Source organism: Orcinus orca, chromosome 16 (assembly GCF_937001465.1).
Source record: "Orcinus orca chromosome 16, mOrcOrc1.1, whole genome shotgun sequence".
Lineage (NCBI taxonomy): Eukaryota > Metazoa > Chordata > Mammalia > Artiodactyla > Delphinidae > Orcinus > Orcinus orca.
In genome coordinates this window covers 39071056-39124029 of record NC_064574.1, presented here as the reverse complement: position 1 = coordinate 39124029, position 52974 = coordinate 39071056, and the positions used below count along the sequence as shown (strand labels likewise).

At 40.7% G+C, this 52974-nt stretch overlaps 1 protein-coding gene across 4 annotated transcripts; it reads right to left on the bottom strand.

Annotated features, from left to right (window-relative positions):
- Positions 1-11206: 11206 nt before the first annotated feature.
- On the bottom strand, positions 11207-50128 carry BTBD3 (BTB domain containing 3). Of its 4 annotated transcripts, XM_033440319.2 has the most exons (6): positions 49970-50109; positions 30147-30187; positions 19449-19734; positions 18873-18963; positions 18186-18304; positions 11207-15176 (listed from the first exon to the last, which is right to left on the bottom strand). In XM_033440319.2, the coding sequence occupies exons 3-6, from the start codon at positions 19589-19591 to the stop codon at positions 14144-14146; spliced, it is 1386 nt and encodes a 461-aa protein (XP_033296210.1). In that variant the 5' UTR covers positions 19592-19734; positions 30147-30187; positions 49970-50109; the 3' UTR covers positions 11207-14143. The 4 variants fall into 4 exon arrangements, with proteins under 4 accessions (XP_033296210.1, XP_004276521.1, XP_033296211.1 ...); XM_004276473.3 differs by lacking the exon at positions 30147-30187 and having other exon boundaries at positions 49970-50128; XM_033440320.2 differs by lacking the exon at positions 19449-19734.
- Between the last annotated feature and the right edge of the window lie 2846 nt (positions 50129-52974).

The window sequence follows — 52974 nt, the reverse complement described above, 5'->3', positions numbered from 1 at the left end:
CAGGGTTCTAGGAGAAAAGGTGTGGGCTGTGGGCAGGAGCCCAGGAGCCAGGGACCGCCTCTCCTCCACCAGCACATTCCCTGGTGCAGAACTCTGAGGGGTTAAGGATTCGAAATTTGAACCTGGCCTTACAGATTGCTACAAAGTCGTATGTGTCAAGGTAGAATGCTAGAACATATTTTACTTAGCCTTTACTAGATTTATAACTGTTAATATTTAGACACATAATATGCAGGTAGCCATTTGTACAATTGCCCTGGGCCGTATAACTCTTCGGGTTGGGCATGGCTAAATGGAGGGTCTGAGGTGGAGGGGTTGGTGGGGCTACTTCCAGCAGCCAGGATATCTCAGACTCAACTCCAGTCCACATAAACCCTCACTGCACTTGTAATTAAATTTTGTTAAAATTAGATTATGCTGCCACCAGGGGAACTGTAAGAATGCCCTAATGAAATCGTGATCTAAACGTCCAGGCTTCTCCCAGATACGATTAACAAAGATCAAGAATGTAGAATGCTTTTCCCATTTAATTAAGTATTTTATGAAGTAGGAGTCTTCACTTAAGCAACTAAGCGTAAATGTCAATCCCTGCATTTAAGTGGATGCGTAATTTGTTTTAAAATTCAAAAGTCCCCGCATTTAGGAAAAACTTTGTCTGAGTTACATGATGCCAGAGGTGGGCTGATCACAGAGAACCCTTTGTCCACGTGTGACTAAAAAAGCCAGGTTGACTTTCAAACATGCTTTCAGCTGTAAGTTATTGGAGTGGGTCTTGCCGGACTTGCTAATTAAATTTAGGGGTAAAATGGTCTGTGCCTAGGTATTACCATGTCATGTATGAGCTCTTTGATCCAATTCCTACCGCAATTTAAAGTAATTTTTATCATGGACATTTTCAAACATTCACAAATACAGATTGTACAATGAAATGCATGTGTCCCAGTTCAAAGATTATCAAAATTCTCTTCAATTTTTTGTTTGGCGGTAATTCTACAGTTCCACAATTTTCAAACTGAATTTTCTTGTTGACTGAAGGCAATGGGTTTCTTCTTGGTTTGGGATTGCTTTGACTTTATTTTTCTTTATTTGTCATGTCACCTGTGTGATTCATCTTCTTTGTGCCACCAGAAGGTTGAGGACTGAGGCCAGCACATAAATAAATGACTTCATCCCAGTTAGGGGTTTTCACAGAACTCTTGTTTGGACACTCTTCTCCCCACCCCCATTATTGTGCAAATGTCTCCATTGTTAACCAGAAAGGAAAATGCCTCTGGGAAGAAATTGGAAAGATGACATCAATTTAACACTCCCTTTGGGGGTTAGCTCAAAATGACAGGGCAGCAGGAAGCAGTAGAAAAAGCTTCCCCCACAAGAGAAACTAAATGATTCTGAGAGCTGCTACCAATCAGGCGTGGTACTGACTAGGCCCTGATAATGACCTATGAAAGACTGCTTTCTGGTTGCACTTGGTAATTCGTTTTTCTAACCAGGGCATCTTATCCGGAGTTTGGGAAGACTGCATAGCTACTATGTAAATGGCAGGCACGTGGCAAAGCCGAGAACTAGCTCCTTTTATTTATTTAGGCTGTAAGAAGCCATGTGTCCTGCCTTTCCTTGTCCACGGGCCGGTCGGGGATCAGGGGTCTGACTACAGTGGCCTCTGTTCCCACCTGCCCTCATCACTATGACAGGGAGGCTGCGGCCTCTTCCACGGCTCTGCTCCTCCCTGTTCTCCCACCCACCGTGAAGTGCTCTTGTGTTGTGAGAGGCCAACGCTGTTCTGCAAGAGAAAACTCCCTCACCTCCACACCTTTGCTGATGGGGGTGGGGCAGGAACGGGCTGGATTGCCCAGGTTCAAGGGTGAGAGCTGGAAGCCAGTGAGCGGCAGTGGGATGACAACACCACTGAGGAAGGAAGGACAGCAAAGGGAGGGATGTGTGAAGGAAAACTCGACACCATCCTCTGAGGCTGCCACGAGCCGGACTTGATTCTTTCTGGTGAAGGACAGAGTCCACACATCTTTTCAGCTGCTCCAAGGCCTGAGGGCAATACTTCACAAAAAGGAGTCAAGGATGGCCTGGTTTCCCGCCTCAACCCCTGAATGGCTGCTCGGTCTGGCCTGTACTCTGGGCCCTGTTTGGAGGTCCAGAAACTGAAGAGCCCTTGAGAAACAGCCCTGAGAAGGCCATTCATGGGACTCGAGCTAAAGGCTTGGCAAGCCGACAAAGGCTCCTTACAGAGAGTAGGAGGTGGGCCGGGGAGGTCTAAGACAGCCATGTCCCCAACCCCCCGCTTGTCCACTACTCAGTGTCACTCCCTCCACCCAAGGAAGTCCACTGCTTTCCTTTACCCTCCTTCCAAAGACTTCGCCTCTCAGAGGAAACAGCCAGTCACTCTCTCCTCGCCCCACGGCCCTTTTCCTTCCCCGACTTATTTTGCTGGCACCATCCTGCTTCTAGTCACATCCGTGCTCATTTCTGAAGCTGTCATGAGTTGGAGGTCAAGGTGATCTGTGTATGTGGAAGGTTTGGTTTCCTCAATCTAATAACTGTTTACCTGGAAAAGGTGCAAGTTTCTCTGCAGTTACAGGGAAGAGCTTAGTTCATTTCTTTCCTGACTTCTGAACTCGGTCTGAATAAATGAAACACTAAAGAACGGCAGTAAAACCCACCACAAACATCCAAAATCCACCCCAAACAGGAGTTTTCTTGCACATTTGGTCGGTCAGGACATGGGAATCTTACTGGAAATGACTGCAGTCTTCGCTCTGCTTGATTAAGCTTTCTCGGGAGCTGTCTGAAGAGGGACGTGCCTTTCTCCTGAGTGGAGTGGAAGGGGGTAGGGAAGGGGGAGGAGAACCTTAAACATTGTCTAGCTGGGAAGAGGTTTGGCCTGGGAGATGCTCAAATTCAGCCCGGGTTTCTGATTGGGTGGATGACAGCCAGTCTCTGGGAAGCCACCGCGTCCCAAGGCTCCCATTCACACTGGATGTTATCTCCAACCCAACTGTACCTACAGTCATGGGATTTTTCTAAGGGGAAGCCTGATTTTTCTAAGGCATGAGCTGCTTCTCTCTTGATTTCTGATAAATCCATGTGGCAGATAAATTTGAAATTCGAGGAAGGAATGCAATTCTTCCCCAAATTTAGCAACTCTTTCAGCAATCGAGGCTCTGGCTGGTTACTAATAGTAACCAAGTACAGTTCCTCCGTGGGGAATGCAGGATCTGGGATACTCCACCAGTTAAAACTTTCTGTACTGCGGGAGAGGAACAGAGAAAGCAGGGGCTCTGACAAGGGAGGGGTTCCTCAGAGAAGAAAGGTACGGAAGCAGAATCAAGGGCATTGCCACATTTCCCCAAAGACCGGAGAGTAAAGAGCTGACTGACAAATGCACATGTGAGGTGACAAAGGCCAGGTGCGACACTTGTTCGGTGATACGGTCACAAAAGACAGAGCCGATTAAGCAAGTGCTCGCCAAACCGTAGGAGTTCAGGTGATGTGCCCAGGCCACCAGCGGGTGGGCTCTCCCTAAACTTTTCCACCTGCTGAGCATCTCCTGAGTGGGTTCCAGGTCAGGGATTCCCGAGGAGATGAGAAAATGAGAAGCTCCCAGTAGAGAAGCTGTGTGAGATTTCCTGCTCACCTGAGAGACCCCATCCTTTCTCCCTGCTCCAGCCAACCATCTATGTCTATCCCCCAAGTGTTGGCTGAGCTGTTATATCAAAGTCCAACTCCCTCTCCCCTTCCTGACCCTCTGAGGGCCAACACTCCCCATCCTCCTGTACCTGGAAGAAGAAGCCCTTGGGCCATCTTAGGTCTCCTGGGGTGTTGCTGCTAATGATGATGAAGACACATAGGGGGAAAGGCCCCTTACCATCCACCTCCACAACCTTTACTTGTTTTACTAGGGCCTGGCTTCTGAGTACAACTGTACAGCAGTGCTAAGGGGGATGTAAACAAGAGTGGAAGTGATGCTGTAAGTGACAAGACAATCTTGCACTGAGGTGTGTACTAACTCCAGGTAAAGGCTCCAGTTTGAGGAGGGGGAGATGATAGGGGGGCAAGATGTGGTCTGAGGAGAAGCTACAGCTGTGCCTGGAGGATTCGGGACAAGAAACACCTCTTGTTAGCAGAACCAACTAGTTACCTGGGGAGGAGACCTGCTAAGTGAATGTTTGGGCAGTTCATGCTGTGAGTACGAGAAAGGGATTCCTTCTCCTCTCCCCTATAAAACAGTCATGTTCACTAATGCTTTTTGCTCAAGTGGATTCTCCGTGGGCAACTTCAGCAGGAACTGAGTCTGGGGTCCAAGTTCGAAGGAGCACAGTGTGTTCCCGTGGGCCCCTCCAACATTCAGGTGAAATGCTGTGGCCGCCTGATGGCATAAATGACTCAATCAGCCACACCCCGTCCTTATCCACAGCCTTCACCACATGACTTTGCTGCCCTTTTCAATAAAGAGGTAGAGTCTAATTCCCCACCCCTTGCATCTGGGAGGCCTTCTGACTTGTTCTGGCCGACAGAACACAGCATAAGTGATGACATGCAAGTTCGGAGCCCAAGCCTCAAGAGGCCTTGCACGTTTCCTCCAGATGCAGGTGACTTTCATGTGCCTCGGCCGTCGCCATGGGACCACGCCTGGGCTAGCTTTCTGGAGGATGAGAGGCAATCGGAGAAAAGCCACCCCAGCTAACCCTCACACGTGAGGCCAAGTCAGCAGAGCTGCCAAGACAGCCCGCAGCTGTTCCGAACATGGGAGCATAAATGCATTGCAGTGCTACACTGAGCTTGTGTGTGTCTGCTACACATTATTTGTATTTGCATTATATGTATTTGTACTTTAACAAATGTATTTTAAGTATGTCATTCTGGGGGTCAGGTTGGAGGTAAGAAGAAGAGAACAGGGAGTGGGGGCTACAGAACAGGCTGGGCAGGGGCTCCACCAGGACCAGTGGGGGCGGGAATATCAGCCTGGGTTTGGAGGCTGGGAGAGGAGATCCTGCAGGCCAAGTGGCCAGCACGTACTTGAAGCAAGTGGAATGTTAGAGAGACAGGGCTCAGAACTGGAGTCCCCAGCATGGGCAGGCACTGAGACCAGTTAATGGTGATCAGAACTTAAGCAGGTGGCATGGTCCAGTGGGCCAGAATTGGGACCAGACACTGATGAAAGGGCTGGGGCTATGAACTCAGGGGTGCAGGTGGAGGGCTGGGGTGTACAGAGAGATTGACAAGAGTGAGCTCAACAGAGTTCAGGGTCAAGCAGTCAGGGAGTCAGAGGCTGGGCCTTCCGAAACCCCTAGTTTATTTCATCCACTGACGCAGACTGGGGTCGTTTGGGGTGAGCTTCAGGGTCCATGGGTTCGGAACATAAGCTTCAGACTGATTTCAGGGTGTGTGCATGGTGCCAGAGCCCCCAGCAGGGAACAGGGTGCTGAAGCTAAAAGTCCATGTGGGTGTATTTTTTCCAGCACATTTTCTACACCAGGGGTTCTCAACCTTTCATGGGCATCAGAGTCCCTCATACCTGCTCTCAGCTTCACATAAACGCGACTGGCCCCTGAATGAGAATCTCTGGGGGGTAAGGCTCCTGAGGGCTTATTTTGCAAAACAGAGAACCCAGAACAAGGGACCAGGAACTAACTTCCAGGAAACCAGGGCCCAGCACTGGCTCAGGACTAGGTAAGCCTACAGATGGAGGACATCGTGGGGAGGGCAGGTGGAGAGCCACCCACAGTTGGGGGACACGGACTCGGAGCTGCCGGGGCTTCTGACACACCTGTGTTTACCTGAATAAAAACAATTAGCCCTTCAAATATTCCCTGTAATATTCACATCACTCATAATGAAGGTCAAACCTGCTTTCAACACACAGCAAATAATGTCAAAGTTAAAACTGATTTTAATCCCCAAATAACTTGGAGAAGGGGTTATATCCAAAACTGTCTGAGTCTGTAAGCCAAGAAAAAAGAGCTTATTTTGACTCTAGCAGAACTCGCAAAGGGGACATTCTTTCACCTGCAAAATAGACTCCTCCTGGAAGATGTCTTCAAAAGCTCTTTCGAAAACCCGCTGTGTACTCTTTTACAGAGTAATTTTCTGAATCCTAGATAACTTCCTAGCTTTGAAGGCGTCTGACATGCTAGAATCCACCTACCTCAGTGGTCTCTCATTAACACGACAGAACTTAAACGCTTACTAGAAATACGGCTAAAATATGAGAATTCTTCAACAATATAGCTCTTTGTAACTTTATATACTCCCTACCTATTGGCCATAGTTTATTTAAAAGAACAGCAACAAAATGACCCTTTTTAATTGTCTGCGTTGACAACTTTTAAAAAGTGTGTATAAACTAAAACTGGTTCTCATAAAGGCACATATGAGGGAAATGCATGGGTTTCATTTGTGGCCTTTTATATTTTGTTTCACTCAACTTTTATGATACTTCCTGTTTGCCAGGTACTGTCACAAGTGCTTTAGAAATCTTAATCATCATAATAACCCTATGAGGAAGCACTATTATTACTGCCATCTTTCTTGAGGAAACTGAGGCTCAGAGAGGTTAAGTAACTTGCCTGAATTCACATGCAGCTACAGCTTCAAATCCAGGCAGTCTTCCTGCATCTAAGTTATAAGCCAGCACCCTAAGTTGACTCTCTTTGTTTTTCCTTCTTCCTAAAAGAATCTTAGAATCAAGGGTGGGTACCTATAAACCATCTACAGAGGATGGTAGAGTAAAAACTGTTCTCTTTCCCTTTCCATAAGGCTAAATATAAAGCAAGAGGCTTCATTCCAACTTCACAAGCCCCCTTTTGACTGGATGTCACAGCCACTGCACCCTGGTTGTCTCTCCTCAATGTTTCTAGAATCTTCATCCTTCTCTCCATTTCCTGCCCCCCTTTGATCTTTGCTTGCATTACTCACAGCCCTACCCTCTCCTCCTGCCTCCAGTCTAATCCAGTCTACCCTTCCCTAAGTTCAGAAAGACGTTTTTAAATCACGAAACTGCTGTCTCATCTCAAACCTCTTCAACGTCACTGCTTTTTTCTGTGGATAAAAGCAAATTCAGCCCAATATGTGAAGTGCTCCACGTTCCTGCCCAGTTTATCATCCTGCCCCAAGGCTGGCACACAGCAGACGGCCTCGTTCTCCCACAGGTATCCTTTACCTGAGCCACATCCAGCTGTTCCCAATCCTATCCCCCTGCTGTTTCTCTCCTGGAATTCCCTTCATCCCTATCCCTTCCCTCTAATTTGCGTCATCAGTCTCCACTAGATAATTCTGCACTAGATAATTCTAATGCATCCTTCAAAACCCAGCTCAAGCATCCCTTTTTCTTCCACCCAAGGGTGATCTAGATGACCCTTTCCATCGGTTCCACAGTAGCCAAGGCATTTCTCTACTGCCCCTTAATCCTACTGGTTTATTTCTGTACTGGCCCCTCCCTGACATACCACTCACTTAGATGGGTGCTACTCAAAGTATGATCTGCAGACAACAGTGTCGGTCAGCATCATGTGGACATTCCTTGGAGAGGCAATTTCTCAGGCCCCACCCAAGACCAACCAAATCAGAGGGCAGAGGCCAGCAATGCACAATCCTCTGTGCCAACAGCACAGCAACACTGCACTGGACCAGAAGCTTCTGAAAGCACTCACCTTGTCTCATAGCACCTCTTACTGCCTGGGATGAAGCCAAGAATCCACGAATGATCAATGAATGAATGAACGTTGAGTTAATCCTCTGAATGATTCATTAAACCTGATATGTCTTTCCTGGGGAGCTACATTATCCAAGAAACACTAAATACTAAAAACTCTTTAGTCTACTTATGCCTCCAAATATTCTTAGAGTTGAAATTTTTCTTGAACTTTGAATTGGATAAGGCTCAGGAGTTCTGAGGGTTTGTTTCAGCACTATTTGAAGAGATGCTGAAATAACTTTTAAGTTTAGGGCTGGCTAAGGCATGCACAAAAGTGAAAATTCCATAAGATGCATAGAATGTCTCTCAAAAAGTACATTTTTATGTATCCTACTATAGAGCAGAAGGTAGTAACCTCCATTTCAAGCGTTGAAAGATTGTTTGAAGCTTCCTTAAATAGTCATTATCTCCCCTTTGATTATTTTTTGAACATAATAGTTTAGGAATGAAAATGCAAATTGTACAGCCACAGTAAAGACTGCTATATATCATATTTCACAGACTTTTCCAGTTTCTCACAAAACAGTCTTTATGCTGTATGCTGGTCATGAAGGTTTATTGCAGCACTTCTTATTAAAATTAACAAGGCCTACAATGAGGTAACACCTCACACCAGTCAGAAACCCCATCATCAAAAAGTCTAAAAGTAACAAATGCTGGAGAGAGTGTAGAGAAAAGGGGACCCTCCTACACTTCTGGTGGGAATGTAAATTGATGCAGCCACTATGGAATACAGTATGGAGATTCCTCAAAATACTACAAATAGAGTTGCCATATGATCCAGCAATCCCACTCCTGGGAATATATCCGGACAAAACTTTAATTGGAAAAGATACATGCACCCCTATGTTCATAGCAGCACTATTTACAATAGCAAAGACATGGAAGCAACCTAAATGTCCATCAACAGATGAGTGGATAAAGATGTGGTATATATACAGTAGAATAGTACTCAGCCATAAGAAAGGATGAAATAATGCCGTTTGCAGCAACATGGATGGACCTAGAGATTACCATACTAAATCATGTAAGTCTGAAACAGAACACCATATGGTATCACTTATATGTGGAATCTAAAATATGACATAAATGAACTTATCCAAGAAACAGAAACAGACTCACAGACATAGAGACAGACTTGTGGTTGCCAAGGCGGAGGGGGTGGGGGAGTGACGGATTGGGAGTTTGAGATTAGCAGATGCAAACTTCTATATGGATAAACAACAAGGTCCTACTGTAGAGCACAGGAAACTATATTCAATATTTTATAATAAACCATAATGGAAAAGAATATGAAAGAGAATATATATAACTGAGTCACGCTGCTGTACAGCAGAAACTAACACAACATTGTAAATCAACTATACTTCAATAAAATAAATTTTTAAAAAATTAAATTAACAAGGCCACTAGGATGACTTATTTTTAAAGTTTTCCAGGTACAATTTCATTCCTCTAAAACAAATTGATGTAAAAGAGATAGTCTATTAAACTGTTCACCTAAGTCATAAAAACAAAAAATACACCTTAATTTTGAAATAATTTTCTGTACTGCTGTTGCATTAAGTGAAAAACTCATCCTTAAATTCTAAAGCACAGCCTCTCTTCACAGCACCTAGCTTCGTTACTACCAAGAACAGCTTAAACAGGAATCAGTAGGAGCAAACATTTCAGTGGTAGTAGTCTAATAGGCAACTTTAATTATGTCCTGTACACAGACAAAGTACATATTTGACAAAGTAAAGGGTGGGTGTTTTGTTTAACTATGTATCTTGAAGTGAGGAACTTGTTAGAAGCTCAAGTATAAAATAGTAGCATCTGCTGGCAAAACTGCTGTCCAATGGACATTTAAGTAAACAGGCAAATAGAAAACTACCAATATGAGGACATTTAAGATCTGCATAAATAGGAATTGCACCTTCCCCACCACCCTCACTCAAAAAAGGCTCAGAAGAAGAAACAGAGGGGAGATGCCCAAGTTGGGAAAAGGTACCCAACGATTTCTCAGTGACTGATCTACAGATGCTAGTGTCTTACACTGCTTGGTGTGTGACAAGGTGAACCACTGTCTTCCTCTCTTCCTCAAAAGTATTTTCGTCTCACCTACCTGACCATATCTTGGTTGAGAAACTTTTCTCACCAGTGCTTAGGTTGTTTATGGAAATAAACGAAGAGGTTCTGTTGTTGAAATGTTCCCCCGGTTTTAGTTTTGTTAGATGATCTATTCTAAAAAGTGGAGGATAACGTGAAGTTTTGAGCAAAGGAAGTAGTTGGTCAATAAATGTAAATGGCTCAGAAAAAAATGCTGAAATCTATTAATTATTGATAGAAATCAAAAGCATAGTCATCTACTGCAGCATCTCAAAGGCACGCGCAGCTCTCTCTAACAAACACTTAAGGTACCCCCGTTTTTCAGGGCCACTTGCTTGTTTCGGCCTCTAAGTTTCATGCTATTTAGTTCCTCAGGAATGCTTTTCTCCTTCCTGTTTTTTCCCAAGTTTAAGTCCATGGCTTTTGTAGGCAAGCCAAAGAGTCAACTGGGAAGAAAGTGTAATTTCAATGACATTTTGATCCTGAGTGCCGACAGAAGAGGAGGATCATTTCCAATTGTCTTGGGATACTGAAAACAAACACATGTGGATTAAGTTTAAAGAGCACCAGAAGAGATAATGGCTAAGACTTTCCTGGATTAAGGATCTTTGCAATCCAGGTTGTATCTGTAATTACGCTGATGAGAATGGGTATTTCCAGTTCTCTTACTCTTTGGAATAATTCCAAAAATCCTTTGAGTAGGTATGCTATAGAAACTGAACTATGAGTAGATGAAGTAGTTAAGCAAATACACAGGGTTTCACAATAAACTCTAGTATAAAAGTAACAGAAAGCTGTAGTAAAGCAAAAAACATATGTACGTGTGTGTGTAATTATACGTGTGTGTGTGTGTGTGTGTGTATATGTACTTGATATAGGGAAATATAATGGAAAACAGTTGAGGACTTAAAAATTATATTCACGATTGTCATATGACATTTATCTTTTTTATTCCTAGACGTAAGCAATTATAACAAAGCAGGAATAAGCAGCAGCACTGGTCACATCTAAAGCTAGATGTGATCTGGTATCAATAGCCCAGAGTACAGGGAGATCTAGACATTTGAGCAACTCTACCCAGAATGCCAGCCAACCACAAACTCCATTCCTGGAATATAAATGTATCCATTCACTCCCTCTCATCAACTTCATTCACTCCCTCTCATCAACTTAACAGTCAGGCTTTCCACAATGTAACTGATTAACATATTCATTGTTCTTTTATGCTTTTGCCTCAGATTTTTACTTCTTTAGGGATCAAGGATATGTGAATAACTTAGCAAACAAATGCTCCTGAAAAAACCATCTCTGTAAAATATAAGTGGAACCAAAAGTGCCAGAATGAGTTTTTTTTTTTTACTATTTCAAGGGACCTACAAAAATGCTAAGGAAAACAAATCTATGAACCAGTTTTATTTTCACTTAACATGATTATATACATTCATGTGTCTAACAAGGTCTGCACTGTTACATTAAAAATACAGTACAATAACATTCAACATGAGGTACTTCATATTTATATATTTTTCCTTCATAAATAATGCTGTAAGCTACTGAATTCAAGCACTCTGATGCACAAGTGGCTAGTGTCTTGAATTAGCGAGCTTATTTAAACACCTTAAAAAAAAGACGGTTCAGTGCAACAGTTATGTAGAAATTAGACCATTTACTTAAATACTATATTAAGATATGCTTAAAGAATGTTACATTAGAACTGCTAGCCTAGCTCCCCTTATCCCCAGGATATAAACAATGACAAAGACTGCCAGGTACATTGGGAAAAGCATCTATAGGGCATTGTTCAATAAAGTTGCATTTATACACTACAGTTGCCCGCCTTGTCAGAACAATGGTTTCTAGTTTTAAAAGCTACAAAATTTGAGATTACCAAAGAAAATAAAGCAAGCACATTAGCCTTAATTCCATGTCACTGAAAATGCAGAAGGGAGAATAGGATTTAAAAGATAAAATTTTCTTGTTTTAAATACAACTTTCAAATTTAACCCACAGATCTTGGCACCAGCCAATCAGATGATGGATGGGTTTTGTTTTCTTTCTTTTTCAGGTGATAGCAATTAATATAAAATTAAGTTCTTCCACACCTAGTGTACAGGATCTCACGTGGCTCTCACCCAGCGGTTCCCCAGCCTCTGGAGGGCAGCTACTAACAGGAGCACTGACCATGGGTGTTACTGAATGAACAATCTTCACTCTAAGGTTATCACACCCATCGCCAACAACCTGATATGATGAAATTAGTGCTAAATAAAGTTTCTTCTCCTCTGGCTTAAAAATTAGTGCCTTCCAATTAGGTATATAGTCTACCAATTTGCAAGGTAACTATGAGTTACCGAAATGTTTAACCATAATTTATAAATAAAACCCTTTGTAGAAGTATTTTTTAAATTGAAAACGTACCTTTATTTCATAGTTTGCCAAAACTACTGTCATCTTGCTAATAAGAAATAATTGTTAGATAATTTTGGAAAGTTGTCCTGGGAATACTCATCTATAATCACCGTAATAGCTTTTGATCATCTACGCTAACAGACATAGGTAATGGTAAAGGTGATTAAAACATTTCCCATAATCCAGTGTTCTCCTCCATCAGGGAAGCCAGCCGAAGCGACAAGCCCATGTCTACAGGGGGAGAAGTGGCCCAGAAGCACAGGCAGTCACTCACTGGGGCCCGGCTGGGGCCAGCAGGGGGACCATTTCTGTCCCAGCCCTCACTGACCAGGCAGGGAGGAGACAGTTCCTGAGCTGGCACGCACCTGAACGCGCACGGGCACCCACGCACACACCCACCCCAGGACTAACCCCTGCTCCAGAGCCAGCTTCGGGCTCACAGAGCAGAAGAAGGAGGCGGCCAGTGACCACACTCTGGGTGGCGGGGAAGCCATCTCAGGATCACGCTGGGCAGAAAAGCTGCCCAGAAACACATGGATACTTCAACTGGGAGTGAACACAGTGGACACCACCAGGGTCACAGGCACTAAGCCAGCACAAGCCTTCGCTGAAGGAGAATGTTTTGATGAGCTTTTCCCTCCTTTGTTTACATTATCCGTGGACAAATAAGAGAGCTGGATGTGATGCTGAGGCAGTGAATATTAGGTATCACCAAGTCTATCGCTCTAGACCATTTTCTAAAAACCCTGCAGGCATATATTGGCACTTTAAGATGGCCAGAGGCCAGATTCTAGCAGTCCAGGAACAGGACAGAATTATAATTAACTAAGAAGATACAATGTGGTCAAAGTAGATCCGGTGAAATACATTACAGATTAAGAAAAAAAAATCAATGAATAAAATATCTCATTACATTAACATGTGGTGCTACAAAACTAATTGTTATTCCATTCATCTAAAGAATTGTTTGGTCCTCTTTTCATGGGAAAAAGGGAATAGGAATTCTATACAGTACAACTTTTGAAAACCAGCAAATGGCAGGGATCAGAAGCTAAGCAGGGAAAAGGGTCTGACTTTTTCAAACTCTGTATTATAATTTGCGATCAATTAAACTATCTGTCGTATGGGACTTTTTTAGGCTTCCTTTTAAAACCATTTTAGTTTAAATTAATAGGCCTGCAACTTTTTCCTAATGACAATAAAATTTTATAATTTAGTTACTTCTAAAAGAAGTCTCTGTACTGCAATATTCTGTCTTCTAAATTAAAAGAATATAAATCTGTCTGTAGCAAAAGTCATGACCTAAAACTTCCAATTTCTTACTTTACATTGACACTTTGCAGTTTAAAACTTAACAATCTTATGAATTTAGGATTTAAGAAAAAGCAATGCCCAAAAGTAAAATATTTAAAAGGAAATAAAATAAGAAGGTAAAGTGACTACTGTCTACTTTCTTAATTATTAATTACCAAGCAAAACGTCTTTCAAAATTGTACACTGAGGTTTATCTGTTTTTTGGGAAGTGAAGGGTTCTGTTTAAAAATAATTCTTGTTATTGTTATTTTAGACTATTTATTCCTATTTAAAATAAAGCCCAAAAGGGAATTTGAGGTGATCTGAAAATTGTCCTAAGAGGGACAAAACTGGGAGGTCAGTGGGGCAGTTGGAAAAGAACTCAAAATCTCCCCAGATGTATAGATCCAACTCTAAGAACCACAAGCCTTGATGAGAACTTGGCTCTTTTAGGCATAGAGTTAAAAGCTGAATGCTGCATTTTTGCCTGTACATAATTAAAAGGTTGAAAGAAATCAGAACCTGCCTACAGCTCCGTTCATTACAAACTACCTGCGCTGATTGCATATCTGCAGCTGAGCTAAGCATCAAGCAAGCAGGAGTGTGGTGTGCACCTCAGAGCCTGCACTGCTCCGGGAAGCGTGCTCAAGCGTAGAATATAAGTTCGGGGATCTGACCCCCCTGCACCCCAGTGCCGTTGGTGCTGTCCGACGAGCACTGGAACTGGACAGTGACTTTGCCACACTGAACTTCTGTCATGCCTTCCTGTCCAAAGTAGCTGAGCTCATTGCCGTCCAGGATCACGCTGGCCGTGTAGAAGGTGTCTGGCTCAATCTGCACCGGGTACTCGAACCACACGGGGAAGGTGTTGCTGGAGCCGTCTGAGAAGTACTTGCTCAAGTTCTGCCCCAGGACGACACCCTGCCGCTTGAGTTCGATCTTGGCACTGTACTCGGCTGAGCCGCAGCTGGAGCCGTACAGCCCGAAGCCCGCGATGAACACCCTCTTGTCGACGGCGAACTGGATGCTGTCGCAGCGGCCCCGGTAGCGCCACTGGTTGCTCCGGTAGGCGCACGACTGGAAACGGTGGCAGCGCTGCGGGACGAGGCCCTTGCGGGCTTTGCTCACGAACTGCAGCTCGGGCTTCTTGGCCGCGGTGTACCAAAGGAAGATGTCGTTCGTCTCGTTCAGAGTTAAGACTCCAGACTGTGCAGCACCGTTTGCAAAATCGTCCAGGGCCATGGTCGGGATGCGGATCAAGTAAAGCGCCTTCCCGAGGACCTTGCGCTTGTTTTCAATGCTCAAAGCCAGATCTTGTCGCTGGCATTCCACTTCAGCCCAGTTGAGAGCTGCCTCGAAAACCACAATTTCTTTGGCATTCAGAGTTTCCCTGCGGAGGATACTTTCTAGTGTCTGGAAGTCAATATCACAGAACCCCTCAGACTTGAGAGCGAGCTCGGCCTGGGCGTCGATCACCTCCCAGCACCGCTGGGTCAGGTCCGGTTCCTCAAACAGGCAGCTCTGGGACAGGAGGACACAGGCGTTCTTGGCGCTCAGGCTGGTCTCCAGGAAATTGACGCAGGCCCGGGCGAGGTGAGGGACGATGTACTTTTTGGCAGCATAAAGAGTGGCCAAGACTGTGTCAGCAGCCAAGTCAATTTCATCACAATAGATGTACCTGCAAGAAACAGCGCTGCATGTAAACGGAATTTTCACAAAAATGAGCGTGTCCAGTGAGAAAAGATGTAACTACTTTCAAGTTAGTTCCAAGAAAATCTTATGTAACAGTTATTACAAACATGATTAGACATTAAAACAACATCTGAAATACATTCATAAGTTATTAATATTTCAACTTAGTAGAAAGTTTGTATAAGTAAAGACATTAACTTCATGTAACCATTCTAGCCTCTATTTTAAAGCTACAAAATATAGAAGATACTAGAACATTCAAGAAAGGGCTGAAATCAAAAATAGTGAATATGAGGAAAAAATATAGCAAAATTCTATTATATATACTATACTATATTTAGTTAAAAATAACCCCTATATGTTTTAGGAGAAATATATGTATGTAGACTTACTTAAAAATTTTTCTGCAAATTCAGATGGAAACAAGTATCTTTAATATCAATACTGTAATGTTAGCAATGATTGCATCTTGACGCTTTTATATAAGAATGACTTGGATTTTCCTTAAACACAAAACAAAACCTGATCTTAAGATATTTTTCAAGTAGTTCCAAGTTCAATAGATTTTTAAATATGGGCTCCAATGCTATCTTCCGGTTAACTTTACATAGAATCCAACGCAGGCTTTGTATCTGGCTTTTTTTTTTAAACTCTAAATTCTTTCTTCTCCCCCACACATTCCTTCCACCTTCAGAATTAAAGAATACATTATTTCCAGATACACTTAATTAAAAAACAAAGTTAAGAAAGTCTAAGTATGCACTATTTGTGTGCTTCTGTGAAGTGTCCCCATTTCAGGAGATAAGACACTTCTTATTGTTTTGGGGGACAGTGTCAGTCTCCCAAGATGCTATGTAAAGATAGAAATCATCTGCTTCTTTTAGATGCTGTGGCTGACTAAGAGATAGTAATAACTGCACATGAGTAAAAAATACATACTAATAACATAATTAAAAAATGTTTCTAGCTACTTGCTGTGACATTTTCCTTACTGAAACACATGTAACAGGAAATAAGCAATAGCTTCTGTAACAAAGTACAAAAATATAAGGATGGCAATGAGAAAAATGACCACAATCATGAATGGAACCTGAATTTTTTCTCCCAGGAAGCCCTTACTCTTTTCTGATAGACTAAGCCAGCCACTGGCAAGATGGCAAGACTGCTCGACTAAATACCTGCAGCACCAGGACCATGGGGAGGATTCTGCAGCACGGTCAGCACTTTGTAGCTCTTACCCTAGAACTGGCAAATGAGCAGTCTTCCCTTTTTCTTGACAGCCCCCTTTCCAGTAGTACTGGCTACTCACCCACAATGCAGGGGTGAGAAAAACCTGGCCTCCACTATCCCAGGCAACTACACTGTGCTGATCAAGCCCAGCATGACAGTAAATGGCACCTGCTACATTTCTGATTCTTACCACTTTACGTGGACTGCTCATATAATTTTAAAAAGCTGTATCAAGATATATTCTAGGCAACACATTTATAAGAAAAGATGCCTGTCAAATGATGAATCAAATGGCTTAGGTGAAACGGAATTTTCTGACTCGTACTCGGGTTTCCTAATTATGTACATATATCTGCGGCAACACAACAGTCTACTTGACTACAGTGATGACAAAATGCCGAACTAGTGTCAGCATTCTCCTCTGCAACAGAAATAATGTCAAATATACAAAGCTAACTTCACTGGGGAAAAAAACAACACACAAAAATCGCTACAGGTAAAACTGAGTTCTGTATGTATATCTCTAAAACATTACCAAGGTCACAAAGTGTCTGTTCGTTAAAAGTAGCGGATTAGTTTATGTTTTGGTACTTCACGTGCTCACTTGCCTTTAATTTCCCTATCTCCCACTATGAAAGTTCTAGAGAGCAACAAATGGATTTCAAAACTATACTACACATAAAGAATTAAACACTTTAAAGTTCTGGAACTAACTATAATACTTATTTTTCAGTAGGCAGAAGACAATATATATCAGCATTTTAAATGTTTGTGGGATTACTGTCCAACTTGTTGAGCCAATGAATAATTTTTTTCAACAAACATTGTAATTTATTCCAGTGACTCAAAATCCCCACAGCAGCAGGTAACCTTGAACTCTGGTACACTTTGGTGTGCTAGAATAAGAATCAAGAAAAATCACCTAAACATTACTTAGAATAATCACTGGACCCTAACCACACAGTAGACTATCTCACTGTCCAGCACCAACACACGTCACAGAAGTGGATTCTATTTATCTGGTCAACATTTACTGGATTCTGAAAAAGACCCAGGAGAGAGAAAACTATTTTTAAATAAATTTATATCTTATAACTTTACATTTCTGTATGACCAATTTAAGTTTTTCTGAACATATCCATATACATCTATAGAAAATTATTCATCTTTCAAAAATTTCTCCTCTACTACAAAATGCAAATGTCTCTTATCCTTGAGAAATAGTATCTGACTTCATGTGACAGCATGTGTATGTATGTGTGCATCAAGATCAGACAATTTCAACAGATAATAAGTTTTATAATTGCTGATAGGAGACAAGAACTCCTAGAAAACCTAAAAACCTCCTAACTGGTAGTATTTAAATAATGTATATAATTTCTGGAATTGTGAAGCAAAAATATAATTTATGTCTTTTTAAAGACTTCTTCACACACAATACTTTCAGAGAGAACATGCTCTATTAGATAACACACCAGAAAGTTCTTTTTCTTTAATTATAAGTCATTAAAAATGAAATCACTATACGTGCCACTTGCCCCCAAATTCCATGTCAAGGTGTGATTGTAAACGCCTGCTTCATTCCACATGCTCCCCATGAAAGATGCACAGGAGTTTTCATCAAAAACACTTACAAGGTAAGCAGCATCCACTTTCTTCATCAGTCTCTCTTTTCTATTACCTGGAAGTTATACTTAACTGTGAAGCCATAAGAGCACAAAAACAGCATAAACAAACTCTTTCCAAACATACACAAGATGCTTACTTCAGCATAGCAAGAAAAGCAGCAGGGTCGACATCTGGTATACGGATTTCATCTTTGTCCTCGGCAAGTTCTCCGTAAAACATTGCATGGAAAACAGAGCTCCCAACAGCTAAAACATACTGTGGAGAAAGGGAAATCTTATTTCATGCACTAAATTGAAAACATTTTCAGCAAATCAATCCAGAAAAACAACTCTAAGCAATCAGCTTTAGTGGACACAGAGCACCTAACACCTGCTCTACTGACAAAGCCAAGGTACAGTGGATCTGGCCATGAAAGCAAAAGACAGAAGTTCACGCAAACCAGTCTCTATGCTGCTAATTATCAAGGCTTTAACAGACTGATGCTCAAGTTCCCTCATTATAAAATAAATAAAATAAAAGCTTATCTAACAGATTTCTCGGAGAAGGGTAAACATATGACTTTCCTAACCTATCACAACAACTTCCCATGACTGTAGAGTTAGGAGGGCATGTTTTTGTGTGAGACATAAAGCAGGGTAAAAGGAAACAAAGAAAAAAAATTAAGCGTGGCCAAGGCCCTCTGGAGACGCTGCGCTTTCTCTGTGATCGGGTGAAATACGCACTGCCTGCCATTGGCAAGCTGCCCACCCCAAGTTCCAGGCTCACGGAGAGGGTCCCTCTTTGTAAATCTCAGTACTAAACGAGTAATGCATCTGTTGCTTACTTTGTGTCCTGGCAACCGCTGAGTCCCACCTGGTGGCCCAACCACAAAATGTACATCTGCCATCAAATCATTATTGAACATCACTGCATTTCTGTAAACAGAGGCAATTCATTAATTCACAGCGTTTTAACACCCCCTCCCCAACATACAAAACCCACAAAAGATTCACAAGCTAAACAACAGTTTAATAACTTCAGGGTAAAGCTACAAATAAAGGTTCCAACTATACAACTGCGTCTGTAATCACTGCAAACACATGGAAGTAACTGAAGTTTTTTAAAAAAAAAGTTATCCAAACTTTTCTTTAGACTTAAGGACAAATAAAAGGTTTCTATCTTCTATAACCCACAGACACAACCCTGTCACCTAAATGTTACAGCTTACAAAAACATTTTTATCTAAGAGGAAAACAGCTGTACTATTCTGGAAAAGATACAAGGCAGTTTTCCATTACCAATAAAGCTTCTGGGAAAAGAGGAAACACAGATTTATGTTAAAATACATTACACGTTGTGCAAAAGCAGAAACTTCAACACAGGAAAACTTTTAAAGTAAATATGCTGGCCCGGCACTTACCTCTCTCTAATGGTGGGATAAAGACCCTGCCAATTCGGGGCTGGAATAAGGTTGTTGTTACTGAGATTCTGCTGGTGGTACTGCTGGACAGTGGTGCTGCTGGAGTTGGCTGGTTTTTTTCGGGGGAATATATCAGCAGCCATCTTCTTCTTCTTTTTAGTCTTCAAGGTAATTATTTCATAACAAACTGGAGGCAACTTGCTGCTGCTGCTGCTGCTACTGCTGCTGCTGCTACTGCTGGGATTTGTTTTCTTCGAGCTTTTCTTGGACCTGTTCTTTACCGTCTCTGGAAGCATCAAGAAGAAGGTGAGACATTTCATGTTCTTTTCCTTGTCATCTACCATGAGTACAGTAGGTCTCTCTTTATAGCGAGATATTCCAAATCGGTGTGAGCATCAAGGAAAAGAGGCTAGCACGAGCTAAGATGAGAGCAGAGACCAGCAAGCTGATATTTTGCTTCTTTTCTCAGCCGGGCAAGGTGACCTTTTTACTATGTTGAATTAGAAACTGGCTTTAAGTTTTATCCAGTACTGGGTCTGTTAAATACATCCCCAACATGATTCCTGTTTCTCTTATTTGCTCATAAAAATAACCCAGTTTCCTAGATCACCTGAAAATGCTACACTGCGGGAAGGTGACAGGCAGAGAGCCGTAGCACTTGTTTTCTGAATTAGGTTAGCAAGATGTGCTGGAGCCGCGTGAGTCTGTTCGGCCGGCTGAAGTTGTGTGGTGAATGGATCGGAGGAGAGTAGGTATTACAGCCCTGCAGATGGAGTCAGACAGCCAGTGCTCGGAGCCAATAGCTGAAGTCACCAGTCATGATTGGACCAAGCAAAACAGTGACACCTATTGTAGTGTGCATAGTTCTGATATTAAAGGAACAGCAGTTGCATTCTCTTGGCTACTATATTATTGTACATTTAAATAAGATAAACAACCTATGAGATATATTTGAAAACAGGAAGAGAAGAGTTTATGTCCACAGATTTTTCTTCAGTAGATGTGCATTTTTATTCCCCCAGTTAAACAAGCAGGGACTGATATCTACTCTGTTTCTAGTAAAATCTTTATCCCGGCAGCATTCTAGTACTTCAAACAAAATCTTCCATTCTACCAGCTAAAAGGGATTATTAATAGCAAAACCATATTAAACACATTTATTACAGCTTAATGGGAAGGAATGAAATTTTTCTTTTTCCTTTTTTAGTCTCTTTGAATGCAAGTTATAGTCTAGTACAAATAAGAGATGAGGTCATGTGTTCATTTTACCCCCCAGTGTTTTCTAGCTCCTATAATGATCTTTGACAGGAGTCCCAGATCACAAAATACTGTTAATTAGACTAAAATGATACCAGTAGGTTTAGCTGCACTGAAACATAAGACACATTCTGGATGTAAAAATAAGATTCAAATGAGACAAATCTGGTAATCAGTGTTTAAAGGTTGTAATTCACTAAAAATATGTGAAATGGGGCCCTGTTCAGGACTTCAAAAACATTCAACCTAAATGTTATGGTTACATTTAGCCTCATCACAGTTTTAAAGAATGTAATTCACAAATTCTAACACAAAACCAATAATAAGGCTACCCAAAATGATACATGCTGCACAGTTAAGATGCAAACAGGTTCTCTCGGCTTTGAATCAGAACAGTACTAACTACTACATGGTTTTTATAGATGTGAATCCTCCAACGTTTCTAGCTTTGCTGAGTAAGGAAAAACCAAAACACCTGCTGCAGGTTCCACACATGCACATACATTTCTAGGGGGGCCTAATGAGGAGAATGAAGCACTATCACTCCTGCTGGCTTGAAGGGCAGCAGCCACGTGCTGCCCCCACCTGATGCACCTTCACGACCACAGCCCTGCTTGCTGCACCACATCCATCTGAATAATGAGTTCCTGAGAGCGAGGGCCCAACAAATGGGAGCTTTGGTTGCTGTTATAACCGACAATCTACTAAAGATAAAACAACTAAAATCAGACTTTAAATCCCTGGGACCTGGAATCACTAAACTGAACCAAGGAATATCCTCTTTAGTGTCATCATTATTATTCTTAAACCTGTTTACAAAGCCACTGCAGGACAGACTGTGTGCAAAGAGAACCATGGTCTTTAGCACAGGTTGTTCACCCCCATTTCGTACAAAGCCTGAAGTGCCACGTATTTACTACAAGTACCGTATTCCCAGTCATAGGGCTAACACACACACACACACACACACACACACACACACACACACACTTCCAATTGCCTGCAGACACACTTCACCACACAATGTGTGTGTGTGTGAGAAACAGAGAGAAAGAAACACACGGAGAAAGGCACAAAGAAGAAACAAGTGAGTTCCTATTAGAGCTAACTTTTCAGAATATGATTAAAACCAAAGGATTTCTCTCCTGCTCAAGTGCTACTGAACTTCCTGACCAACACCATCCTAGGAAAGTCCCCAGGACAGGGAGCTCCTTTTGACTGGGATTAATTCCCTGTGTACTTCTAACAAACCTAGTAGCCGGCTCCTTCAGGTCGGAAGTAATCAATTAGAATGGAAGGGAAATGAAGGGTTTTGAGACAGACTTACCAGCAGCTGGAAAGCCAAAACAGACAAAAAGCATTAAAGACAGACACAATAACTTAGAAGTTTTGTGGTTTTTATTCATTTTGCATATAGTTCAACACCCTTTACCAGAAGCCTCCAAAAAACACTGTTCTTATACCGCTAGAATAAAGGAAAAAGTGCACGTAATAGTTTAAGAAAGAAAATTATATAATATTTTAGAAAATGTTCTTTATAAAATTCAGTTTCAGTTATTTAGAAAATTAAGTTTTGTGGAGAAGCTTGGAAATATTTATTAAACTGGAATCACCTAGAACAGTGCTGCAAAAAGGGGCCTTGTCCTTATTCATGGATGTGAGGACCGATGAGCACGGCTGTTTTAAAGACATTTTTTTTTTTTTGCGGTACGCGGGCCTCTCACTGTTGTGGCCTCTCCCATTGCGGAGCACAGGCTCCGGACGCGCAGGCTCAGCGGCCATGGCTCACGGGCCCAGCCGCTCCGCCGCACGTGGGATCCTCCCGGACTGGGGCACGAACTCGTGTCCCCCGCATCGGCAGGCGGACTCTCAACCACTGCGCCACCAGGGATGCCCTAAAGACATGTTTTTAACTACAAAAAAGAATCCAGTTTTTTAAAAAACAAGAAAGATATTTTAATTTTTGTAGCCAATTTGGAAAGGCATGAAAATGTGAATAAAATCAAGACAATGAAAAGCTTACTGAGAGCCACCGTTTCTTCCCACGATAATAAGACAGTTAATATAAGGTCCCTGCTACTGCACGTGTGGTCGAAGGAGCAGCAGCAGCAGCACCTCCTGGGAGCCTGTTAGAACCCATGGCCTCAGCCAGACTCTGCATCAGGATCTGTATTTTAATAAAACTCTCCAAGTAATCTATATTACATTCAAGTTTGAGAAAACCTCATACACACGACTAAGGGAATGTTACAAGGTCTTCCCAATGTTCCGGTATCAACATCTGGAGCCGCGTTTCACATTCAAGTAAATGGACAAATAATTAAAAATAATTTAATTTTGAACCTTCATGTCTTGTTCTGAAATTCTGATCAGCCCCTAAGTGTCAAATTCTATGATTCAGATGTGTAGACAGCCAACTGAGAGGTCCCCAAATATTTTTCAATTTTTAGGAAAAGAAGCTCAAGCCCAAATTATTTTAAAGGGCAGTGACAGAGACAATTAGTGGGAAAAATAAAGGATTAAAAAATGCCAAGTGTGAAACAGATGAACCACCTAATATTTTAAAATAATCTACTTCAAATTCTATTTCAAAAAATTAGCACTGTGGTACAGCACAATTAGCGATCAAATAGTCTAGTTCAGTCCTGGCTCAGCCACTAAAAATTAAAGAGCTGTGTGTGTGTGTTGGGAGGGGGAGGGAGGGAGAGTGTCGGAACACATCATTTAGCCTTTAAAGCGCCTACACAATGAAGAGGTTCATCCAGAATTGATGAGTGTTTCTCAAACTTTACCCTCAATCCACAGTAAGAAATCCATTTTGTATTCAGACCCGGTACTAACACCCACAAACACATATATCTATATACAGATGGAAAGAAGGTCACAAAACAAAACTTATGCTTAGCATGTTATGAAACACTCTGGTATTTTCTGTTTTATTCTTTTCTTTTTAATGTTGGTTTTGATACAGTCCATTGATTTCATGACCACAGTTTAAGTAACACTGGTCTAGATTATTTCCAAGGACTTTTAAGGCTTAACATCCTAGGGTTCTTTCCTATCAGGAATTTGGACTAGGGGCCACTAGACAAGGAAGAAGGCAAGGCTGCATCAACTTAATGGAGCCCATGAAACAAACCCCTCAAATCTCATGCAAAATTGGGAGTCTGCATTTATTTTTCTGGAAAGAGAAGCCATATCTGTCTTTCAGAGTAATTCATGATGCAGAACATAATAAAATGTTATGGAAATCACAGATTAATTTGAATAGTCAAAATATTCATTGTATCATTTTATTTTCTGCTTTCATTTCTATAGTCTATCTCATTAAACACAAATTATGGCTTCTTTCCCCCCCTTGAAATTAAATATAAATAGTTAAAATCCCATCTATTGAATCTGTAACCCATAAACATCACCCACTGGGTTGAAGAATAAAGAATACCAGTCTGGTATCTACTGTCAAATTTCACGTCTAAAATTTCTTTCTGGCTAGCATACCACTTGTTCCTACACGTCCTGAATTTTAAAGCTGTTATGAGACATGGTTAATTTGCCCTATTAAAGTAAATAACTAGGTGAAGTCAAGAAGCCCATCAATCTTTTATGAAAGTATTCTCAAAATACAAACATGCTGATCATGCAGTGTATTAGGTGTCGGGCATGCAATGGTGAGCAAGATTGGGAACCAAGCTTAAAAGGTTAGCGAATAGCAGTGGATTTCAGATAATTTTATAACTGCCGGAAAGTTCAATCACCTTTATCTCTTCCCATTCAATTCCCCATAATAATAAAATTATGAACAAAATTAAGCTCACTTAGATCAAATCATCCTCTTCACCACTGGAAGGTTTGCCAGACATCCGGTCTTTATTTGGTATTACAGAATCTTGTTTATTCAGTTTGGGGACTTGAGTAAGGTTTGGAACTAAAAGGGACTATAGAAATCATTTAATGCAACTCTGTCCCACAGATAAGGTAACTAGGGGTCCAGAAGATTACGGGATTTGTGAAAAGTCCACAGTTAGGTTGTGGGGCAATGTCCAGACTAGAGTGCAGATTTCCTGACTGCTTGCTTAATTGTGTCTGTTCCACTCGCTCTAGTTTTCACCCACAGTAATTACCCCACAATCTTATGTAATGCTTTATCTTCATATTTCTAATCTACTTCAAAAGAAAAACACACGTCCGAATTTACAGATATGAAAACCATGAACATATATATACTCTGTACCCTGCAGGAAGCAACTGCTAGAAGAATGGGAGGACACTTTCTGGGAAGAAACGGAGAGGAACTGTAACAGGAAGGAACACAGGAGCGCAGCAGCCATGAGGAAGCCACTCAAAACCAGAAGAGGCTCTCCAGTAAAATGAAAATTAGAAAGCCAGCCATTCATGGTTAATACCAACAAATGCGATGTCAACAACTAACAATGCTGGCAACTCTTGTTTAACTTGCTCCAACCTTGCACTCCTTGTCTGGACTTGTATTTGGTTTACTACAAGACACCTAAACAGCTACAGGGTGGACACCTCCAGAACCTAACAGAGGAGAATAATATAACCTGATAAATTATGATGGAAGAGTGTTTTGGTTTTGCTTATCTTTCTCTTCAGTACTGAGCGAAAGTTATGTTTTGATCTGGGAGGTATAAAACGTAAGTGACAAAATGGTGGCAATCCCTAAAGATAGCAACAGTTGCTGGAAAACAGACTATATGCATGTTAAATTTGGAAACAAATACAGTCAAGCGCTGGCAGCACCGTATAGTGGGAAAAAAAGAGCCAATAACTAGCGAACCTAGGGTTAGTTACTTAGAATCTGTAAACCTCATTCTACTCATCTGCCAAATGGGGTGATTCTACCTAGCTCATCCTTTTCAGGTTTCTCCTGAAGGCAAGATTACATGTTTGTGAAAGCACTTTGATAGAAGTTGAAAACGCTCTGCAAAGGTAAACTTCCACTATTAGTAACAATTGTACCCAAAGCAGGAAATATTCGTGATACAATTTTCCAAAACACAAAAACCCAAAGATTCATCTGGCTCCCTGCCCTCCTAATCTTCCTGGCTTACAGCTACTGACATTTCATCCATCTGCAGGCTTGCTCCAGCCCCACCAAGCAGGCTCCGGTTTGCTGGGGCTCTTGTTCAGATTTTGCAGGTGAGGTTCAATAATCAAGATCTCTGTTGTGCATTGTGATCAGGTCCCACACAATGCCAGGTGTGCACCTGGAACCCACATTCCAGGCTGGGTGTCCACTGGACTTCAAGGCCACCTGTTGGTGGATACCCAGCTGTACCCACCTCCTGAGAGAGCCCAAAGTGGCAATTAGTCCAGAGCCACCCAGCAATGTCTACATTAGCAACTCAATTTGGCCTCTCAACAATGACCCAATTTGAATTCTAGCACCAAGGGCGATGATAACTAAGACAAACACTTGGGCAAGGCATGCCTCTGTGTGGCTGGAGGGATGAGGCTCATGGGCTGTTTCACTGAGTCATTTCCTATTCACCACACAAAGTTCCAGTTAACCTTAAAATTGTACATTAAATTTGGAAAAAATGCCCAAAGGTAGAATGTGACAATTCTTTGAAGGCAGGAACAACGATTCTTTTAAAATTTCATGTAGCAGTTAACATGATATTTGATGATTATAGCTATGTCTATGGGTACCTTGTTTGGACTATTAAACAACTCAGCTAAATGCCGTATCATTCTCTATCATGTGTTAAATGAGGTGATCTTGAGAGGAACATATAAAATATATCATATGAGATACTCTAATGATAGGTATTTAAAAAAATACTATAAATTCTTTCGTAAAGTTTAAGATCCTTTAGTAAACAAGATAATCAATTGCTAATTTTTATATACTCTGAGTGATCTCATGTTAAGTTTCCTTGTGTGTGAAAGTTGTTGACTACACAATATCTCTTATCGTTTCCAATTCTAGATTTCTAGAATTAAAGAATCTGTATAATGTTTGTTAGAAATAATGATTTATTTAATATAATTTTCTTTATATCTTAATATTATGATTATAACCAAAACCCAACTAAAATTCTATGTATGTATATATAGACATGTGCCACATTTAATTGGTTATAAGATTCCTTTTTCCCCCCCACTGCAACATTTTAACATCTCTGAAATTGGGCTGAATCTTACAATTGATGGCATTTTATGAGTATAACTTCAGGCTCCTCCCCTTTCTCACTGGTACATAAAATAAAGGCATACCTTACAATTGATGGCACCTTACAATCAGTGAAATAAGGTAAAATATATATAATTCAACAGAAAAAAAGGGCTCTCTTCTTTAGGTTGGTTAATTATTCCCCTAACCAGGCAAGATGCCGGCTCAGAATTCTGGCTGAACTACATTAGAATAATTGAGCTTTCATCAACCAGTCATTTGATAAAGTATATAATCACAATTCTCAATTGAGACTGCTACTATGACAACCGATGATATGGTAAAAAGTCTACATGGAAATTCCAAAATGAGAATTTCCATTGCCAGGACTGGTAAGAGTTTCAGCATTAATACAATGTATTTCTCCTAAATTCTCATGGCACACAACTATACATGTACTTAAAACTCCTTAATAGAAGCCTATTAACTGGGTAATATTTGCTAAAGATATTTTATCAATCAATCAATCAAAGATTTATTAACCTACAACAATGTGATACATAGGTTAAACCTGGAGCTAAATGACTCCTTTGAAATTATTAATAATTTTCAAACAAATAGAATCAACATTAAAATATTAGTTTTAAGAGGGAGAAATATTATTATCATATTACAATGATCCCATTATATGTATGACTTTCTCCTAGGTACTTGAAAACAATTTATCCAAAGAAAAGTAAAACCAGGCCTCAGGAGGTCTCTTCTGAGAAGGCCCGAAGGGGGGCTGTTCTGACCCAACAGAGGACATTAAACCTATTGGAAATTCTGGAAAGAAGGACTCTGCCTGACCACAGCTGCGGCTTTTTCCAGGTCGGCTGTTGGCTTTAGTTGACAGAGGAGGAAAATATGTTTTAGTCAAATAAAAAATATTTTTCATAGATATTTTTTACTTTGCCTAGTATATTTTTTTCTGATATTAGGAAGATAATAACCAAACTCATCTCTACACTCAGATCATTAAAATCCAAAGGCTCTCTTCACTTACGTACTTAACCAAAGAATGTCTGGCTTTATTTGATAAAGCCACACTTTTCCAATGAGCACATGGAACAGGAAGAAAAAATCCTGACCACCTTCAAACCAACCTTCACACCATTCTATATCAGTCCTGTTTATTAACAGGGTAGATGTAACAAACCAATTTCCCCAACATCTACAACTTAGTGAAAAAGCTCTGCAAGATAAAACAAGAGTCCCAAACATAAGTCACTTTACTGTGCGTTTGCCCTCAGTCACTCAGGGGCACTTAGAAATGAGCACTGCTCTCCTCTCCCTCAACATAGTACAGCCCCCCAAAACACTTGAGGGAATGATATACATTATCTTACACTAAAAAATTTTATCACTGTAAAATCAGTAGGATAGTTTTGTTAAAGGCAAGGCGAGAGAAAAACAAGAACCAAAAAGCTTTAATTTCCTATTTTAGCAAAGTCACATAGAAAAGACAAGTTACCAATTTTGTGTTTTGACTATCACCATACACGTATCCACAAGAGCCTTAGTTAATTACTATTTAATGAAACGCCTTCCTTCATTTTTACAATGTATGTGACTAGAATGAAATATAGTTATTTTAAGCAAACAATACAAGATCTAAAAATAAGAGATCTGCTATACTGAGAGAAATTGTGCTACAGGAAAACACAAACACATCTGAAATTATCAGGCATCTTCAAACCCAATTTTTCATATATCCTTTCTAGAGTAGAGACCACCAAATGAAAATGAAAAAAGCACATACATTTCTAAACTGAGTCACAAAAACATGTTCTAACAAAAAAATCCAAGTAGAATTAGAAGCCTGTGATGGAGGGTTATTATAGAAACCAGCTTCTGGCAAAAACTCAAAGTAAAATCTGTTTTAAGTCCAAATAAAAAAATATGTTTTACGCTACTTTTAATTAGCTTTAAAGTCTACAATTCCCCATGATTGTTGTGAAGGACACAATATAAAGGCACACTGTACTGTAAACGTTGGCATAACCTTAACTATATCAACACCAAGTAACATTCAGAGACGACCACCATTTGCTGCAGGAAATAATTATTTGGCACCAATAAAGTACCCCTTGTTGCTTCTATCTCTCATGCTGTTCTAACCAGAATAAAAGTTGAGGGGTTTCTATACAGAGTTTCATTGCATGTGTCAGAACTAAGAAAATGAGGTACTTTAAACAAAAATTCAATTCTAATAATATATTTAGCAAGTTTTCTTTTTGTTTGTTTTTTTAATTAAGAGCTACTATAGAAGTAGGTCAGTACAACTGCCCGGAGGTATAGTATAAAATTTAGTTGCTCATAAAATAATGCTCAAGTAAGTTTCATTTAGAAAGTCAAGACTATTCGTGAAAATATGTTCTCAAATATGGGTTTCCCCAATCTCTGCATCACACGACAATAGGTAGACAGTATTTACATGTTTACCTAAGTAAAATGAGTAGATTAAAAGCATTCGAGTCAAAAATATATCTTCGAAAAGTGGCCACTCAACTATTAGTGCTCCAAATTTTTTAAGTAACACTCAGAGAAGCAATGGTTTTACCACAATCAAGAACTGCCTAGACTCATACAAGATCCATGGTATTGATGATGACTGGAACCAAACCAATGAAGAGTTGACAGTCTCTGAAAAGGGTGATCAAAATTAAAGGAGTCAGGTCTCTGCATAAGCATTTTACTAGCCAGCTGTAGGGATGCCATGATCCACTGAGAGTTCAGTACAGGAGACCTGGTTGATGTCAGTATTTGTTTAATGTAATACTCTCTCATAAAATTTAAAATATGGCATAAAAAGGAAATGAAAAGGGGTATTTATTAAGTGGCATGTGGCCAAGTTTTTAAAATTAATTAATTCATTTATTTTTGGCTGCATCAGGTCTTCATTGCTGCACGCGGGCTTTCTCTAGTTGTGGCGAGCGGGGGCTACTCTTCGTTGCAGTGCATGGGCTTCTCATTTTGGTGGCTTCTCTTGTTGTGGAGCACGGGCTCTAGGAGTGCGGGTTTCAGTAGTTGTGGCTCGCGCTCTAGAGCGCAGGCTCAGTAGTTGTGGCACACGGGCTTAGTTGCTCCGAGACATGTGGGATCTTCCCAGGCCAGGGCTCGTACTCGTGTCTCCTGCATTGGCAGGCAGATTCTTAACCACTGTACCACCAGGCGAGTCCCAGCATGTGGCCAAGTCTTAACAAACTACTCTGTGCTGCTCTTCCTAAAGAGGTTACCATGTGAAAGGAGGATGGTCTCACCTGTTGCTTCAGCATGCTAGGAGTGCAGACCAAGCATCTATCTAGAAGAAAAAAGAAGAAATTCTGTCTCATCTTTCTCAGCGAGAGGAAGCCACACAGTTTGCAGTGCATTCTGGTCTCCATGACCTGACTCCAAGCCCTGTGACTTGTACTCCTCATTCACTCACTTTGCAAACAAGACTATTCCTGAACTGAAATGAGCCCACTGCCTCCCGCCATCCTCCCTGCCCTCTCTTCCTTACAGCCCACCTGTCAGAAGCCTACCTATCCTTCACAATGCAGTCCACAGACACCTCTACAAGGAAGGTTTCCCAGCCTCTCCAGGCTGCACTTTCCCACATTTCATCCTGCCTTAGGTGGTCTGACTAGGTGAGTTCTCCAAGGGCCTCATCTCCATGCCTCCCAACAAGAGATAAAAGCACCACACTCACACCTGGCTTACAATCATTCTGTAACAGGAACGATCAAGTCCAGCACTTATAAGTCCATCTAGAACCTTAGATTGCATTGTGGAGTGCAACTGGTCCTGGGCTAACATGGTCTGAAACTGAGGGCTGTCAAGTTTCCAGCTGTCCGAAATGCAGGTTTACACGAGGTACAGTGGTAAAGAACTGAGACATCTGTGAACCGTGTCCTGAGGCTTCCCGAACATGTCTAAGCACAAACGTGGTTTTATAACATTGCATCCATCTAGCATCTAGTCCAACTGAAAATACTAAAGCACGACTTAAAGCAAGTCCCCATAGGTGCTCAGAGCAAGGCTTCGCTTCATTAGAGTCTAAAATTTAATAGATATTCGCATAGTCAGAGAGAAGTATGGGCTAATGAGGAGCAAGACTCAGTTACCCAGGACAAAGCTGCCTTTATCAACTGGTCTCAATTCATGGCCTGGCGTATTTATTTATAGCACCAGTAGAGAATTTTAGTGATTTAATGAACTAGAAAGGATAATAAATTCTCAGCAATTCACTTGAAAGGAGGAAAGCAGTCATATGAATAATCTTAAAAAATGGATAATTAAGAAGACTTTTATATGTGGCTTTGAAACGTGTTTCGTCTGTACTTAACGCTGAATGCAAGAATTTCTACTACATTAGACACACCCAATCTTCAAACAAAGTAATAAAACAGGCCTGTGTGTTCAGGACTGAGTATACGAATAGTCTAGAAACTCACCCCTACCCTGCAAACAAACCACACTGCTAGGATGGGCAATGTCACATTTCAGATTACTGCAGGGCACAAGCACAAGCAGAAAAATGCACTTCTTAACACGTGTCTGTCTCGGTGAAACACTTTACTAAGAAAAACTGGAGTGTTAACTAATCACGTTTTATTTTTCTTCCCCCAAAATAAAGAATTCTCAACTTCGGTCTATATATCATCTTACATTACTGGAGTAAGCATAAATGGAAATGGTCATATCAATAGTGGAGGAGCTGAATACCCTAGCCATGGCTGCAAAGTCTCTTGCTGGGTTGGTGTGTTTATGAAAGGAAACTTACCAGCAGCAATGATTTTTAAAATCATTAGTAGGGTTGATAATGTAAACAAATTGTTAAAATGTAATGGCTTGAATTGTGTGTTGGCAAAAAATATAGCTTGAATTTCTAAATAACGGATTCAACTGGTTATAAAAGCACATTTTTTGGAAGGTGGGATGAAGTAAACACACTGTTTTGCGCCTGTTGGTTAAAGTGTGTGTCTTACTGTGTTAAGTATTTTAAGCAATTCTGAACTGCACTGGTTCAGAAGGTACTTGAAGTAGATACAGTGGCTGAGGCCCTCTGAAACCTCTCTGTGACATCTGGCAGTGGCGATACATCACCAAAAGCCATCACAGGAGGAGCCATCTGCTCCCAACAGAAAAGGGAGCCTTAAACAGATTACGGACTGGTCCACAGTCAGGCTCTGTGACTCTTGCCTTTTCACAACTGAAGCTGCTGGTTCCTAAGCCTGGACAGTCACTCCAGTGGACCCTAAGCAGCCAAAGTGAACAGCACTGAAGGACCTGTCAAGGGGCCTTGCCTTCCCTATGCCTCCCCACCCACACCTGGGGTGGGGGGTGGGGGGCTGGGGGATTTAGGAACAGTGATGAAACAGCTTGTGTGAATAGATTAGCTACTGTGCATTCCTTTGCCATAATCCATATATTATTTCATTGGGGAATCTCTATGAGATGCAGTAGTAAAAACTGTTGATTTTATTAAATCTCAGCCCTTGAGTATACATTTTCTTAATATGCTATGTGATGAAATGGGAAGTATGCTTAAAGCATTTCTGGTGAAACTGAAATAGAATGGTTGCCTTGAGAAAAAAAATACTTGTGCAAATGTTTGTGTGAGAGCTGAACCAGCCATTTTTTTCATGGAACACCACTGCACTTGAGAAAATACGCAAAGTATGCTTATTCACACTTAGGTATTTAGCAGACATTTTCTCAAAAATGAATGAAATGAACCTGTCACTTCAAGGAAAAGTGACTATTTATTGCCAATGAAAAAGCAAAAGTTAGAATTTTAGAAATCTTGATTATTGCCACCATGAGCTTGATAGCTTCCCAAGCTATCAAGACTTCTTAAAGACTGTTTCTGATTAACACAGGTGACATCAGGTAAATGTAATTTTTTATATTGTATAATAATACATGTCAACATTTTAAAGATCTGCATAACTCAGTGAACCAATGTTTTCTAATAACAATGCTATTACATTACAGAATCATGTATGTTGGTAAAAGGTCCATTCAAAGTACAAGACAGATCAATGGATTTTAGTATAGAAGGAATATAAAAAGTTCACTGATGGTTTTAGATTCCACATAGCAATCAACCTTTAAGAAATTACCATTCAAGTTTTGCTGAAGTTATCATAGAATATCCACCATTATCTGAAAAGACTATTAAAATACTCCTTCCTTTTCCAGCTATATGTGTGAGGCCAGCTTTTCTTCATAAGCTTCAATCAAAACATTTATTTTTTAAACAGTAAGTGAATATTAATTTTTTTTCTGTTTTCACTTCTATTCCAGTAAATATTAATAGAGATAACCCCTATAAACAAAAGCTCTTTGGGTTTCTTAAAATATTCAAGAGTATAAGAGTCCTGAGGTCAAAAAGTATAGGAACCACTGATGCCTCACCTGGCATCATAAGGAGTTTGGATTTTATTGTAAGTATGATTGTGGTAAGCTACTAAACGTTTTCAAAGAAGATCCTTTAAAAAAAAAAAAAACTGTAAGTGATCAGGGCCAGGTTTTTACACATACCTGCTTTTTGGTTCTACTCTACTAGAAAATAATAATTAATTCTCAGAGCATAATTCTCAACCATTTTTTTGCACATTAGGTAGACAGAATGGAGGACATGAGAAAATGACAATCTCTGACACAAAAAAATTAACAGCAGTTGGGGCTTCCCTGGTGGCACAAGTGGTTACGAATCCACTGGCCAATGCAGGGCCACGCAGGTTCGAGCCCTGGTCCAGGAAGATCCCACGTGCCGTGGAGCAACTAAGCCCGTGTGCCACAACTACTGAGCCTGCGCTCTAGAGCCTGTGCGCCACAACTACTGAGCCCACGTGCCACAACTACTGAAGCCCGTATGCCTAGAGCCCATGCTCCGCAACAGGAGAAGCCACTGCAATGAGAAGCCCATGCACTGCAATGAAGAGTAGCCCCCGCTCGCTGCAACCAGAGAAAGCCCGCGCACAGCAACAAAGACCCAACACAACCAAAAATAAACAAATTAATTAATTTAAAAAAATACTTAAAAAAAATTAACAGCAGTCAAGGAGCTAATATTCTATTTGTTCTATTACATTGTTTGGCACCTTAGCTTTACCCCAACCTCAGAAAATTCAAATACAAGGTACAAGATATATCAATTGACACCTTCTCTGAAGATCTTAAGAGAAAAATTTAAATGAACTTTGAGTAGACAACTGTCTCTAGCTTCATATAAACCAGCAAGAAAGAAGCAAGTTTCTCTCTCTGATAGTTTGCTCTCTGCTATAGGAAAATGAGAAGTAGCAACTTCTGCAAGGTAAGCACTGCTGCCAACATTTAAGAGAATTTGTTATTCACTTTTTTCCTTCATTTAGAGACACACATTAGACAGAAACTGCCTCCCCCTCCAACACACCATTTTAATATCTTCCTATATACTATTTCTATATAGTACAGTATTTGATATTATGTAATATCAAAATATTCCTCTATAATAAGTAATTGAAAACAGTGTGTTGGAAATAAAGTTTAGGTTAGGACTTTGAAGAAGTCCAGACGAAGGAAATACAGCAGTGACTTTTCATTTAAAAATTGCTTAAAAAAAAAAAATATATATATATATATATATATATTTATTTATTTTTGGCTGTGTTGGGTCTCTGTTGTTGCCTGCGGGCTTTCTCTAGTTGCGGCGAGTGGGGCCTCCTCTTCGTTGCAGTGTGCAGGCTTCTCATTTTGGTAGATTCTCTTGTTGCGGAGCATGGGCTCTAGGCACGCGGGCTTCAGTAGTTGGGGCACGTGGGCTTAGCACTTGGGGCTTGCAGGTTCTAAAGCACAGGCTCAGCAGTTGTGGCACAAGGGCTTAGCTGCTCCGCGGCATGTGGGATCTTCCCGGACCAGGGCTCAAATCTGTGTCCCCTGCATTGGCACTGCGCCACCAGGGAAGCCCTAAAAATTGCCTTTTCTTAAAAAGCTGGTGTTCAAACACTTCCTCAGCTTCATTCTTGAAACGATTTTAGAGGTTGTGCATGTTAGTAGGATTGTGATCCTCCTAGTTACCTTACATTCAGTAATTATATATTATTATAGAAAGACTATAAAATCAATATACTGGTTGATCTGACCTCAAGCATCTGATTTTCCTATAACCCAACCCAAACACCATTAGGTATCGACATCCCTAACAAACACCCACCTGGTTGAGCACAACACTGGCTGGTGATGATTTTGAGAATGTGTCAGGAGCTGTGTACTAGCCCAGAGTTCAGGATTGATTTTGGCATTTTGAGGAGTCTTTCATGGCAGTGACAGGAGAAAGGAGATAATAAAGTAACCCAGAATGTCAGGTAAGCATGGGCTGATCCCGTAAGTCCCAAAGAAATACTTGTTGAATAGTGTTAAATTAACTAGAAAATCTATTAATTCCTGTAAAGATATTCTACAGCATTTACTGAAATATGTGCTGAAATCCTTCGGGGGAGGGGTGGGGAGTCTGCAGAGAGACTGGTAGGGAGTGGGAGTGACTGCCCTTCCTGTTCCAGCAGCCGGGCCAGCTTCTAGCTCCTACTCACCTCATCTCCTGAGGCTACAGGAGGGATGAGGGAAGAAACCAGGAACAGGGAGGGAGCACTCTGGGATGCACCCCTGCCTGGGTGGGTGTCTTACATGGGGGTGGGGGGAAGGGCTACGCAAAAGAGGAAGCAACAGCTAGAACAGCGGGTTTGGCATCTGAACCTGCATCTGGAGCGGGAGCTGCTTCTGGGCCCCTTCTCATATTTTTAATGTGGACAGTAAGATTATTTTAAGAAGAGAGGCCTGCTGAACTCTAGTTAAGAATTTTATCATTTTCTAGACTTCCTAGGAATGTAAGTGATTCCCCAGTAAGCCCCCCAAAACACATCTAAATGCAGTTTGACTATTACACTTGACTTGCCACTACACGTCCCATGAACAAAGGTACGAAAATAGGTGGCGGTCTAGATGTGAGCCCTGTCTTTCCAGAGACCTACAGTGTCATGCCTGAAGGCCAAACTCAGTCCCTCACTACAGAGTACGTGTGTTTGTTGGTGCTGAGTAGGCAAGATCACCACTTCCGAAAAACTGGATAATACAAGAAAAGGTGGCAATTTAAAAAAAAAAAAATCTTCACAATGAAAACAAATACTTACACAGGTCCTCAGCCCAGCTGTAGAACTATAAAAAACAAGGTGTGTTTTCCAACTGGGCTATTGATTAACAACCTAAACTAAGGGATATTGTGCAATTCAGCAGCAGAGAGGCAGGTCAATGCTTTCCATTCAGTCTTGGCCAACAGTACTGACTGTTTCCAGTTCAAAATAAAATAAACTGTAGCAGTGGTAAGTCTTAAAGAATGAATTGTCACACTAACAAAGCAGAAATACAGAAAGGGCAGAAAGCAGAAACAAGAAGAACTACAATCCCGCAGCCTATGGAACACAAACCACATTCACAGAAAGATAGACAGATGAAAAGGCAGAGGGCTATGTACCAGATGAAGGAACAAGATAAAACCCCAGAAAAACAACTAAATGAAGTAGAGATAGGCAACCTTCCAGAAAAAGAATTCGGAATAATGACAGTGAAGATGATCCAGGACCTCGGAAAAAGAATGGAGGCAAAGACTGAGAAGATGCAAGAAATGTTTAACAAAGACCTAGAAGAATTAAAGAGCAAACAAACAGAGATGAACAATACAATAACTGAAATGAAAACTACACTAGAAGGAATCAATAGCAGAATAACTGAGGCAGAAGAACGGATAAGTGACCTGGAAGACAGAATGGTAGAATTCACTGCTGTGGAACAGAATAAAGAAAAAAGAATGAAAACAAATGAAGACAGCCTAAGAGACCTCTGGGCCAACATGAAACACAACAACATTCACGTTATAGGGGTCCCAGAAAGAGAAGAGAGAGAGCAAGGACCCGGGAAAATATTTGAAGAGATTATAGTCAAAAACTTCCCTAACATGGGAAAGGAAATAGCCATCCAAGTCCAGGAAGCGCAGAGTCCCATACAGGATAAACCCAAGGAGAAACATGCCTAGGCACATAGTAATCAAAATGGCAAAAATTAAAGACAAAGAAAAATTATTGAAAGCAAGGGGAAAACGACAAATAACATACAAGGGAACTCCCATAAGGTTAACAGCTGATTTCTCAGCAGAAACTCTACAAGCCAGAAGGGAGTGGCATGACATCTTTAAAGTGATGAAAGGGAAGAACCTACAACCAAGATTACTCTACTGGGCAAGGATCTCATTGAGATTCGATGGAGAAATCAAAAGCTTTACAGACAAGCAAAAGCTAAGAGAATTCAGCACCACCAAACCAGCTGTACAACAAATGCTAAAGGAACTTCTCTAAGTGGGAAACACAAGAGAAGGAAAGGACCTACAAAAACAAACCCAAAACAATTAAGAAAATGGTAAAGGAACATACACATCGATAATTACCTTAAACGTGAATGGATTAAACGCTCCAACCGAAGGACACCGGCTTGCTGAATGGATACAAAAACAAGACTCATATATATGCTGTCTACAAGAGACCCACTTCAGACCTAGGAATACATACAGACTGAAAGTTAGGGGATATAAAAAGATATTCCATGCAAATGGAAATCAAAAGAAAACTGGAGTAGCAATACTCATATCAGACAAAATTGACTTTAAAATACAAAATGTTACAAGAGACAAGGAAGGATACTACATAATGATCAAGGGATCAACCCAAGAAGAAGATATAACAATTATAAATATATACACACCCAACATAAGAGCACCTCAATACATAAGGCAACTGCTAACAGCTAGAAAAGAGGAAATCAACAGTAACACAATAATAGTGGGGGACTTTAACACCTCACTTACACCAATGGACAGATCATCCAAACAGAAAATTAATAAGGAAACACCAGCTTTATATGACACAACAGACCAGATAGATTTAATTGATATTTATAGAACATTCCATCCAAAAAGAGCAGATTACACTTCCTTCTCAAGTGTGCACAGAACATTCTCCAGGATAGATCACATCATGGTTCACAAATCAAGCCTCAGTAAATTTAAGAAAACTGAAATCATATCAACCATCTTTTCTGACCACAACGCTATGAGATTAGAAATGAATTACAGGGAAAAAAATGTAAAAAAAAACCACATGGAGGCTAAACAACATGTTACTAAAAAACCAAGAGATCACTGAAGAAATCAAAGAGGAAATCAAAAAATACCTAGAGACAAATGACAATGAGAACACGACGACCCAAAACCTATGGGATGCAGCAAAAGCAGTTCTAAGAGGGAAGTTTATAGCAATACAATCCTACCTCAAGAATCAACAAACATCTCAAACAATCTAACCTTACACCTAAAGGAACTAGAGGAAGAAGAACAAACAAAACCTAAAGTTAGCAGAAGGAAAGAAACAATAAAGATCAGAGCAGAAATAGAAACAAAGAAACCAATAGCAAAGATCAATAAAACTAAAAGCTGGTTCTTTGAGAAGATAAACAAAATTGATAAATCATTATTAGCCAGACCCATCAAGAAAAGGAAGGAGAGGACTCAAATCAATAAAATTAGAAATGAAAAAGGAGAAGTTACAACAGACACTGCAGAAATACAAAGCATCCTAAGAAGACTACTACAAGTAACTTTATGCCAATAAAATGGACAACCTGGAAGAAATGGACAAATTCTTACAAAGGTATAACCTTATGAGACTGAAGCACGAAGAAATAAAAAACATGAACAGACCAATCACAAGTAATGAAATTGAAACTGTGATTAAAAATCTTCCAACATACAGAAGTCCAGGACCAGATGGCTTCACAGGTGAAGTCTATCAATTAGAGAAGAACTAACACCAATCCTTCTCAAACTCTTTCAAAAAGTTGCAGAGGAAGGAACACTCCAAACTCATTCTATGAGGCCACCATCACCCTGATAACAAAACCAGACAAAGATATCACAAAAAAAGAAAATTACAGACCAATATCACTCATGAATACACATGCAAAAATCCTCAACAAAATACTAGCAAACAGAATCCAAAAACACATCAAAAGGATTATACAGCATGATCAAGTGGGATTTACCCCAGGGATGCAAGGATTCTTCAATATACACAAATCAATCAATATGATACACCATATTAACAAACTGAAGAAAAACCACATGATCATCTCAATAGGTGCAGAAATAGCTTTTGACAAAATACAACACCCATTTATGCTAAAAATGCTCCAGAAAGTGGGCAAAGAGGGACCCTACCTCAACATAATAAAGGCCATATATGACAAACCCACAGCAAACATCATTCTCAATGGTGAACAACTGAAAGCATTTTCTCTAAGATCAAAAACAAGACAAGGATGTCCACTCGCACTACTATTATTCAACGTAGTTTTGGAAGTCCTAGCCATGGCAATCAGAGAAGAAAAAGAAAGAAAAGGAATACAAATTGGAAAAGAAGAAATAAAACTGTCACTGTTTGCAAGTGACATAATACTATATACACAGAGAATCCTAAAGATGCCACCAGAAAACTACTAGAGCTAATCAATGAATTTGGTAAAGTTGCAGGATACAAAATTAATGCACAGAAATCTCTTGCATTCCTATACACTAATGATGAAAAATATGAAAGAGAAATTAAGGAAACAATCCCATTCACAACTGCAACAAAAAGAATAAAATACCTAGGAATAAACCTACCTAGGGAGACAAAAGACCTGCATGCAGAAACCTATAAGACACTGATGAAAGAAATTAAAGATGATACAAACAGATGGAGAGATATACCATGTTCTTGGATTGGAAGAATCAATATTGTGAAAATGACTATACTACCCAAAGCAATCTACAGATTCAATGCAATTCCTATCAAATTACCGATGGCATTTTTTACAGAACTAGAACAAAAAATCTTAAAATTTGAATGGAGACAAAAAGGACCCCGAAAAGCCAATGCGGTATTGAGGGAAAAAAACGGAGCTGGAGCAATCAGACTCCCTGACTTCAGACTATACTACAAAGCTACAGTAATCAAGACAATATGGTACTGGCACAAAAACAGAAATACAGATCAATGGAACAGGATAGAAAGCCCAGAGATAAACCCACACACCTATGGTCAACTAATCTATGACAAAGGAGGCAAGGATATACAATGGAGAAAAGACAGTCTCTTCAATAAGTGGTGCTGGGAAAACTGGATAGCTACATGTAAAAGAATGAAATTAGAACATTCCCTAACACCATACACAAAAATAAATTCAAAATGGATTCGAGACCTAAATATAAGACTGGGCACTATAAAACTCTTAGAGGAAAACATAGGAAGAACACTCTGACATAAATCACAGCAAGATCTTTTTTGATCCACCTCCTAGAGTAATGGAAATAAAACCAAAAATAAACAAATGGGACCTAATGAAACTTAAAAGCTTTTGCACAGCAAAGGAAATTACAAACAAGACGAAAAGACAACCCTCAGAATGGGAGAAAATATTTGCAAACGAATCAACAGACAAAGGATTAATCTCCAAAATATATAAACAGCTCATGCAGCTTAATGTTACAAAAACAAACAACCTAATCCAAAAATGGGCAGAAAACCTAAATATACATTTCTCCAAAGACAATACAGATGGCCAAGAAGCACATGAAAAGCTGCTCAATATCACTAACTGTTAGAGAAATGCAAATTAAAACTACAATGAGGTATCACCTCACACCAGTTAGAATGGTCATTAGAAAATATACAAACAACAAATGCTGGAGAAGGTGTGGAGAAAAGGGAACTCTTTGCACTGTTGGTGGGAATGTAAAGTGACACAGCCACTATGGAGAACAGTATGGAGGTTCCTTAAAAAACTAAAAATGGAATTAGCATATGACCCAGCAATCCCACTCCTGGGCATATACCCTGAGAAAACCATAATTCAAAAAGACACATGCACCCCAATGTTCACTACAGCACTATATACAATAGCCAGGACAGGGAAACAACCTAAATGCCCATCGACAGACGAATGGATAATGAAGATGTGGTACATATATACAATGGAATATTACTCAGCCTTAAAAAGTAATGAAATTGGGTCATTTGTAGAGACGTAGATGGATCTACAGACTATCATACAAAGTAAGTCAGAAAGAGAAAAACAAATATCGTATATTAACACATGTATGTGGAACCTAGAAAAATGGTACAAATGAACTGGTGCAAGGCAGAAATTGAGACACAGATGTAGAGAACAAACGTATGGGCACCAAAGGGGGAAAGTGGTGGGGGAGTAGGGTGCTGGTGTGATGAACTGGGAGACTGGGATTGACATATATACACTAATATGTATAAAATGGATAACTAATGGGAACCTGCTGTATAAAAAAGTAAAACAAAACAAAAACAAAGCATAAATACAATGATCCCATCTTCAAAGACAAGGCAAATTCATCAGGTGATACATTCAGAATGTGGTGCTTGTGAAATTTTATTTGTAATATGTATGGTAACTGAGGCTAAAATGTTTACACTCTCTGAATATGGGGACCTCCCCTGCTCATATACTATTAGAGAAAAATAAAGTAGATTTTTAAAAAACTAAGTAATTAGATAGTTTTTGAGGAAAAAAATTAGAAATTGAAGAAAATGTTCACATTTTTGTGTTCAGGTTACTGGCATTGGGTTTACACATTTCTAGAGATACATCGTGGTTTTGGTTTATTGTCTATTCTTTGGCTGCCTTCACAAGCTCTAAAATAATCATCTTTTTCTGGCACATGACTCACCTTATTTGCACAGTAATTGCCACAGTAAAAAGCCTACAAATATTTCTTGCTCTATCAAAAGAGGAGAGGGAGCCTGATGTTTCTGAGGTATTCTCAGATTTAAAGGACACAAAAGGAGACTCTAGAAACTCTGTAAGCAAGATGGTTGCTGCAGGGATGGCCACAACACATGCTTGTCCGGGGAACTGAAGCTAAAGGCCTGAGAGCTTTTGACTTTGTGGATTTAATATCATGTTCAACTATGTGCTTCTCTGTGCCTCTGAAGGATTTCAAAATCACCTTATAAAAGAACTTATTTCAGCTAGAACCTCAGAGGATAAAAGGACTTAAAGGAGACTGAGAGATGGGGAGATGTCCTGAACAGCAAGAAAGCACAAAAGGAGAAAACAAGTGGTTGCATTCCACTTTAACAGATGGGTTAAAGAATAAACAAAGGAAGAGCACATCACTGATATTGACCAGGGAGCTCAGGCTCCCTGTATTCTGAAATGTTCCCAAGGTGAACCCACTGCCCACCGTTGCTTAAAAAACTGAAATCCAAAGAGAGCAGGTTCTAGAATTCAATTCACATCATTCAGATGTGAATCGAGTCAGTTGGCTAAGGCTTTCTGACAGTTAAGTGACCTGTTCCTACACACTGGCACAGTTTAGCACTTTACAGACGGTATCCTATTTAATCCTCATAACCACTCTCTGTATTATTATACCATTATAAATTATACATGTTCTTCAACTTCCCCGTTGCTGACGGGATGCTAAATCACCAATGCTAGATCCACAGATGCCAAAGGACTACACTGCTTTATGAAAAATTCATTGGAAAAAAAATGGAGAACGCAGACTATGTTCATTTATTCAAAAAACATTTACTGACCATCTTCTATGTACCACACACTTGGGACACATTAATGAACAGACATAAAATACCTGGCCACATGGAACTTACTGTCTAGCAGGGACGGGAAAAGAGAATTCACCAAAAATAAACAATAAATAAATAAGACATACGGTAATTTAGAAGGTAGTAGACGCTATGGAGAAAGGAAAATGTAAAGCATTCCAAGAGGGATACCAGACACAGTTTGCAACTGTAAACAGCATAGACATCACTGACGAGGTGGTTGGTAGCTTAGTGAAGACCTGAAGGCAGTGAGGGAGCTGGCCATGAATGCATCTGGGGAGAAAATACTACAGGCAGAGGGAAAACCCAGCACAAAGACCTAAAAGTGGGAATGTGCCTGGAGGGTTCCAGGATCAGCAAGGAGGTAAGGATGGCTGGAATGGAGAGCATTCCATTGCAGGGAGAGGAGTGGGGAGGAGGTCAGAGGTCTTGGTAACCAGAAAGTGTCAGGCTTTGTGAATCATTATAAGGAATCTCGACTTGTACTCTGAGTGACATGGAGAGCCAGAGAAGGTTTTTAAGCATATGCAACCTATGGTTGTTATGTCAATAACATATTAAAGGAAGGCAGGGAAGAAGAAAGGAGAGGCCACTGCATACCATCCAGGCAACAGGTGCTGGAGACTTGGAGGAAGGTGCTTGCAGTAGACGTGAGAAAAGGGGTTGAACTCCTGGATTTATTTGGAAGACAGGATTCTGGATACATCTGGAAGATAGAGCAGCAGGATCTGCTAACAGCCTGGATGTAAAGTGGGAGAGAAAGAGAAGAGTCAGGATGATTCCAAGGTTTCAGCTTGAATAACCCCAAAAATGGAGCCACCCTGACACCAAAATAGGGCAGGCTACAGGGAGAGCAGGTTTGCAGAGGAAGATCAGAAATTCTGTTTTAGTCCTTAAAATTGAAGTATATTTTACGTATTCAAGTGAAAAAGTCAAAAAAGTAGTTGGATATATGCATCAGGAGTTTAAGAGACCTACTTCAACTGGAAATACACATTGGGAGTCTAAAGGAGCTACATGGTACTTTATTAAAATCTTACAATTGTTTGTGACAAGAGTCCCACAAGAACTAAGCCCTGAAGTATTCCAAATTAACAGGCTGGTGTGAAAACAAACAAACAAAAAACCACACACGTTTTTAAAAAAATGACTGAAAAGCCAGTGGTACAGAAGGAAAAGCAGGAGACTGTGGTGTCCTCAAAATCAAATGAAGAAAAATCAAATCAAAAGAGAGAATGACCAATTATATCAAGTGCTGCCAAGAGTAAAGAGGAGAACTGATAGTTGGATTCTGCAATTTACAATATTTTCTTTTGAAAAAGCCCTGGTGACTCTATCCCACACAGCCCCCACCACAGAAGACATGAATATCCACTGAATGTGATGTTATCTTTTAATTTTGCCACAAACTGAATTCATTTTTCTAAAGAATTATTCAGAAGGAAGGATTTACTCCAGTTTAATATTTGGGACTCAAGTCAGTAGATCTGTTAAGAAATACCAGTGATAAACTGTAGCTGCTAACAGTAATCTGCTAATTCCTATTAGCAGATTACTGCTTAATTGAATTCCATTCAATTCCTATCCCTTAAAAAATAATAATAATAATACCTCTAGGTAAATTGGAAATAAAAGGATAGATTTCCTCTGTCCTGATGAGGAATTATGATAAAACAAAAGCCAATATTGTACTACTGTTTTTTCTATTAAAGAACAAAAGTTTGCACATTACTGCCATTACTATTTGATAATGTTCCAGATGTATTTTATAATGTTCCAGAATGCTAACACTAGTGCAGCCTGCCATAAAACCAAAATAAAAGGTATAATTATTAGAAAGAAGTAGACACAAGTGTCATTACGTAACTAGGAAACCCAAGAGAATAAACTGCAAAGCTCTTAGAGTAAGAACCAGCTATAAAATAAACTTACAAAAATCAACAACCGTCTATGTCAGCAATAGGCAATTTGAAGAACCCATCACAACAGCAACAAAAACATAAATACCTAAGAAGAACCCTAACAATAAATATTAGGACTTATATAAAGAGTAAACAAACAAACAAAACACCTCTGCTAAGAGACAGAAGGTCTGTATAACTTTTCACATCCCTTCAGAGAAACACTGACTTTATATGTACATGACAGTCCTTGCCAACGAACCAAAATAACTGGATATTTCTCAGTTCTAAGGATTCATCTGCAGACCATTCCAGGTTAAGATGGCACGTTTAACAAAACATTCAAGCACATCCTCTCTCTAAACTCCACAAAAATGGCAGTAAAGAGTTCTTTCCAGGTCTTCCCTGGTGGCGCAGTGGTTGAGAGTCCGCCTGCCGATGCAGGGAACATGGGTTCGTGCCCCGGTCCGGGAAGACCCCACATGCCGCGGAGCGGCTGTGCCCGTGAGCCATGGCCGCTGAGCCTGCGCGTCCGGAGCCTGTGCTCCGCAACGGGAGAGGCCACAACAGTGAGAGGCCCGCGTACCGCAAAAAATAATAATAATAATAAAAAAGAGTTCTTTCCAGAAGACAAAGATGCAAGGACTTGAAGAACTGTAGTGGAAATTACAACAAAATCATGAAAGTGGAAAGCAGATGGACAAGTAGCAACTCAGCAGCCCTAAGAGTGAAATGCTCCACCACCAGTGAGAAAAGCTGAGAAGCACTCCAGTTTGCTTCAAAACTGGAGAAAGGGTAGCGGGCTAAAATAAGGTTAGCAGCCTTACTTCCCGGATGCCCTTCCCACCTCCTGGCTGTGGAGCTCTGGCCCACAGTCCCTGCCTGAGCCCAGCAAGACCGGAGACTGATTCTTGGGAGAGTAGATAAAACAGGTAAGTATTTGGACTGTGAGAGCACCAGAACCTTCCCCAAAGTGAAGAGGATGCTAAGACTCCAGCCAGATGTCTCCCCAGCACTGGCAGCTGGACCCTTTCCTCAGCGCAGGGTGCTGCCTGATGACCACCCTCTGACCAACCCAACAGGAAAAGACCTCATATGTGGTCCCAGTGAAAAAGAAACCAGTAACAGTCAAAAGACTGACACTGAGGAGCCTAAGGGGATGGGTGGAGGGCAATGAGAGATAGGGGACCACTTATTTTACAATAAGTATTTTAGTATTCTTAGATTTAAATTATGTGCATGTATTAGTATAAAGATAGTAATACAATTTTTATTTGAAAGGACAGATGACTATAATTATGATTTTTAAAAGAACAGTGTGACTTCCTCTAGCAGATACTTCTATATATTCTAAATGTACATTTAAAAAGATTTAACATTGATTAAGATAAGAGGTCAATGATAGATAAGTAAGACCTAAAACAGAATCAGACCCAAAAGCTAGTCAAGATCTTAAAATATAATAAAGGGAAGACCACAACCCATTGAGGAAAGGATGGACTGTTTAACAGATGGTGCTAGTAGACTAGATGGGCTGGCTCAGGAGGAGAAGGTGCTGTAAAACAATTCACATCCATGTGCTAATATAGAACTAAATGTACAAGTCTAATATATTTCCAAAATTTTCGTTTCATTTACCTCACGTCTGTTTATATTTTCAAACGTAAATATTTACAAGGAAAAGTCATAATGGACAAGATGGAGAGAGCTGACTACATAAAAGTAAAAATATCCTGTTGTTTGGAAAATACCATAAAGTAAATTAAAAGACAACGAGCTGTGGAGGAAAAAAAAATTACAAATATGATAAAGGCACAATGCTTTTTACATTAAGAGCATATTTATATTATATGCTCTTTATATTACGAGCATATGTTATATAATATATATAGAATATTTAATTATACATATATTACCTCTTTATATTAAAAGATACTTTAACTCATTTTTAAAAATCATCATTTAACAATAAAATGGACAAAGTACCTGGACAACTCTCAGAAGGCAAAATGAACAAATAAAAAGCAAATTATTAATTTCACTAGTTACCAAAAAAATATGAATTAAAATAAGACCACATTTTTATAGAAGATTAGGAAAGATTAAACACTGGAGTGCTGATACTATGGAAAGACCGTTCAGTGTGTAAGGGCATCGATGTGCTCTGGCATAAGCAATTTGGCAACAGGCCTCAAGAGTCATAAAAGAGTTCACCTCTGCCCCAGGAATTCTGCTATAAATCTAGCCTGAGCAAGTCAGAGACAGTAAGACTTTCAGACAAGGGCATTTACCCCAGCTCTGCCTGTGTGTCTGCTACTACTTTCTGAGCCTACATCCTTTGCCAGACTCTGTTGAAGACCTTCCTCTATCTGGTTCTTGCCATCGCTCCAAAACTCTATGTTGCCGGCACAATTATTACCCCCATTCTATGGATAAAGGAAGCACAATCAAATAATTAGGTAATTAAGGTCACTTAGATCAGAAGTGGCCAAGCTAGGATTTGCAACCAGAATTTAATATCATACCTCCAAACACTGAAAATGGAAATATGTCAAAAAAGAGAAAACTAGCTAAATAAACTTTGGCATACCCATCATTAAAAATCTTATTTTCAAAGAAGATTTAAGGGCATAGGAAATGTCTGTGATATATTAAGTGAAAAGGCAGCATTTAAAAATACAAATGAAATTAAAGTGCCAATTTTGCTTAAAAGTATATATACGCAGACAAATAAAACGGGACAAATGGAAGCATATCATCCCATGAACAGGTGATTATTTCTGGATGTACCTGTGATTTTTATTTTTTTAACTTTTTTTGGTAATTCCCAAAATGTCTACAACAAGGACAATGGCTTTTCATTTTTAAATGTTTAAAAACCATAGAAAGAATAGAAATTCTCAACTGTAGATGCTTAGAAGGCCTCAAGTTTTAAACATGGAATGAAAAGTTTAGGTGAGCAGTTACTGCCTTAGCTGCACAGCATTACTGCTGAACTACAAGGTCCATCAAACGAGAGAGGATTTTCCACTATTATTTTCTTCTCAGGGTGAAATGGGGAAAATTAGCCTTACGGAATCTGCTTGATAACCAGAAAGTTAACTAGCACATAACACAAGAGTAAAGAAAACCTCTGCAATCCCCAATAGATGCTGGGAGTCACTATACTACCATAAGCATTTTGAACTGACTGATCGAATTCTGATTATTATTTACACAGTAAAGTTGGAAAGGTTTCATAAAAACAAAAAGCCTAAAGACACATAAATATGTCTGTACTATTCTGTGTGGAACAGTTTTAAGAGTTCCTTGCAAGGTAAACTGGAATTAGTTGGCTGCGGAATATCTGTTTTGAACGTAAAAGAATGAACATTTTAAAAAAATTATCTTCGTTTGGATGTGTGTGTGTTGGGGAAGGGAAGGAGTGGGTGAATCTGTAGACAAACTGTGCCTTTCCTTTGTTATTTTAAAGTATAACGTTACAAGTGGTTTAACTTTTTGCAAAGAATCATGGCAAAGCACTTTCTAGGAACAAAACAATTTACAAACTGACAATGACATTTTTGGGCCACAAATTAGCAAAGGTTTTTGCATGGATATAGGATTATATTTCACTTTTAAAATTTCTTAAATATGTCTTCGGAGTTTAGAAAAATGATGCATATACTTCGTAGATTTGTGTGCCCCAAAGAAAAAATAAAAATAAAAAAAGTTGCTTCCACCTCTTTTGGAACTTTGTTACACAAGTTCTTAGTGCAAAGACTGGTAAAGGTAGAACAGCAGAGCTGCTAGCATTATCACTCCATACAACAGCATTAATAAATAATTCTGAAATTACTTAGTGAGAAAAAGTGGAATTGCGTGAACTCACCCTTACCTGAGCTGAGGCCAAGAACTGAAAAGGGTCATTCAAAATCTTTAGAAAAGTTAGAGTCCTATTCAGAAAACCAAAGGTAGACCCGTCCACTTCCCCTGGAAGACCCGTTGCTGTGGTAACCTGCAGTCACCCCTCAGAGTCGGTACATGCTGGGGGAGGGGATCCTCCCAGAGGCTGGAGGATGGTTAAGAGGGGAAACGGGGGAGGGAGGAGGAAAGAGGGTTAAAAGAAGATGAAACCCCTTGGGTGCGGCAGGGGCCAGGAAGGTGGGCTTACTACTAGGAAATTCAACACGCCCAAAAGAAATTCAAAACACCAGTTAGAACAATGTCTGGACGCTGGAGTCGTATTATACAGTTCAGCTAAAGTTTGAACCATTAGAGGCGCTTCCCTCCCTCCCTCCCCGGCGGGAACAAACCACTCTTTGTGAGTTCCTGTCTATGGAAAACGAAGCCAGAGTTTCCTCTCATCAGTTACAAACTGAATGCTACTTCGCAAAACTAAAATCTTGACTTTCTTAAATTAAACCTATGCTTCCCAAACTCTGTTGCACTATTAGAATCACCGAGGGAACTTTATAAACTACACACCGTGTTTTAATTGGTCTGGGGTGCAATTTTGAGCAGAGTTTTAAAAGTCTCCAATGATCCTTTTGTGCAGCCAGTTTTAGGAACTACAGTATTCTAAGAAAGGAAAAAAGAAAGCACAGTTATCTCCCTTTGTCTTTTTACGGCTAATAATAGAAATTAGCTGGCTTTCTCCAAGCACACACAGGACAATAGGTTTCTTGATAAATAGGAGTCCCCGGTATGCCCTAACAATACTTTCTTTGAGATTAAAAAAAAAAAAAAAACTGGCAACATAAGCCCTTTCTTCCCAAGAGAGCAAATATCCTTCTTACCGAAACACCAAACTTACACATCTATTTTAAGAGCGAATTGGCAGTGAATACAGCTCAGAACTTGGAGGACGAGCTCCAGGACCAGAAGGAAACTGAACCCGCAGAAGCCCACCAGCATTCGCGGGGGTCCTGCGGCCACAGGGGCTGGGCGAAGGCCGGGGTGTCGGTCGGGCCCCGTAGGCTGCGCCCCAGTAAAGTTGTTCCAGGGAACTTTGCTCCCGTTTCCAACCCGCGCCTCCCCGGGAGAGGGGCGCGGCCCCGCCACCTGCTCGACGCCTAGGCTGCTCGGCCGCGCCCCCTCCTTGGACCTCGGCCACCTTCGGGGGTCGCGCACTCAAAGAGCGCCCGTACTGCCGGCAGGAGCCTCGGGGGGTTCGCCTCGCCCCTCCCCGGCGTCCTCAGCTGCAGCTAGCCCTGCCTTCGGGCCCGGACGCCAGGACCTCCGCGCGGGGCCAGCACCGTCCCGCCTGGAGCTCTTCCGGAACCCCACCCGCGCGGCCAGCGCCTCTCGAGCCGGGACGGAGGATCCGGGCGCCCCCCCAACCCCTGTCCCGACGCCGGCCGGCAGCCCCGTCTCTGCCCAGCCAAGCTCTGCCCCTCCGGCCCGCGGCCGGGAGCGCGCCCCTGGCCCGGCGGTCCGACGCTGCGCACGCGCGGAGGCGCCCGTCCGCTCGCTCACGGTCCCCTCACTCACCGCTCGCTGTCCTTGTCGCCTCAGGCAGCGCCCGCCGTCTGCTCTGCTTACTGCTCGCTGCCCCGGCTCGGTGCCCGTTCCTCAGGCCCCGGCCCGGGCACTCGGGGAACCAGCGCCCGGCGGGCTCGGCGGGCACCCGCACGCAGGGCACGCTCCGCGGGGCCGCGCACGCGCGCACCCGAGCGACGGGAGGGGCGGGGCCGAGCGAGCTGCGCGCCCGGAGGCGCCCCTGGATACCGGGCATGCGTAGTGCCTTTCCCTTCCTAGGGTCTGGTGGCGTAGTGGGCTGTGACCCTGGACCTGTGAAACGTAGGGAAGTGGAGGAGGGCCAAAAGTCACCCTTCGCTGAGAAGCAAGTTCGCTCTTGTCCCACAAGTTGCAGTCTTCTTCTCTGTATCATTCGTCAATTAAGGTGTTAAATATTTATTGAGCACCTACTTTGGCAGAGACTTTGTGCGGAACACAGGGCATCCTCAGGTAATGGTGAATCGATTGCATTTGGCTTTGGGATTCCTTTTCGGGCACTGAATCCAGCCCTCTCTTTGAACAGATGAGAAAAGTGCATAAATAGAGATCTTCCAGTACCTGAAACTGCAAACCTTAACTACACTCTTAAGCAGTTTGGGGAAGGAGAGTTGCCTCTGGCTGGGGTGATGAGAAAACTTTGAGAAGCCTGGAAGGGTAAGAGATGGAGTCAGAAGATAAGCTCACCTGGGAGAAAGGTCAACGCAAAGGCAGAACCTGCAAAAAAAAAAAAAAAATCAAGTAATATACGAGCTCATGAACCTTCTTGGGGACAAGTTTAATCTGAATGTGTTTTTCATAGTGAAGGGCAAAAACGGTGGCAGGAAGGGTACTTGAAGCTCGTCTGGAAAAGATTTTTGATGCTGCACTTCAAATTTTCAGCTTTTTTTAGTGGATAACTGATAAATACTAAAGGTGTGAGGGAGAAGAGTCTGGTGTTTCTGGCGGTCTAATTAGATGCAGAATTTTGGAATATAAGGTGAAGACTAGCAGTGAAATTCTGTAGAAGTAGAAGGGTCCTGAATTCAAGTGTTGGCATCAGAAATAGAATACATGGAAACGTTTTCAGAGATTGTGAGATTGTGAAGGACAGGATTCCCTAGTTTTTGTCACTGCCTGTTTGGGTGTAAAGAATTGTTTCTCATGACAGACACCTACTTCATTAGATTAGATCATCATCCTTGGTAGATATTTATTAGTGGATAAATTAGACCTTTAAAATGTACAGCTACAATCACTAAATGCTTCTTTTAACATGAGTTTGGTCCTGGGAGAATACATTTCTACTTAATTAAAAAAACATTAATTTGAGAGACAGTATATGTAGTGAAAAATATATGGACTTTGGAAAACAAAAACCCCTTTTATAAAGTCCAGATGCTCTGAAACAAACTGTCTGATGTCATGCAAATTACTAAATATCTGTGAGGCTTACTGTGTTTGTGTGTAATGTCAGGGAGGAAGAAATTTTCCTCTTCCCTTTTAGGTTCTTCTGGCTGGTGTAAGAATTCAATTGAGACAGATTAACAGAAGAAAATCAAACAACAGTTTAATAACATGTGCATGGCAGAGAGCCAGGAAAACGGAGTAACTCACCAAAATGACTGACACCCTTATCTTAAATATTATCTTCAGTTTAAAGGCAAAAGAAGATGTTGTGGGTCGTGGTTTGGGACTTGAAAGGGGGAAAAGGCAATTCATATAAATGTTTGGTAAATAACTGTTTGCTGGGTCAGGCAGAGACAATGGGACACAGAGTGGACTTTGATCTCTAAGCCCTATTCCCCTACCATCCCTAGCCCATATTTTTTGCAGGTATCTCTGGTGATAGCTCTATTCCTGGAATAGGCCCTATATCTAAAATTTTTAGGCAATTAGGGGGGGAAGGTCAGAATTTCTTCCTGAGTCTTTTGGGCCTTGATTGTTTTCAGTTCTAAAAAAAATCTGCATACCAAAGAGACATTTTGGGGTGGCAAGTTTTGTTCCCCTGCAGTAGCATGGAATCATAATATTTACCTTGTATGATGGTTAATTTTATGTGTCAGTTTGGCCAGGCCACAGTACTCAGATATTTGGTCAAACATAGTCTAGATGTTTATGCGAAGGTATTTTTTTTCAGGTGAGATTAACATTTAAGTCAGTGGACTTTGAGTGAAGCAGATTGCTTTCCATAATGTGCGTGGGCCTTATCCAATCAGTTGAAGGCCCAAATAGAAAAAGACTGACCTCCCATGAAAAAAAAAAAGGAATTCTGCCAACATACTGCCTCTGGACTTGAACTGCAACTCTTCCCTGGGCCTCCAGCCTGCTGGTTCACCCTGCAGATTATGGATTTGCCAGCCTCCACAATCATGTGAGTCAAATCCTTAAAATAAGTCTTTCTCTCTCTCTCTCTCTCTCTCTCTCTCTCTCTCTCTCTCTCTAGTTGAAGAACCCTGACTAATATACCTTGCAAGGTTATGAAGATTACATGAGTTAATTATCATCTGAATCTGAAAAATGGGGATTATAATCTTTAACTTATAAGGTGATGACAAATTAAATAAAAATGGGTAAAGCACCCAGCACATGCTAGGGTCTGAATAAACGGCAACTGCTATTACTTGTAAATGAATACCAGAGGCAGAAACCAAAAGAGGAGAGAGTGTGGATGTTGGCACTGTGAGATTTTCTCAGTTCACTGGGTAATACTATTAAATTTAAAAAATTGATATAGGAGGTAACACAATTTTGGTCTTCCTAGCTATGATATACCAAAAAGGTGATACATATGAATATTTTAATTATTTTCAAATAAATGCCTAATGAGCCTAAAGATAGACTCTAGTTGTACTCTTAAAACACCAGACATGCAAAGCAGTGACATGATTTCACGTCTGAACATTTTATTTCAATTTAAGTGCCAATTAACTACTTGCTGCTAGGATGGAGCAACCTAAGGAGAGTTTACACTGGAAATAATTTTTAGTCTCAGAGTAGAT

Bases quoted from the DNA above. Each gene is read 5' to 3' on its own strand.
- BTBD3 (XM_004276474.3), bottom strand. From the start codon at position 19,792: ATGGTAGATGACAAGGAAAAGAACATGAAATGTCTCACCTTCTTCTTG. The intron at 18,305-18,872 runs GTAAGCAACAGA...CTTTCTCCACAG, and splicing joins AGCGGTTGCCAGGACACAAA to TATGTTTTAGCTGTTGGGAG. The intron at 15,177-18,185 runs GTAAGCATCTTG...TGTTTCTTGCAG, and splicing joins GCTTTTCTTGCTATGCTGAA to GTACATCTATTGTGATGAAA.